Source organism: Ixodes scapularis, unplaced genomic scaffold (assembly GCF_016920785.2).
Source record: "Ixodes scapularis isolate PalLabHiFi unplaced genomic scaffold, ASM1692078v2 PGA_scaffold0__279_contigs__length_252992795, whole genome shotgun sequence".
NCBI lineage: Eukaryota > Metazoa > Arthropoda > Arachnida > Ixodida > Ixodidae > Ixodes > Ixodes scapularis.
In genome coordinates this window covers 201,115,783-201,187,871 of record NW_024609835.1, presented here as the reverse complement: position 1 = coordinate 201,187,871, position 72,089 = coordinate 201,115,783, and positions in this window count along the sequence as shown.

Genomic DNA, 72,089 nt, shown 5'->3' with positions numbered 1-72,089 from the left:
AAAGCGAGACCGTTAATTCTTTCGTTGTCTCTCTCTCTATCTTTCTCTTAATTTTCCTTTTTCTTGATGGGTTTTGTTGAGCGCACGGCGGTCCTTGTTTCGAGAGTTCGAGGTCATGGGGATCGAGTGATTAATTGCTATCCCCTAAACCCCTGCACGTTTTCAGCTGCTCCAGTTTGTTTCATTCAGAGGCACTATCAAATGCACCGATCCCTGATCATTCCTCGTCCGAACAAAAACGTCCAAATGAATGGAATAAGCTGGCATAGGGGCCCACAGTTTTTATTTATTTTTACCTTTTTAACGAATTATGTTGTTTGACTTTTGTACCTCTCGTTCTCCGACTGCTCTCCACGTTCTTTTGCTTTTCGCCCGACCGTGTTGGGACTAAAACTGTGAATTTTCTTTTTTTTTTTTTGCTTCGCGGTCTTTGACGCATTTGTAATATGTGAGCACCTCGTTCAGGCCCGATACGGAACTCATTCGACGGAATGGAAACGAACTATACCGCTGTGCCGTGGAGTACTCTGGCGAATTGAATGACATTAACATTGCAGCCTTTCTCACTGTATTTCACTCTCTCCATCTTTCGCTCCCCACAGTTTTTTTGTTGTTTTTTTTCGTGAGAAAGAACTGGTTTCGACGGCCGGTGAGAGTTACTCTTTTGCTTTCTGATTTTTCTACTGTTCCTTTAGTGCGTTCTCCTATAGTTTTTACGAGGATTCTTTTTCACGAGCGTCTCTCGGATGGTGCTTAACGTTATTAGGTGGCGAAAACGAGAGCGTTTTTTTCCCGTGAGCGCGGCTTATCTGACCCAATTTTTCTTGCGTCGCTAGCGGGCGCCGACGCCTCGCGAGCTGATAAGTTTGGTTGAACATTATTTCTTTCTAACACGCTTTCTCCCCTCGGGGGGTGGGCCTCGTTGTTGGCACTGTTGTTTTCTCCGTAATTTTCTCCTGCCTTTGTCACGCTCGGCACTCTGCGTTTTATATTGTGAATTTTGTTTTCGTGACGTGTCATCGTTTATAATTAGCGACAAGGTTAGGCGCCTCACGTTTTGCGTCTTTTTAAGTTCAGTGCAACCATGCTAAGGCTGCCGAAGTCTTTCAATGACATCACCTAAAGCAACATTTAAAAAAAAAAAGATAATCAAAGGAAGCTTTATGCTGCGGCGGCGTTTCTCTTATTATGTGTGTTCAGAGATGCATTCTCAGCGGAATTCCCGCACCAGGTAAAACAGAAGATGTGCGCCCGCTTGAAAATTTAAAGCGCTGTGGAGTGTACGTCATAATTTATGTACGCTTCTCCTGCTGTGCAGATTAATAATTCCTCTCTATTACTTTTCCTTCTTTCCATAGGTGAGTTGGTGCCTGCTTTCCAACGCACGCTTCCTCGTCTCGTTCGGGTAAGTGGAGTACATCTATGACTGCGGGGGTCATACCCCCCTCCCCCTCCCCGTTTTCTCCTTCGTTGAATTAAACAAGGGATTTTGAATTCCTGACAATCTGTGGCTTAAAGGGGTACATCGGACTTTTTCTACATAGTCTCAGATTTGGCTGAAAATTTCCAAAACACACCAACAAACATCACTTGAATAGTAACCAAAATATTGGGCAAAACTAATTTCTTTCGCGAAGCATGAATTTACATATTTGGTCTTCACCGTGTTTTTCAAAACAATTCTATAGTGGCAACAATGAAGAAGTGACATCAGCCGAAGGCAGGGGTTTGCTCTTTAGACTGCCGACTTTGTTGCCAACTGCTTACACGCAGCCTCTTGTGTCAAATGAATGCTTTGGAAGCTCGCTCCATTATCCTCGCAGCAGCAAGAAACAAATGCTCAGCATAGTGCGTTCTTAGACTGCCCCTCGACTTTCAAAAGCCTGCCTTCCACTGACGTTAGGGCGTTAAGAGCATGGGTATATTTGAATATTGTTTTGGGGATAATTTTCACGTGCTGATTTCACAATAACTATTCCGAATTTCTCGACGCTAAATATCATTTCCAAAAGCGTGAAGGCCGCTGATTTCGATTATATAGTTAGCTGGGGTAGCTATAAAAACTACCGAAGTGCCTCTCTAAAAAGCATGAACACGAGGAACAACAGATAAAGCAATGATATGAAAACAAGGCAATATAAAAAACATAATTACAAGACACGATTTTTCTATTGTCTCCGTAGCCTCGCAAATAATTCATTGCACAGCCTGAATATTAATCTTTTGACCTAATGTTGAATTCTTCCGGAACTCCGGAGCCTTTGATTCTCGCAACGGGATTTCCGCGTTTCAAGTAACTAGGTATCTCCGCTCAGTCGGGAATGTAGGGTGCCCATCTGATAAGTAAAAACCGAAGGCGTCACACGCGCTCTTTTTTTTTCTTTTTCGACCTTCCCTTCTCCTTTTTCCTCTTTTTTTTATGAGTTGTTCGATTTCAAAGAGCGTATTTGCGTTTAGAAAATTTTATTTACAACAGTGGTGTCATGCCCAGAACAAAGCCAAAACCCGAAAACGCGCTATGTACAGTATATACAGGCTTTCAAGCTAGCCAACCCCGTGCCTAAGGCGCGGGCACGCACCCGCCGCTCGGCAAAGCGCCCGTCCGCGCAATCACTCGCGCAAAGAGGCCCCCCAACCGGTACCGCACTCGCACGTCCCGCCCCTGCGACGCCTCAAAGAGAGGGCCGCATCGCGTCCCGTTCCTCCTTTCTCCGCCTAACGCGGTCTAGATTTGCTCCGTTACAATATATCTAACTTTAGTTTTTAAAACGTCCGGCTCGATTGGGATTCAACGTTTTAGCACTTACCAAGTACTAAAGTTTTAGTGGTGTATTGTTTGTAGTTCAGTGATCAACCGTTGTGGTGGTGGCGACGTTCGACGCTCGGGGGAGGTGTATATAAGGCCTAGAGGCAATCATGTTTTTAGCTGAGTTGGAGACATTGTATGTTCCTTTTTTTTCTAGTTCACGAGTTTCCGTTTTTCAAACCTCAGGTTTGAAAAGTCTCAAGTCTCAGGTTTTTAATCACCATGCATAACTTACACCAGCTCACCTGCACTTTAACCATTTTTTCATTACGCATTCTGACTAGTTTAACAAAAAGGGCTGCCGTGTACTAAATTACACTCGACTTCCGCAGCTTTTGGAGCAGCCTTCGTATGAAAAAGGTTGAGTGGTCTTTGCTTTAAAGAAGATCCACCCGCTCTTCATTGAGTGGGCAAATTTCGCTGCAAAACCTGAGTTTCAGGAACGCACGAGAGCATTGATTCTTTGGATTTGGCCACTGCAATTTATTTTTTTCAAAAATAAATCTCAAAGGTCGTTGTTCTTAAACCGTAGACCAAGTAAAGCGCGAATTGCAGAAGGTGTTTGGCACAATTTAAAGGACATGCGAAAAAAAAAAAAAAAAAATTGCACAGCTTGAATAAAAAAAAAAAAAAGGATGTCATAAAATGAATTAACAACGAAGACATTTGTTTTCATTTGGCGCTATATTTACGGCGTGAAACGAATTTGTAGTTGCGCCCGCGGGCGCCAACTACAAATTATCATTAAGTCACGCGATGCTTGCGCTCTTTCATTAGCTTCCTATGGGCTCTAAAAGTTATTATTAATCTTTTTTTTTGTTTTTGTTTTTTTTGTGCACGTTTTTGTTTAACAAAATGTTTTTAACTTTGAGAAAGAACAAGCATAAGTAAATCGTCACTTCCGTTTTGACTTGTACGACTCGAGCTGGAGCTGCGATGCCGGCACCGCTGTCCGCAGGCACATCGCTGGCCTTAGCGCTTTCCGCTGGGTGGTTCGCTGGCCTTCGAGGCGTGCGCTTGTAGGAGCGAAGCCCCAGCTGCTTGGTGCGGTAGAAAAATCTGCACTTCAACTCCGGATCCGTTGCAAAAGACGTAGACTACCACTGTTATCCCCACCAGTACAGAAACCCATGAACACAGCGCGCGCCGAAGTTTAGCGGAAGCCGCACGAGGCTTGCGTACGTCTTTCAGCCGAATAGCCAGGAAAATTCAAGCGGCTTACTTCTCCTCCACGCAAAGCGCACAGGGGCGAGATAAAAAAAAAAAAAAAGGGGGGGGGGGAAAGGAGGACTGCTACACCTCGCTTGACAAAAAAGTGTCTGGCGCCGTAAATATTGCCCTGTTTTTTTTTTGTCCGTTGTAAATTTGTGCTGTGACATTCCTATACCATCCAAGCTGTTTATCTTTTTTTGTTTTTGCTGCACGTATGTATTTAAAGAGGAAACACTTGAAAGAAGCTTAAAAAAATCTGGCGAATGCTCCGAGAGCACTGTATCACTCAACAAGGGGATTACTTTCAAGGTGGTAGAAGTCTAACATAAGCAAAATGACTACTTTGTTTATACAAGGATATTCTTGGACTCTTTTGATCGTACCCTTTATACAGTGTTTTCTTCTCATAATATGTTTTGTGACAAAAATTGTTTTACAATTTTTTGTTTGTCCACTGGGTGTTTCAAGGAGCGGCGAGGCTCTTAAATGGACGGCGAAATTTGGGTTCTTAACTTATCGCGCTACGAATTTGTGCAGCGTTACCAACAGATGGTGCTTTTTTTTTTTGTAATATTTACAAAGAGCGAACTTACCCGAGGAGAAAGTAAAGAAAGAAAAAGGCTTAGCTCCTATGGAAACGCAGCGAAGCCACCGGTCTTCAAACAATACGGCGCCGTTTCGCACGAGAGACAAGAGATGGCGCAAGCAGTCGCGATGCCTACTGCAGCCAACGAACGAGCATACAGCGCCGAGAGCCCCCGTCTTTAGCAGACAAGAAACTGCAGTTCCTTGTTGTTACCGCGCCGGTTTTTGTTTCTGCGACTGTCGCCACCTGCGGAACGCGCGCCGCTTTTGATTTGAAAAGATCGTCTGCTAAAGACGCCGGCTCTTGGCGCTGTATGCTTGTTGATTGGCGGCAGTTGGCGCCGCGACCACATGCACCCCCTCTTGTCTCCCGTGCGAAACGGCGCCGTATTGTTTGAAACCGGTGGCTTCGCTGCGTTTCCATAGGAGCTAAGCCTTTGTCTTTCTTTACTTTTTTCTCAGGTAAATTCGCTCTTTGCAAATTAAAATAAAAAAAAAAATATGCCCCATTTGTGGGCAACGCTGCACAAAGTCGTAGCGCGTTAGGTTAAGAACCCGAATTTTGCTGTCAATTTAAAGAGCCTGGCTGCTCCTTGAAACACCCAGAAGTTTCCTTTAAAATTGAAAAGATATAGTTTTACTTTAATTGTTCTGGGTTTATTCTTTGCCAGCGTGGAGTTTTCGCACGTACTATCGCGGACAATATGAGCTGAAACAGCGCTCCGGCCTCTGCACGGTACTACCTGCGCTGCCTGTCGCATCGCTCTGTAAACACGACGCACCCTGAGGCCGAAATAAATTCTTACATGCGCTCACTGCGCCCCTCCGCTTTTCCGGCCGTCTGCTTGCGAAAATATTGGGCGACGGAACCACCACCACGACGCGTGTGCCGTGCCCAGCCCAATGTTCACGTTTCCAGCTAGCACGCATTTCAGCGCATTTCAAGAAAGCGCCGAAGTGGAAAATGCGTTTGTCACGCTCGTATCTCCTCGAGGGGCGCTGCCCGACGAAGCCGCCTTGGAACCCGAAAGGAGCCTATCTCAATATCATCGAACACGTTTGGAGGCGCATCAAGGTAGCCATGTCACGGCGTCCCCTCAGCCGCGCCACTTCCTACAAATTGTGGAAAGCAATGGGAGTGGATTAGAGGCTGAGCCAGACTTCGTGGCCGCGCTCTATGATTCCTTACGAGACAGGATCAAAGCCGTGGTCGCGGATCAGGGGCGAATGACGCGGAATTAAATTATTTTGTAAGTTTTGCTGAGTCTCAAAAACCCCTGACCCGGACTTCTGCCGATTGGAACAAAGCTTGATGCTACGGTTGCGACACACTCTTTGACGCCGTTGACCAGCGCATACTTTTGTGTGGTGCCTCCTTGATACCGACCTTCTGGTATGTTGCAGTTGGACTTCCACGCCGACTATTAATCTTTTGTGTATGACATCGTCCTCTGCGAATATTTTTTAGATTAAGTTTCAAGCCCTTCTCCTTGCAAATATATGACTGTTTGTCCCACTTTATTAAGACTAGGAATTTGTAAACAAAAAAACTGGTGTCTTCTCAGCACCTCGTTTTGTTTGAAACAAATACGCAAGAAATACTATTTTTAAGCCTTCCCATACCCAATCAAGGTTACAAAACCTTCTCAGTGACATGTATGCTTACCGTTTTTTTAAACAGCTAGGATCAATGAAAAAGAAAAAAAAGTAATTACCCAATTGGAGCCTGACTAAATCCGGTATACAGATGTTGGCCTATATTTTGCGATGTCCTACTTTCTGCATGCGCTTAGTCAAATAAAAACTACCTGTAACGTCTTTTGATGTAACTTCCAAAACGATATCGCAGCTGCAATATAGGATACTTCAACAATTTTTCTTCACCAGCCATCGTTTTCTACGTGATTTTCCGCGACACAGTAAAGTGAATCGGTTCCAAAAGAGGGACCACAAGTGTAATTTTTTAGCCCCCCTGCCGCCCTGCCTCGCACATGTCCGCTGTCGCAGCCGCCGTCTCGCTAGCAGACGGCCGAAGAGCGCAGCGACGCAGTGAGCGCAAGTGAGAATTTGTCTCGCCCTCAGGATGCGCCGCGTGTGCGGAGCAAGACGACAGGCGGCGCAGGTAGTACCGTGAGCCGGCCGGAGTGCTGTTTCAGCTCGTATTGTCCGCGATAGTACGTGTGTGTTTATTTGGGAACGTGCAGGTGAAAGGTCATAGTTGGAAGACATTAAATATTACTGCGTTAGCATTACTAGCCACATTACATAAAAAAGGCTTACGACGTCCGTTCTTGAACAAAGCAGTGGAAAGGGAAACGCGCCACGTAGTGAGGAGGAGAGTAGTGAAGGACAAAGGCGAGAGGGAGGCGACGTCACGGGGCGGAAGCCAATGCGCACGCGAATGCTGGGCCGTGGTCTGAACAAAGACCGTAGAGACTAATGCAGGAAACTAAAATGGGAGGCGGAAGTAGAAAGCGATCCTGGCGGTATGGAGCGAACTCGCAACTTTCCCCGGGAATGAATCAAGTGGGTGTGACTCACTAGAGAAATTGATAGTCTGTGAAATATTCCCTTTTTTTGATGGAGTATAGGGAGCATAAGCTCGTGATATTGGAACTCTTGGTATTTTGATGTCCAAATGTAGCGTGCTGTATAGACCAGTCAGGATTTGTAGAGCCGATTTTGTACAACCTAAATTATTATTAACCTTTTCTGAGCTTTTTGATTCATTTGTTTTATTCCTACCGAAACGCCTCCTATTAGTGGTCCTTGGCTCCGAGTGACCATTATTGGCAACATATATTATTTTTTTTTTATGAGAGCGACTCTAAATGACTCTAAGTGACTAGAAGTGATTATTATTGATAATTATGTGATTTTTGGTTTGCTTACACTTATGAACGGCTTCAAGTAGCTTTTGTTGGCTATTAGCATCTTCTTTGACCAGATTGACAATGAATTACACTGTACTTGAATGGGTGCCAATGTCTCTCGATGAGATAATTGAGAATTATCTATTTCGGCATTGGCGAATACATATGGCTTCGACTGGCTATTATTGGCTAACAGCCTCCACTTCTATATATATTTACTAGATATGGCTACAAACATTAATAATGAGTAATGAAAACTGAGCTACTTCTGCTTATAAACTGGAAGGACTTAAGGTGGCTATTGTTGTCTATTAGAATATATTTCTGACCAGATTGGCTCAAAGGCTACTAATGGCTGTTTGTCAGTATACTGGAATTTATCTGCTGTTTGAGTGTTTATGAATGAGAATGGCTTCAAGTGGCTATTATTGGCTATAAGCACGTATTTTTTAATACATTGGCTGCAAATGGTTACAAACCGCTATTAGTAGCTAACTGTGGCTTGAACTATTTTTATATTTACGAAATGGAATGGCTTCAAGTGGATAATTTTGGCTATTTGTATTTGTTTTTGACCAGATTGAGTTGTAATGGCTGCCGATGGATATTGATGACATCATTAAACAATTATGTGCTATTTCGGTGCTTAAAATGAATATGGCTTTAGGCGGATATTATTGGCTTATGCATCAAATTTTTGATAAATTTGAATGATATGGATGCAAATGGCTATTAGTGACTAGTGCTGTTAGCTATGGGCGTTTTTGTGTTTACTGACTGGAATGACTTTAAGTGGCTATTGTTAGCTATTAGCATCTATTTCTCACCAGATTGGCTTCAAATGGCTAGCAATGGCTACTCGCGAGTATAATTGAAAAGTATGTGCTATTTCAGTGTTTATGGATGAAACTGCCTACCAGACGCTATTACTGGATATAAGCTCTTTTTCTTTGTTGCAATGGCTTGATTTGGCTACAAATGGCTATTAGTGACTAGTGTTGATAGTCATGAGCGATTTTTTTATTTACCAACTGGAATGGCTTTAGGCGGCTATTGTTGGCTGTATCATCTCTTTCTGAGCAGATTGGCTTCATATGGTTACTAATGGCTATTAGCGATTATAATTGACAATTTTGTGCTATTTCTGTGTTTTTGGGTGAAACTGGCTACAAGTGGCTATTACTGGCTATAAGCATTTAGATTGGCTTAAAATTGCTAGAGACGGCTAGTAGTGACTAGTGTTGATATTGTTACGATGGAAATCAAGAGTAAGGGCAAAAGTGGTCCGTTTCAGCCTCGGTCTTTTAATCGAACTGCCAGCTCCACCACCAGCGGCCCGATAAAGGCGGTCATCCTCATCTTCTTCGTAAGAATATTTATGAGCAGGGTTTATGTATACTAACTGGAATAGCTTTTAGTGGCTAGTGATGGCTATTAGCATCTGTTTCTTGCCAGATTCGGCTCAGATGGCCTGCAATGGCTATTAGCGAGTGTAATTGACAATTCTGTGCTATTTTACTTTTTATGGACGAAACTGGCTACAAGTGGCTATTATTTACTACAAGCATTTCTTCTTTAGTAGATTGGTTTGAAATAGCTACAAACGTCTATTAGTGGCTAGTCTTGATAGTCGCGAGCAATTTTATTGTTTACTAACCGAATTGGCTTTTAGTAGCTCTTGTATGCTATTATCATTTATGTCTGACCAGATTGGCTTCAATGGGCTATCAATGGTTATAGCAAGTATAATTGTGGATATTCAAAAATAGCCATTCAAAGCCATTGAATGGATATTCACGAATAGCCATTCACAGCCATTCGAAGCCAATCTGGTAAAAAAATAGATGATTATAACCAAAAATAGTAACTTGATGCGATTCCAGTTTGTAGACAAAGAGATAGCTGTTAATTATAAATAATTGTCAATAATAGACGCTTGTAGCATATTCATGCCACCCTGGTCAGGAACAGATTATGGCCAATAATAGCCAATCCAAGCCAACCAAGTCAAGAATAGATGCCTATAACCAATAATATCCAGTTGAAGTCATTTAAATCTATGCACACTCCAATTGCATAAATTGTAAATAATAGTTGCTAATATCCATGTATAGCCATTTCAAACCCATCTAATAAATGAGATACTTATAGCCAATAATGCCCATTTGAAATCATTTTCATCCATAAACACCGAAATGGCACAAAAGTGTCAACTATCTCACGAATAGCCATTCGTAGTCATTTGAAGCCAGTCTGGTGAAAAAAAGGTGCCAATAGCCAAAAAGAGCGACATGAAGCCATTCATGTTTGCAAACACAAAGATAACTAATATTTATCAATGCTAATCAATTACAGCCATTTGTAGCCAAATAAAGCCAAATAAGGTCAGGAATAGATGCCTATAGTGAATAATAAAAAAAATCAATCCAACCAAGTCAGGAATAGGTGCCAATAGCCAATAGTAGTCAGTTGAAGTATCAAATCCATACACACTCCGATTGCATAAATTGCCAATAATAGTCGCCGATAGACATGTATAGCCCTTTCAAGCCGATTTCTCCAAGAACTGCTCATAGCCAATAATAAACATTCGAATACATTTATATTCAAAACGCTATGAATACTATGTTACTAATTGTCACTAATTTAATTCTGAAGCGATTTAAGGTGATACTGTTAAGATGATATGCTATTACCAACTATAGCCACTTGAAACCACTTTCATTCATAAGTATAAAAATAGCAGAATATTGCTACCAATGAGCACTAACAGCCATTTTTTTGGCAATTCGAACCAATCAGGTCAATAACAGATCCTCATAGCTAATAATAGCCAAATGAAGTCAATCAAATCTATGAACACGCCAATTGCATAAAATGTCAATAATAGTGACTGAGATTCATCTATAGCCATTTCAAGTAAATTTTACTAAGAACATATTCCAATAGACAATAATATCCACTCGAAGTTAATCCCACCCCTGAAACACCAATGCTTCAGAAGTGTAAATAATACGCGCTAATACTTATGCATAACCAAATGAAACTGACCTGGTCAAGAACATTTCCCCAAAAAACAATATAAGCCACTTGAAGCCAATCTCACTTTTAAGAACATGAATACCCCAATATAGTTCAGTTTTAGATAATAATAACGACTTGAAGTGGCCGTAACATATAAATAGTCAAATAACTAGAAATAATGACCAATAGCCTTAAATAGGCATTTAACTACACAGAGTCAATATGAAAACAAAGGTTATTGATTTGCATATGAGCTCTCTGGAACACAAAAATTAAAACAAAAGTGCCATAACCGAGTGTTTCTCAATTTCAATCGGTAGCTATGTAATTTTTTACCGATAGTGTAAGGGGGAAAGACTGTGGAGCACGTGACTGATATCAAATTAATTTTCGGCACCGAGTTGACCACTGCTCGCAAAGAGATGCCACAACTTCTTTGTCTCCCGCCAATCTTATGCATATTTGGATGAGTTTCCTGTATTGGGTCTCAACGGTATTTGGTCTGAACTTCCAGGTGTGCAGAGGGCGTATGCCGTGGTTTGTGCTACGAAATAGAGCGTAAACCAAGTACTAGTTTTGGTCAATCCAAGTAGGCGGCAAAAAGAAGACCAATTCTGAACGAAGAAGACTGACTGTCGAAACCGGCGAACAGCAAAAGCAGCGTCACGCAGCGGATGCCGCTGCCAAGCGTGCCAGGCGGGCGAACGAGACAGAAGAGAGAAAGGAGCGCCTAGCTCCGATGGCCGGGGTCAATATTATCGTTTGCCAAAAGGGGACGTGTGTGGCGTTTCCCAAGAATCATGCTAACGGATTCCCCAAGTATCCACCAATAAATTTTCCTTCAACATTTTTTTCTTTTTAGAGTGCAGCTCCTAGGCGCCCGTTAGCGGCTTGAGCGGCGTCGCCACCGCCGTCGGCGTAGCCACACGTTGTATAATGGGACGATCCCATAATTTTTTCGCTAAATTTAGCGGAGAACATGTTCCGCTAAATTTAGTGAAAAAAGGTGTCTGCAAAATTTAGCGAGAAAGTGTTATCCTCTTGACGTCACACGTAACGTCACTTCTGACGTCATGAGGGTAAGACGTTTACGCTAAGTTTTGCTAGAATTGTTTTCGCCAAATTTGGCGGGGAAATGTTTTAGCTGAATTTAACGAAACATTGTCCCCTCTAAATGTAGCGAAAAAGTTTCCCTGCTTTTTATGGAACGAAAAAGTTCCCAGATAAATTGAGCGTAAAAATTTCCCGCTAAATTTAGCAGAAAAGGTTCTGCCAAATTTAGCAGGCGAGTTTTACCATCGTGACGTCACACGTGACGTCACGTCTGACGTTGCACGTGACTCTGCCCTCCGTACCCTTCCCTCCTAGTCCTCAAGAGCTGTGCTTTAATTCGGCATCGCAGAGAATTGTAAACAACTTTATTTTTTTACAAAATTTTAATTTTGTCAATATTTTCCGAACTTGACTAAGCCATCGACTGTTCTTTCTTTTTTCTTATCAGCTTACATTTTATGAGCAATATGCAAAACGAAGGCACTCCTAACTGCTGAAATTCATTATAAGAGACATTTTTCAACCAAATTTTTTTATTCGGTTTCCTCCGTCGGACAACGGTTAGCCATAAGCGGACACCATGCAACTGCACCATGCCCCTCAACGCAGCGTACCTCGCTGAGTCTTCGTATGTTGACTTACGTGTGCACGTGATGCTGTAAGTATGCTTCTCTTCTTGCGACCATGTTTACAAGAATGTTCGGGAAAGAGGAACCCAAGGTTGTAGTCAGTGGCGAATTGAATCGGGGAAATGGAAGTGAAAGGAGAAAATGGCTTAAGAAAGATGAATAAGTCACGAAATAAAGACAGTGTGAAAACTCGATGCTAACCTTTGTGCTGGCCCTCTTCGAACTCTGTCACAGTCGAAACAAACCCACCAGGGGTCAGTGCGTAGAAGAACGTACGCCGATCGACAATATAGCTATAGTTTCGCTGAAGCAACGCGAATTGCCTTCGCCTTGGATCACTTACCGTCTGATAAAGTCACGAAAAGAGAAATATACCTAATGCATTACATGGCGCACCTGCACCTGAGCCAAATTGACAAATGTTTCCCACAATACACCTTACCCGCTAGGTGCGCCTCGGTTCTGCGCACTGTCCGTTGTTAATCGTTCACACTCACTCGGAATTTCACATAGTACAAACACTTTTGACTCGCAGTCGCGATGACATGTGCCCATTCTTTCACTCATTTTATGAGCTTTTAAATCACGTATTTAAGTATAAAAAAGAATGCATTATTATTTATATATTTCGCTGCCTAAAACACGATATTGTGTCGTCTTATTTTACTTCATAGAATTTTCGCTGTCGAGCTGCTTTAAAAAAAAAAGGAAAAAAATATACAGATATATATTGCAGATAGAAAAAAAAAAGATAGGTTAAAGAGTAAGCCACTTTCAAGCTTTTCTTTTAATTATCTTACGGAAGCACGTATTGAGAAATTATCGAAGGTAAAAATTGAAGACGACAAGTTGCCGCCTTTCTTCAGTTTGCTTTCATCTTTGCGTGTCCGCTTTGAATCATGCTGGCGGTCTTAAAGACTCTTATCCAGAGGTACTTTACAGAAATTATGAGTTCGACTGCGAGCTCTCGTTTTCTAATTTCAATTCTGAGAAGATTTGTAAGCCTGAATTGAAGGAGCCAGCACTAGGACTGCCACTAGTGCAGGAGTAAGCGACAGGCGAAGGGGCCTCCTCCAGCCTATGACTTGAGCTGAGCGTCGAACTTGGATGCTACAACTAGACCCAGCAAAACGAAACACGGTGCTAATAAAGCAAATATAGTTCTCCAAAGACATAACACACAGCAACACCTTCTTGGGTGCGCGCAGTTTCGGGTCTGTGCGGGAACTTTCCCATGTATAATCGCTGCCGTACATGTACGGCGGCGGCTGTCAAGTAGGTAGGTGCAACCTTAGACTGGGTAGGAAAACGGAAAACGCGAAACAAGACAAACAAAAACGGGCAATGTCTCAAACTAAGCTACAGGGTTTATCTTGTACGCGCTTCATACACCACTACATTTACCAAAAGCAAATATCACCTCCGACAAAAAAAACAACAACAACAAAAAAAAAACACATAGTCGAAGTACCAAAAAAAAAAGAGACAGCTTCTAAGAAAAACGTACGTAAACATTTTTTTTGTCTCCCCTGAATTCGGCTACCGAAAATTTGCATAAAAAGGTCACAGCTCAGGATAACAACGAACTTGCCCTTCACGAACACGAAGGGTTCACAACTGAACACTAAAGAACGACCTTCACCCACTGTAACGAAGCAAACTTAGTAAAACTGCGCTCTCTCTAACAATCAACAAAGTCCAAAGAGACGCATACAGACTCTGCTAACACATTGAAATTGTCTACTCGGATGCGAGACCTTGTAATAACATGCAACAATGCTTTAAAACACACACATACGCACACATACACACTCACATTCCCAGATATTGTTTACAGTCGTCCCCAAACTGCAATGACGTTTGTCTAATGCAGTTAAAAGAAGTCTTTATGCGAACCGTTTCTTTTTTTTTAACTATACGTTTTATGTCATTACGTACTTCGTGAAGTACTTCCGTTTCCGACCATATGCAAGCTATTCAGACTGCGAGATTAACTGGCATTTTCCGTTTTTCTATCCCACTTTCACGGTGACCATCATGTTTCCCTTACACCGGCTTCCCTGCGCTTTGACAATCGTTTTTAGTTAATTTTACTTCACCTCAAATATCTGGAATTAAATATAACCCTTTCAATTATTACATGCCATCGCACCTACGTCGGCCACACGTGCAAAAAACATCGCTCTTTATTCTTACAGAGGTTCGGAATTCAAGGGCGCTAGAAAAGCCACAATCTTCGAGTCTCAACACCATTTCTGTGTGCACGGATGTTTCATGCCCCTAACCTTCTAATTTACTGGCATCAAATATTCTTCGTACCCATAAGGACTAAAATGCAGTCTCTTCATCTTGGGCGTATCTAAAAGGCCACCTGCCGGCACCTTCCCAGAGCGCTCAACGGTTCACCGACTATGCCTAAGCTTATCGATGTTGCCCAGTCGCCCTTTTACGTCCCTTTAGAAGCCTGCCTTTTACTCGAGTCCAAGGCGATAAGCGCGAAAGTCAGCCTTTTTATCGGCAGGCGCTACCATCCCGTTTTTCACCTCAGGTCCTTCTACTTTTCATCTCTCAGTTTACTTCGCCGCTACTATACTTTAAGCCATATTTGCGTCTGAATGGACGACCTCATTTATTCGGCTTTGAGGAATTTCACATGAACCTTTGGTTTAAATCAAGCCAAAGAATGGGGGGCGGAAGGGTTATTCGGGACGAGCCTCTCGACTGTACTTCTTTGTTGACGACGACCACACGGTCGAATATTGAATCTGGAAAATCATCTCATCTATAATGTAGTAAATAGTAAATCACTAGTTCTTTTGGTGTTCTCGTCTTTCTGAGTGTTCCTTCTCTTACTGCTCCCTTTTCTGTCTTTCTTTTTTCTTGTTTTCAAATCTTGTGAAGACTCAAAGTCCGTTTTGACAGTTTCTTTAGTTATATTATTTACTGTACCATCTAAAGCTGCCAGTGAAAACTCTTCAGTTGGCACATTTCAAAACGCCAATAGCAACCCTTGCCCGTGCTGCTTTCCCGCAAAACATTTACCAAATTGATTCCTTTGATCATATAAAAAGATCCGCGAACGGCAATACACTAAAAAAAGACACGTTTTGTCCCAGAAATGCAATGTGCAGTTAGTACCAGAGCGTGTCTTTTTCTTTCCCTTTGTCCAAGTAGTGCACACAACTATGAGGAAGAATATTGCTCATGTGACATCGCCATTCAATTAATTTATATGGAGATTACATTGAATGGTTTTGCATGTTCTGAGGCAAGATATATGAACTGGTACACTATATAGCTAGCTGTGCAACGTTCGTAAAACCTTCGCGCCGGCATGTAGCGAGCTTACAATTATTTCGAAGATTAATTTTAACAGAGCATGTTACCCGTGCAATATAAAGCGCAAGATTTCTTCCTGCGGGAACTTAGCTATATTCCTGAAAATTGAAGTGACGGACGCCGACGCACAAACCGATTTTACGCCGACAGTCATGTTTGGAGTTCCAATCTAGAGTTGACGCGACACATGCCATTGAAGGCAGACGCCACAGGTGATTAGCACGTCCATAGCACATTCGCACAATCGTAAATACATTTTTTTTAATTCGGTGTCAATTTCATAGTGCGAAATTAAGTTTAGAGGAAAACCTCTCTCAAAGATTTGCGAGAGGTATTCTCATAAATATTTGTGAGAAAATTCAAACTGAGGCCCTAAACTCGTCAAACACAAAGTTCGAGGCGAAAGTTTGCAGTTGCGCGGCGATTGGACGCTGTCGAGAAAAGCGCGAATTCATCGTCGTGAGAGTCCAATCGCTGCACACTGTGACCTTCGGCCCCAACGTAGTATTCGACGAGTTTAGAGACCCTGCTCTCCTCTGACTCTCTGGCTCTCTCTCGGGCGCGCTCTGCAAACTTTCGGCTTCAAGTTTGTGTTTGACGAGTTTAGGACCCGTGGTCGATCGCATCAGTTGTGTCGGTTGCGATCTGCAACATAGATGTTGCGCCACCTATCGATAGGTTCACCTAGCACGACTCTCAACGTAGCTCGGTCATTTTAATGTCTTTCCAGTAGTTCAATTGTTCAAGGGTGTTATTTTCACTTTCAGGACTAAATAGGTTTCTATACGGGAATTAACAAAATTTCTAAAGGAACGATACGCCGCGCGGCGTTTGGCCTAACATTAGACATTTGATCTTGTCCACTATATTGGGCTGCAGTGTTAAAAGAAATTTCAGAAACCTAAATGTCAGTATTAAAAAAAAAACGGTACAAACTCAGGAAGGCGTGTCGTGGAGAGTGTGGAAGGGGATGTCATGAACAGCGGAACCAAGCATAAACCTATTCTGCTATGCATTGCCTTTATTCGGCGCGGACCAAGAGGATAAGGCTCTTCTTCATAGTTCTTTAATAACACCTCGGTGAAGGACAAAGTATAGAACATATCAATTGGCGTGCTCAACGTTTGATTGCTTAAAGAAACACCCATCAGTTATAAATTATGCAGGACTGTGGCTCGAGACCTATAGCTTGAAAAAGTTTGTAGCGTCCCCTAGTGTTGTTGTACTAAAATATCAATTTATTTATCTGATTGTTACGTGGCCGACTTTGAAATAACGACGAAGACGCGATGTTGGCGTGTGTCCCGGCCTCTGGTCCCTAGTCGTCTCCGTGCAGTCTCCCTGTGCAGCCTCTTCGTGTCGTTTTGCGCCGCATTCTTTATACCCTCGTGAGTTTGTTTCCTTGCCGTGGCGTTAAGTGGTGCAATCACGAGGCAAAACGACAGCCTAATGAGCCGTATCCGCGGTGCGATGATGAGCCATGTGGCTATTTTTGAACGCCGTGCAGCCTAAATATTCCGCGGAACTGATGCAAGCATGCGGCAAGATCCACCGACGACGCGGAACCTGAGTCAGATATCGTAATCTGAAGCTCTCAGGAGTCGTTCGAGTCGAACGGAGAAATGGCCCCATGGAATAAACTATATCGCTTTTTAACTTCGTCTTCGGAATTATGGGAATGTACCCGATGCTTAATTGTGGTGCAGTCTTGTACAATTGTCTGAAGTTGCCGTTGAACATAATATGTTGCTGCGTTTTTGTTGCATAGTTATTTTACTGGATTTTTATAGACTTCAGTTTTATTTTTATATTATATTTTGTTGTTGGTGCCCGCTGAGCAGTGTAAAGAGGTAGCAGGGCCTCGCCAGGCAGAGCAAATCTGGCGGAAAAAGTAAGCAAGCAAATAATATCTGGAAGAATGCACCTACGTCTTGAAGTTCTACAAGGTAACAGTCAAGACTAAATTACAAATTAGAAGCATTTTATCATGCTGCAGACAGGCACAACATTTTGCGGTTGTTTATACAGCCAACCGCAATATTAATGTTGCCCCAACCTAACGCGTGTTCCTAATGTGCCTTATAAGACTGGCCTGGTGGATGGCATATATTATCTGGTAAGTTCGCATAATACCGCGTCTAAAGTGTTGACGCCGCTTTGTATTCTGGTCAATCATTATTTTTTTTAATTTTTTATGCATCATAGTCCGGCAGCGTCTCCAGGCATATTCGTAAGAAGCTAATAAACTTAAAAAAAAATATATATTCGGAATTTGCGACACACAATCTCGTTGGTCAGGGCATTCCACTCGTTGATAGATTTAACAAAAAAATATTGTCTAATTCAGTTTTAGTGTTGTGCTCCCTTATCTTGTGTGTGTTTTCTTTTCTTTCTGATATACAATTTGGTAATAATAAGCAAGATGAACTATTGATGCCAGTTATATGGTGATATCTATTGTATAAAAACTTCACGCACAGCTTTGTTCATCTTAATGCAAATAAACCCTTGTTACTTAGTTAAAATTGTGTTAAATAGATAAACGTAATGTTCATACGTAACGGGGAACTAAATGGCAATAAAGAGTTCTAACAAGGACGAGGGTATAGAGCTCGAAATACAGAAACTCACTGTTCTAAAATAAATAAATTAGAAGTACCTACGTGTATGTTTACATTAAAGTATAACACAGCTAAGAGAGCACGAGATGCATTTAGTTAAGCCAAGTTTTGGGCCACTTTAATGAAATATTAGACATAGTGTTAACGGAGATTTAGACAGGGATTATATAGTGTGTAATTTTACTTTTGGAAATGCAGTCCAATGCATTAAACGAGAACTCTCAGCAAGAAAGAAAGAACGGAGCGTGGCGGAAATATGAACTAGCTGAGAGCACTTAACAAACCACCGAGCCAGCTTGTACAAAGCGACATCTTATGCATTTAATTTAAAGACAGAGATTAAATTATAAAGGTATGTTTTGAAGAGCGCCTCAGGAAAATAGTATGGGAATATGAGCACTAAAATATAGCTATTTAAACACGTCATGCAAAAGTGGGTGTAAAAAAATGACACCAAGCGTGTAGGCAGTTGCAGAAGGGCGAATCAGAAGCTATTAGTTCAGGAAGGAGTTACGGTTACAAAGAGGCACACTGAGGAGCGAGGAATGCATATTAAATTAACTTTGAGGAGAACCAATATGTCAAATCTGAAGTTACCTGTGAAAGTATCTACGACCTTTCTCACGGAACCCCTTTTTTGGACTGCGCCGTGCCACTTGTGTTGCCAACAAAGATATACAGAACTATATAATCGGTCATAAACACAGTTTATGGAATGCGTTGAGAGATACCATATATGAATTTAGACTGCAGTGGCCGACGACGCGACTGAATTATGACTCTAGGGTTTAGGGACAGCAAGTGTACAGCAACTTTGCCAGGGTAGTGTAAAGAAACTGACGTTACTTCAAGTGTAACGCAAGACAGAAGAATGAAAAATAACTATTATTCAGTTTCTAAATCACTCGTAAGACGGATATATTTATTTTTTGAAGTTGATATTGGAATACGAAAGGTGATCAATGAGTTTTGCCTCCTAGGTTGTAATTTTCGTATTCAGCGATGGAATTGAAAGATGTTACATTCGAATGAAATTTTGAAATCTCCACGTCCCCAGGAGCACATAACTTTTCAATGAAGTCTCCACCGGCGGCGATGCACTTCTGCAATCCATGCACTACACTTTGCATGCCGTCGTAGATGATTAGGGTGCCGGTTGACGAGACTAACGCCATGTTGGAGAAGCTGCAGTTCCAAGATGTTTTGCCTCACTCACCTTACACCTTGGACCTCGCGACATCAGGCATTTCGCGCCATCAGGCTTTTGGCTGTAATTCCATATAGACCCATCAGAGAAAAAAGCGCCACCTGTCGTACGCAACAGCAACTAGTGGCAGCCGCCATGCTGCAGGATGGCGCGCGCCGCTGCATACGCTGCGTTGGCCGTAGACGCTAGTCACTTCCTGCCCACGATGCCAACGTACTGCTGCGTACCCCTCTGTAAGCAGAGTGGGTATCTGGACAAGTCTGGCATTAAGGTACGGATTTCGAAATGTACTCGTTATCGGTTGAGGGCGGCGTAGCCGCGCAAACGTTTCCCTGCTGAAGTGCAAAAACGGAACACGAACCGTTCTCACGCTACGCTTCCTTGGGTGTTTGAGTCAGGTGTTTTTAATCTCACTTTGTTGCGTTTGGAGGTAGAGTTTTCAAGTTTCAGCTAGCTTGGAGACATTAAGGCGTCAAATACAAATATAATGTTGCTCGTGGTATCGGTTGTGGACGTGACAGCTTCGCGAGCGCCTAGCTTCAGGTATGCACGAGCTCGCGGTGCTTCAAACTTGCGCGTGTAAATTATATGTTAGGTACGCATGAAGCCATACGACCTGACGCTTTAACCTGCCTGTAGCGCAGACATCTGTGCAGCGCGTGCTTTATGCAAAGAACATGCACGCGCTTGCAACTTCTGCTTCTCTGCAAAATTTGCTGCTCTACATTTCCCAACTCTAAAATCCCCCTCAAGAAAAAGGGACTCGACGTATCAAGTAGGAACTTGTGTTGAATACGTCCTTTACTGGGTAACTTGCGCATTGAAATTTTAGCTCTTAATTCCAAGTAAAAAAACGCGATTTGACGAGCGACGAGTCAAGCGACGGCACAAGCGACGAAAGTCGGCTACGAGCAACGAAAATGTTTTGACTGTCACTTGTCGCGTCGCTTGGTTTGGGATTTCTAGAAAACGACGCTCATCGCCTTGGTCGCTCGCTCGTCGCTTTTATGCGGTGTGCTTCATCGCGCGACTGTCCGAGCGACAGCAAAGCGGGACCCCTGCGCCTGTTTTGTCGCACATCCGAAGAGTACTGGCGACTTCTAACTACAGCCCGTAAATTATAACCGGTTCCTATCATTTTTTGATGACATGTTTGATGTCGTAACTACAAAGATCTTAGTAATTACCTTTTTCTTGCGTAGTTGGCCTTTATAGATGGGGCGACCACGAACCCCTCAACGAGAAAGTTGTAACTTCGGTCGAATTGTCGTTCCGAGTCCGATCGGCTCTTGAAGAAGCGACATACCTCATCATCTTTAACGGCTGGGAGCTGGGAAAGGTCGTTTACCCAACCAGTGATCGGGAAAACGCTACCTACAGCCATACAGAGGCGAAGGGATCGACGAAACAAGAACGCTACAGTCAAAACAACCATGCCGGCCGCAACAGGGTCCTTCCCAATGGCGCCGGCCGCCCAATGTTGTTGGACTCGTTCAGCGGATTTTCGCTGTTGCCAGATTTTTTGAAAGGGGTCTATACAGGAGCATCTTAAGGGTACACGGTTTGCGTCCAACGAAGAGGTGAAAAGGACACTGACAGTGTATTTATGCTCGCCGAGGATTTCAGTTGTACCTGACATATGAGTGCAAATCCAAAAGACAGGGGTAGTCATAATGAAATAAGTTTACTCTGGCTTAACACAACAACAAACAAAACAAAAATATAACGACACAGACGTTTCGACACCTATCCGTGTGGCATCATCAGTACGAACTAGCCCGGTTGTGGGGAGAGCCAAAACCAGTCGACTCTATTCTAACAAGTCCCCGTAAACGTTCGGTAGGGGGTGCAACAGAAACCACCCCTCCCCCTCCCTGACCTTTACGGGGACTTGTTAGATTAGAGTCGACTGGTTTCGGCTCTCCCCACAACCGGGCCAGTTCATACCGGTGTTCGAGGTAACGCGTTATAGTAACGACGTTACTGGTAACGCGCTACATTTTTCGCTAACGCAGTTAGTATTCTGAATGACTAACGAGTAAAGATTTTCCTTTACTTTTTTACGGTATCGGCTGTCAAATTTCGTTACTCGTTACTTTTGACCAAAACTGGTGAAATCCTGCACGAGCTTATCTCAAAATCCTGCACCAGCTTTTCGCTGCACGGAACCAGCATCCGTCACAGTAAACTAAAAAAAAAAAAATTACCAGCTCACTTCTTGAAGGCGAGAAAAACCTTCGGCTACCAGCTAATTCCGTTCATCCTCCTTTTACTTTTTTTTTTTCATAGTGTCACCACCCACAAGGCTTGAACGAACGACTGCGTTACAGCCCCCACCGTTCCCTCCTCTTCCCCCCCTGCTTTGTGCAGCAGAGGTGAACAGCGGGGGGCGAAGGGGGGGGGGGGGGGGTGCCGTGGAGAGACATCCGTTTACAATAGTGGACAACTAGTGGAGAAGCGATTTGATCATTTCTCTAGTTTAAAAAAAAAGAAACACCCTTTGTGGAATATTTTTACCCTCGCTGCCTGAAAGTTCCTGACCCACTTTTGTACATAGAAGAATCTTTCGCTTGATTTAGTCTTTAATTCCATAAGGTCATGATGAAAAAAAATTAAAAAAAAAGTTTTAAACCTGGAAAGAAAACTTAGAAACACGAAACCTTCTTTTTATTTTCACAAAAAAACTAAGAGCTACTGCTGGTAGAGGCAGCAAGTGATTATAGCCAGTGTCCTGGTAACCGGTGTCCTGTTCCAGACAGTGAAGTAAATCAGTCTCTGGTAACAGTATGAACCGGACTGTTACTAAAACCGGCGTACAGATGAGGGGTGTTGGCTGGTTGGTTGTGTTCCAGCAGTCCTCGTTCGCATGCTGTAGTTTATAAAAGCCGATTGACTAACATCTCCGACTCATTCTGCGCGTGAGATGGGCATGAATAACGAAAGTCCGACGCCATGGCCAGCAGGTCTGAATGAAATGTATCAACTAAAGGAGACCGAATAAGGTAATTTACAGTTTCAATGCCTAATCGGCATGCCGAAAATTAAGCTGCTTCGCGCATCAAAACACTGTAAAACCACTCTGTAAATTTTTATTTTTATCCAAGCTTGTTAAGGAGGCTTATCATACATCTCTGCCAAACATATGTACTCGAACACAAAAGTAACGTAAAAGTAATGTAAAACTAACGTTCGTTATTTTTGAAAAGTAACGGTAACGGTATATCGTTACGTTTGTAAAAGAGTAACGCAGCTCGATAACGGGTTACTTTTTACCAAACTAACGAGTAACGCTATTTCGTTACTTTTTTTTGGTAACGGGCACAAAACTGGTTTATACTGATGGTGCCACCCGGATAGGTGGCGAAACGTCTGTGTTGTTCTTATATTTTTTTATTTGTTGTTGTTTTAAGCCAGAGTAAGCTTATTTCATTGTGACATATGAGAGCCCAACAACCCATAACAAAATTTGCGGCTCGAAATTCGGTTTCTTTCTGCCCGAAAACCGCCGATTGAGAACTGGCCGGTTTGAGTCGTGCTCACTCTCTTTTTCTCGGTCACGGGCCGTTTTCTAAGGTTTCGACGCAACCACCAAATTCGGTCAAAGTTGCGGGTCATTGAAGACACACAGTCAATATTAGAAAAAAAAAAATATATCAAACCCATTTTTTGTGGCTTCCAAAAAACTGCAAATACGTTGATTGAAAAAAAAAGTAGCACAGACAACCGGAAGCATTCTGTTCGTTCACTGCATAATTCTCAACATGGCGTCGTCTCGCGAATCGTGGGACTAGCGGATGGCAGTAGACGGCGGGCGTTGGTCCTCTACTTCAGAACTGTCGTTCACGGTACCGGCGAATTCTGTCTTCCTTCGAAAGAGAAATTTTCGACCGATCAAAAGAACTGATATTTATCCCGTACGACACGACCGACCAGCAAGCCGATTTGCACGAAGGCGTCGCCGAGCCGTCGCCCCCTTCTCGTGGCCGAAGACATCGCTCGCTCAAACGTCAAGCACGAAGTGCGTACTTCGAGTTGAATACGCACGCACACGGATTCTTTACGAGGTGCGAATGTCGCCTAAGCATGGTGCTACCAGACATCAAGCCGGGAGTGCATGTATTGAAGGGAAATCGGCTTCAAACTTCCGACATGCAGTCTACCGGCTGCATTACTACGCATGAAAGAGTTCTTTCAGTAGCTCAGTGGAAAGACGTCCGCTTCACACGCAGCCGGCAAGGTTCGATCACTGGTGTGGGTGTACCATTTTGTTTTTTGTCATGAATTTTGCGATGTTCACATTTCTTTTTTTTTTACCATTATCACTAAAAAAATATTGTTGTGGACGATACGTCGCTGAACTAAATGGTATAGGATTCCAATTTCCACACGTGCGAAATCAATGTAGTCACTTTCCACAAAATGCAAAAAGCATATGAATCGGGTAGCGTCCGCTTTCCGAGCTTCGCGTAACTGTTCTACAGGAATTGCAGCCAGCCATTGATCCCGACCCATTGATCTTTTGGAAACTTGTGCACTCTAGAGCACAGTGCCACTTTCAGAAATAGGACACGTGAGGCAGCTCTTCACGCAACATCTTCACAGTGTTCTTTTCGGAGCCGATCACGGGAATTCACCACGGGCACTCACTATTAATTGCCAACACTTAAATGTACAAAACAACTGATCATAAAGTACAGAACAGCGAGCGGAACAAACATAACTGCAACAGAATCGCACGGCGAACGAATCGCGCAATGCATTCCGTCTGCCACGTGCGGAGAAAAAAAAGCAAAAAAAAAACGAAAAAAACCCGCACGGTCTGGTGTAGCCACATGACTTCCGCCACTCCACTCAATCCTCTCCACTTCTCCGTGCGGTGCGGAAGTTTCGGTTTCGGTTTCGAGTAGTTGCGTGTTTTGGCTTTATTAAACAGAATACGTGACTCTGTAGCAAAATATTAATTGGGTAGTATTCCGACACCATCAAAAATTGCCTGACAAAAAGGAAAAAAAATTGGGAGGTGTCAGTGTCCCTTTAATGATGCAGCACGCTGTGAACGTATGTAAAGTACCTTTAATGGTCCAAAGAACCACTGTTAAATCTCTTACGTACTACCTTAAAAGTATATGTAGAGTTTTGTGGTATCTGAGCCCTAAAAATTGCTTAAAGCCGGTTTTGGTTTTAGGCATATTTATTTACCTGCTTTTGTCTTCTGTTGGGGCACTGCCAAGTTCGTCCAGGGAGTATTAGTAAACAATTTTTGCGCTTTAAAAAAAAAAGAGCCCAATAACTCGACTGTGGAAGCTCGAATATACCGCATGGGTATGGCGTATCTATAACAAAAGGCAAGAAAGATAAACTAAAACGCCCTAGTACTTTAACGATTCACTATTTGTTTACATGTACTCGACACGGTGTGTCAGTCAGCATCTACTGTCGATGGAGCATGTTTAGGAATGTTATATCTTGCTTTACCTCGTATATTTTGCAGCGGACATTTGAAAATCCAAGTCTATTTTGAACCTCTTGTCCCACTTTAGGTGCGTCCTTCCCGGAAAACCTCGCCCGTTTCGTGTCAGGCTTGCCCGCGGCTTTAGGCCCCCAAAATCGGCTTAAGTTGTTTTGACTGCGACGTCTACGTCGCGGCATGCGTATCAGTGTTCGGGTGTGCCGAATTACGATCGTTCAATTGGATCACAGGAACCATGATCCCGTGGGTCCAGATACTTCAATCTAGTGTTTTTGCCGCCAGCTGGAAGAAAATCCTGTCTCAGGCAGAAATATATGAAAAGGATGATGTGTAAAGGTCATTATAAAAACGCTCGCATGAGCTTCATCCGTCTTCAACTGAAATGCACCATACCACAAGGTATAAGTTCAAAAGTTCAGCTTGTATTCAGCCATAGTTGTCAAATTCATGGTATTTCTTAGGACAGCTGTTAAATGTGGCATTCATTTTACCTTTTTGAATAAGCAAAAAGAAGAAAAAGAAAAAAGTATGTTTTACAGGTTTCGAAACTGTATATATGCTTTCGTCCAAAGAAATAAAAATTACAATGATCTTTTTGGTTTTGAATCAGTCGGGCTGTCCATCGCGCACAGAAAAAAACTTTACCCTATAGTAGAAATTAATTCGAACTCAACACCGTTTTTTTTATCCACCTGCTAGCTGGCTCTAAGGCACCTATGAGTTTAGGCCCCTGGTGGTAAATAAAGCAATTATTATTTTGCGAACGTAATTTTTACGATCTTAGTACCGACGTCTTCGGTGTGAGCGTCAGGAATGCGGAAGTGCTTTCCAAGATTACAAGGGAAATAATTGAGTTAAAAAAAATCAAGCGGCCAACTAATCAGGAGATTACATTTTGAGACGGCCCAGATGCTAAAGCTGCGTCGTCATATAGTGTTGTTTAGTGTGTATCTAATTAACTTAATTTTGAATTATGTGGTATTACGGGCTATGACGTCAAGCCTTCTCGAATGATACACTTAGTGAATTCGTTTATATTTATCTTAACACACTAGTCTTGCATGTAATATATCTGTTTATTACTTTTTGCAGAAACAGAAAAATGATGTTAAAAGATTGTTTTAAATGCAAGCATAATAAAGCAAGGTAGCTACACGCATTTTGAACTTGTTAAGGCTTCATCGATCTTTGGCTGATGAGTATGGTGTCCCTGAAAATATGAGAACTACTAAACAACCACTTAGGCTGCGGAGTTCGTCCAGGGCATTATTAACACATTTTCATCTAAATTTTTGGAATATCTCGAAACACCATAATTATAGTTTTCCTAGTATAAATACGCTGCTGCAGACTTTAAAAAAAAAAAATTTCGCCACAGAAGCAGACTTCGCCGCAATATGCTGCCCCCCCTCCCCCCCTCCCCCCCCCCCCCCCCGTCCCCCACCCATAAAATCTCGGCAGTATTCCCCTTATCAAGCGTGTATGTGCTCGTACCCCGGAGTCCCAAGGGCCGACCTCACGCGATGTTATGCTTGGGCAGGCCAGTACCGCGAATAACATTTAGCTGGTACAACGACGCAGAGCTTCTAGCACCTTCCGCTTCCTAGAGCCGCATTAGCCTCCCGGTGACTGGAGGCGGTTGCTGTCTTTCGAAATCTCATAACGCCAGCCACTTTAGCACCGCAATTATGTAGATTGCAAGTGTTTGCTCCACCACTAAGTGGAGGGCGCCAATTAAGGGAGCTGTCAGGGGTTGCCTAGGAAGTAAGCCTAGTCTGCACCGATAGTTTAGTATATTACTCTCATCACGCAACTTTTTCTCCGTTTCTCTTGTCGTTCTTACTTTTTTTTGAGCTGCTCACATCAAGTCCCATTAAGGCCCTCCGCGTGACGCTACTAGCATCATATGTACGCAGGCCAACACTCAAAGGTTTCGCACTACACGATGCATTGTATTTGTTTCAAGTTTAAGTTTGTTGTGGTAATAAACCGAGCATGTTTGTATACTTTCCCACACACTACACGGGACGTTTAAATGCTGCAAATATGGCAAAGCCAAAAGGGAAGGTGCTCGACTAAGCTTAGAAAATTGTATTACAGATTTGTAATTTACTGAACTTCTGCTATTGAATTCAATAATTGGTTCTCCGCATATTATGAAAAAAGAGAAAGACATAAAAGACATAAAGACGTGCAGCGCTGCTAACTAAATAGAAAAGCCTTGTATAATAATATAAAAGTTACTCAGAAAAAACAGTAGAGCGGAAGGCAGGGCGTGTAATGATCGTCCGAGTTTTGCCAGTTTGACGCCCTAAAGACTGCAATAAACTCCTTTCCATGTGCGATGCACGTTGCTGTCAGTGTCAGTTTAAGAGTTCAGATAGATCTCCGCCCATATCTTTTTATTTTAGCAAAGTGAACGCCGGAGGTGAGGCGACCTCTTCTCCCATGTTGGCTCAGCTAAAGTGGAGGGAGCTGAAAAGAGCTTCCAGAAGTAGGGATCCTCCGGTCCTTTTTTCTTTCATTCTCTCCTGATCCCATACACACCAACGTTTGCTTTCACTGTCTTTTTTGTTCCTTCCCCTTCTTTTAGACGTGATGTGCCACGTGCATCGGCGGAAAATATTTAATTATGTTTTCATTTTTGCCCACTTCCGTTACAATGACTGCTCATAGTGCTGCTAATATTTCGGTTACTATCGCTACAAATACTTTCGGAACCAACTGCTGATTCTAGTACTAGTATTACTACCAATACTAATAATAATACAAATACTAGTATAGCGACACAAATAATAATTTATTATTTATTTATTTACATTGTACCTACATCGCCCTGTGGGCATTATTGTAGGGGGGTTTTAGAAAACATTATAACAAGTGGAAAAAGAAAACGTCATTATCATCAATGGACACAACATCTTCCGGGAGATCGTTCCACTCTCTCGCGGTTTTGACAAAAAATGAATTCGCAAAACTGTCAGTCCTGTAAGTGGGAACAGCAACCTTTTTAGAATTATCACAACGGGTAGAAACGTAGGATGGCTCCATAAGATAAGTGGCTTTATCAATTCCTGTTTTGTTGTGAAAGACACGGTGCAAAAATTTTAGTCTTAGTTTTTTTCGTCTACATTCGAGTGTTTCCCATCCCAGCATGGCTTTCATATCTGTAACACTAGCATAAGGGTATAGTTGTTCAGTACGAAACGCGCGGCCTGATTTTGAATTTTTTCTAGTTTACTAGAAAAAATTCAAAATCAGACTAGAAAAAACTGAGTGAAACTGCGCTGAAGATTTTGAAGTCCACTGCCAGCAAACACACAAAACACATATATTGGTCCATCAAAATTTCAGTGAGAATGTTTATACTAGAGTCATTGACACCACATAAAAAAGTAACAGTACGCGGAGCTTATTTTGTTTTTTGTCTCTCACATTCAAATTATACGTGACTTGATTTGATGGTATTTTTTCAAGATGAAACAATCTAAACTTTTACTAGTTCAGTCATTCTAAAAAAAAAACAGAAAAGCGCTAACCAGTGGTGCAATCGAAACAATACCTAGTGTGCCTTAAAGAGGGCGGATGCAGGCAGTGTCCAAAGGAGAAGATGGGTTCATCGTTTTTATTCCCCACGAAAAATTTTGTCTCAGTGATTCCTCGCCGAAGCGCTGCATTTACGCTGCGATCTTCTGTGACCGCCTGCAAGAATGAACCCCCTTCTCTATAAAAAAATTGTGGCACCGCAGAGACTCCTCACTGATCCGCAGAAGCTGTGCATTTTATTCACAAATTCTGCTGAGTTATTTAATCGAAACAATTTTATAAATACTGCCAACTCTTCTGAGGCAAGCTCAGCACAGGAACTGGGTGACCCTTGCTTGGGGGCATCTTATTTCCACTGCGAGAAGGAGAGCAAGGAGTCCAGAAAGCAACAGTAAGTTTATAGTTTGGGAAAGGTTAAGAGCAAAAATGGAAACTCCTCCTATCTCTTTCTACCTCATCAGAGCGAACGCTGGAGAAAAGGTCGCATCCTTTCTAGCCTTCGTTCTGCTAAAGTTTGAAGAAGTGGGAGGAGCTTTCACTTTACTCTGAACCTGTCGCCGACTACAGTACTAAGGACATAGAATTTATACTGTAATGTAAAAGAAAAGGTCCCACGCATTTGGGCCGCTTGGGAATTGAAAGTCCTAGAAACGGAAATCTCTGTTGTCAATGTACTCAATTTTCTGGCGACGCTTTAAAGGGATTCTTCAACGAAATTTGAAATATTTCCGTCGTGTTCAAAAATAGGTTGAGTATGATCCATAATATCCGTAAATGACAATCGGAAGTTTGTATTTTGAGCCTGGTGATTGTATTTTTCGTTATAAACGGCCCACTCTGGCAAGCGCTCGGAGAAGGCCCAGCGGAGACCACGTGACATCCAGCGCAATCGTGACGTAGGCCGTCTCGGGACGAGCAAAGCTACGGCGAGGCTGACGTCGAGAGGATGGCCTAGTCGTTCCAGCCACCGAAGCGGCGGCTTTTGTACGAATTTTGAGTGAGGGGTTAATCTTCTGTAATCTTGTAGGGGGACAATAGCGACTTCTGTGACACACAAAAGGCATTTTCGGAAAAAGGGGAGTTCCTCCTGCCGCTCTTCTCTCGTCGTGGCCGGAGGCGAGACAACCTCCGTCACTAGCTGTCAAGGTTCCTAGACGGGCATTAAAAGCGAGGCCTTAGCGACATCCACCAGGTGCTCTCTGCTAATCGTTTAATTCGTTTTAAAATTCCTTTTTGTGACTTTTTTTAACAAGATATTGGTATGTTCGATGTGATGCTGCTCGTTTGAAGATATGTAGACCATAAAATGAGCGCCACAATTTCGTTGCAGTATCCCTTTAATATACACAACCAAACTAGCGGCAAAATATAATGGGAAATACGTAAAAAAAAGGACAGAAAACAGGCCCTCGGGACAGGGAGTTACTCGCAACTGAATTTTAAAAGAACACACATATCAAAATATTAAAAACGTACTTGTGCACAGAAAATACATTTAGAGAAAAAACAAAAAAACAAAAAAAAAACGGAATTCAGACGTTACTGGTGGGTGTCTAAAACCTCTCTCCTCTGTTTTCCGTTTTCTTTTTGTTTTTTAACATTATTCCGATAATGTATCAGAACCAACTAGCCCAACTATCACTCTTAATTTAGCTGCCAAACATGACATCACAGGTGTCCAACTTTTTTTCTAGATTTATTCCTTGCAAAAACACCAGTTCTACAAATTGTGCGAAAAAAATTAAAAGTGACATGCACTTAATAAAGTTTAATTGTTCACGACAAAACGAATGCTCCTAGACTAATACCTACTTTCTTTCTCCGATTTGCCTGCGCTTCCTGTTTTCTGCCTCGAGACTACCGATGTCAACACTTGCGATGTATACCGCGTTCGGCTGCCTTGTTTACACTCTTCCCCTCCCTCCCCCTCTCCCTGACTAAGAATACTATTTGTATAAGTGTACTCTAGTCATTCCCCGATTAAGAATAAAATATCCGCCATGGTGAGTTGTCTTGCTTTGGTGATTCAAGGATAAAGAGCTCGGGAGCGATGGCAACTATAGCCACGCCGGTGACGTCACTTCTATGCAACGGTACGTGTTGCTGGCCTCTCAACTCGTCAAACACAAAGTTGTTGCCGAAGTTGACGAAGCGCACCGATTGGCCTATCATGGCAATAAATTCGTGCTTTTTTGGCCGACGTCCAATCGGCGCGCTCCGCGAACTTTCGGCTCCAACCTTGTGTTTGGCGAGTTTAGGACCCCTAATCTCAGCCGCTCAGTTTCCCTCAGCGTTCATATCAGCGAAGCTGCACCAACTGTCCGCTTAGAAGGCAGCATCCATCCACTATCCACAGCAAAATGGCTGTGTTTCCGTTTCTTTTTTTTAATACTATATTTTGTAGGGTTGGGCGGCCAGCGGTTCAAATCGAACAGTGCTGAGTCATTCATAACCCTCCCACTGGAAAGCCATGACAGGCGGTTTTCTTCGCCGTCTTGAAGCTAAGAATGGCACAGCGCCATTGGATTCCAGCCGAACCGGCATTCCCACTGCTCTATAAAGCGTATTTGCATTTTCTCCACTCTTGACCGGAGTTGGTTTTTAAATCCTGCTGTACTTAGTTCCACTGTAGTCCTCACCACAGCAGACGCTACGTTTCTATAGAGTCATTCAAGCAGTGACAAAAGTGCTATCATCACGTCGCTCGTTGTGTCTGTGGGTTTGCCGTTACTTATACTAGACCATTCACGTTCAGGAAAACGCGCAATTTTGCGGCGCATTAGCTGTGCGTGATTACCTTTGTCGGTGTTAGCAAAAAAATATTAAAAAAAACATAAAGACAATGAGCGCGTTACATGCACTTTTGGCTTTGCTCGATTGTAGCATTGGGTCATGGCGTCGGCTGCAGTCGTACTTCTTAAAATGAGACGGAGTATAGCTCGGTACCGCCTAAAGGCATTCAGAGCGAACTTCATGAATGAGTCGGCGAACCGGCGTTCGCCAATAAGCGCCAAATGATTCGCCGATTCTTTAAAGAAGTTCCCTCTAAAAGCCTATAACTTGCCCGTATGACCAAGATATAAGCAAGTTATTAACTTTCAGCATTTCTTTACAAGTGAACAATTAAATGTTGGTTTCAAATTCAGTATCCTAGCGTTCCAACGCCCCCGATGGGATTTTAAACAATACTTCTTTTACATTCTTATTAAGTTAGGCTTCTACGTAAAATAGGCCAACAGACACTAATGCAAAGAATAGGGAGTAAAAAAAATGAAAGACGTTTACGAATCTCTGTAACGCGAAATTAGAGCGCAGTTCTTGAGGATGAGGAGGGGAGGGTACGCCCCTCCTTCTCCTCCGCACCATCTCCTCCTGCTCCGCCCCTCCTCCTTTCCTGCGCACTCTCCTCCCCCCTGCAACGAGTGCGTTTGACGCTGTTAAGGAATACATATGAAAAACGTTTTCCAAAAAAGCGAGTCGCTTCTCTAATTTCTTTATAATATCGTGGGATCGAGATCCTTCATGAAACGCTAGCGGTCTCTTTCGTCCAAGGACCCAGATAGTAAACACCAAACTCTCTCAACGCCACCGTCAGCACCGGACTGGTTGATCGGTTTCCAAACGTTACACTTTCAATTATATGTCTAAGTTTACCGGCCCCAGCCCTCCTTTTTGTATACTGAAAAATATATGGTTTCTACGCATCCTTTTAAATCCAAAGTTCCATACAAACGTTGCACAAAACCGATGCACGTTTTGCACATCGAGTTATTTACATGGAACAGCGTGCACCGAATACCAGACAGTGGTAAAAATTCTGCATTGCCAAAAACCGTTCTGTTCAGTAGCGGCACGTATCTGCCCTGCCATTCTGAGAGTTTGTCCCTGAGTGAGCTCAGGTGAATGCCAACTACCCCGGTCCTCCCCAACGCCACGGCGGCTCCATGGTGCTGGATAACCAAAGGTGTGCCTAGTGTGTGCATCACATCACTATGGCCATAGTATACGCAAATACGAACACACCTAATCAGCAGAAAGAACCATAATGCATGTCGAAAACATCAACCGAAAACATTTCACCAAAGAGACTATAATGCTTTTGTATTCCTACACGTACGCGGTCTTAAGTGTCTCGGCCGAATTGTTTTTGCAGGTCAGTTATACGGCAAGGATGACATGATATAAGGGGTTAATCATCAGGATAAGCATGGTTAGTTAAATACATTTTGTTGACGTTTTCATCAGTGAGAATGCGCATATCGTGTCAAATATAAACTTGATGAGCGTTGGAAGAAAAAAACATAAATCAGCCAATATCAATAAGTCTTGAGCACTTGGGAAGCTACATGGAACACTAAAGTTACCAATCGTGATACAAGAGTAAGGCGACAGGTGCGATGACACGCCGGTCTTTTTTCCCCATCTTTCATTATCCGCGTTTGCTCACCGCTAGGCTTGTGTCTGATGCACGAGTGGTAAGTTTAGCGCACTACTGCTCTTCTCACGCGCTCAGTCTTTCTAGAAATGTCCGATATGGTGGTGTCCGACCATGCTCAGTAAGTCTACTTGGAACCATACGTTTATCTTCACCAACTGAAGAATTAACAGTTTGGTTAAATATTTGACTTATCGTGACGATTAGCCCCTGGCCGTATAACTCACTTGCACAGGCAGCATTCGTGTAGTTTTCGCGTAATTTTATAATCAAACTTGTAAAGCCTAAAAAAAAAACAGCATGTATGCATGCACGTACGCACGCACGCAGACACACAGTTACACAAACACTTTTATGCACGGACACACACATGCAGCCGCGCGCGCTCACACGCATGCAAAAAGCGCACCCTGAGAAATGCCTAAACGAAAAAGAGTAGAAGAAGGTTTTTGATGAGCACTGCAAAAAAAAGGAAAAAACTAAAAAAAAAGAACACTAAAAGAAACTTGACAATTTATATTTTTAACGTGTTTTTTTTTTTTCTTCTGACCTATGCGCGTAGAAGTGAATATCATGGACCCTTTCAAGATATTGCATTTCAGGCTAAAGCGATATGACATATAAGATTTTCTGTTTTCGCGGTACTCTTTTTTTTATGAAAGAGGAACGCTAAGGTTATCTTGGTCATTCAATATTGCTCTGCTTCTTTTTATGTTTTCATTAAATGAAGAGTTTTGAAAGTGTCACCTGAGCAACACTGGAAAACGACCCTTTGCTGTTGCATTTGCCGGTGGTTTTATGGTCCCAGCAAAAGACGGCGTTTGTAAAAAAAATCCGGCCTACACAAAACGATGCACTGGTACACTCAATGAAATGGGAAATATGATGCTGCACTGGAAACTTGAAATAAAGCAGGTGCGGTTGAGTTTCATGAAAACGAAGTGCCAGGACGGAGTGTTTTGGTTTGACCAATGGGGGGCAGAATTCAGTAAAATTATATATATACATGTCTTTAAATCAACAATATGTTATCGGAGAGAAGTTTTCTCTGAGCTCCGGCCACCTTGGTCAGAACATACTTGTGGCCATTTGATCTCGTTCCTTCATACCTACACTCCAAATTAGAATGGCACAGATAAGACGAAAATTGCTGGAAAATTGGCTGCAGATACCACTATTGTTGACTGTCTATGAACTGCGACAGCATTCGTCATGAGACTCACGACGCGGCTTGTTGTTAATACCACGACTTATATTTTGAGTAAACACTTTATTTTATGAATTGATTACGACACAGTCATTCACGTCAAAGCGACGTCAGCGCCCCAAATCAAAATGAGTGCTTGCTTCTTAGCTGTGCAGTTTTTTAATCTATTGTTTCTGCTTAATCGTTTAATGTTCAAGCTATTTCACCAACAGTATTGCAGCTTCGTGTGTGCTTCCTGTCCTGTCTCTGCGTAATCGTTTGATGTTCAAACTGCTTCAGCACCATGTTTGGCGATGTAACAACCAGCTGAACCCAAACCGATAATTGCTTCGTAGACTGTTTGCAAATGGGAATGCGTGTGTGCTGCTGATTCCTTGTGGGCTACGAGCGGGTTGATCTGCTTGCTAGGAAGACGTCGTGGCCGACGTACTAGAGGATGACGTCAAAGACAACGTTTAGAACGACCTCTAGGGCGACCTCTAGGGCGATCTCAAACACAGCCTCTAGGAGGACCTCAAGAACGACGTGTAAAACTATGTCCTAGAGGACGACGTTAAAGACGACCTCTAGGACGATTTCTCGGGCGACCTCAAGAACGAGCTCAAGGTCGAGTTCAAGGACGACGTCGAGGACGACTTCCGCATAAGCGCGGCACCCGCCTATGGCGACGTCGTGCATATGCAGAGGCGCCGCACATTCATGGCCAGATTCCGTATCGCGAAAACCGGGTGAAGTAGGTAAATAATGGAAACAAAAATTTACTATTATAAGAACGCTTTATTACAATCTCGTAATAAAGCTCTTTTTCTTTTTTTTGCCAGCCTTTTGCGATACAGCGACTGATTTCGCCTAAACGAAACGTAAGGTCAGGGTACTTGTCTTTATTAATGATTCACTCTGAAGAGAGAAACACAGGCGCGGCGAAAGAACCGACGATTTGTACGAAGTGTAGAAATGATGCATCGCGCCAAATTAGTTCAACGTGCACAACGCGTTGCGCGTTCAGTCGTACACATCTCTGGCGCTTTGCTGAGGCAAGTGCAACAGACAGGGACGTAATGTATATTTCGTCCTGTCTCAGTTCTGAAGGTACTGCAAGCATACTCGGGTAGGAACCAGAAATAAACCGACGGAAGAAAATATGATGTAACACCACGTTGCGACCCAAATGCAAGGTCACGCGGAGGCGGTTGTCGTGTCACAGGTCCGTTACATCGGCAAAGACAGTCTTAGGTAGTAACGCGTTACTAGTAACGCGTTACTGTAACTTCGTTACTTTTTCGGTAACTTGTAACTGTAACGAATTACTTTTTAAGAATGTAACTTGTAACTGTAGTTCTATTACTTTTTTCTGAAGTAACGATGAAAGGAACGACGTTACTTTTGTCGTTACTTTTCAGTTCTTTATGAATAATATATCATATTGAACGAGTAGGATCTAGCTATTTCTTGCACTTTCAATATTGTCTCTTCCGACATTTCGAATACCAGTTGGCCTTGCACAAACTTTGGAATACGTTCTTTCTCGCGAGTCACTACCCGAATATAGCCACGTGTAGATTTGATTGAAGAAAAGAAGAAAAGAAGAATCTAGTTATCTTTACGCACGTGCTTGTACTTTGTGACTGAACACTTACATCTTAGTATCTTGAAGCACTATCTCTGTTTCGTTTTTTTTTTTTTTTTTGCGCACGCTTTTTATTTGGGTGAATCAACCGTGAAACAACAATGCACGTGGAGGGCACTTCGTATGTTTCTTATTTTGATTTGCGCCCCTACTCCGACGTGGTGACAACATGGAGGCAAAATTTACTGTTGTTTGCGCGGGGTTTGTTTCTGGCTTGCCGTGTGCGTACTGAAATATGTCCAAGGACTCCATGAACCCAGCGCAACCGTCAACGAGCAAGCAATGTGCTAGTGCTACCAAGAATAGGACTATTGATGAGAACAAAGATCTAGCATGAACGGCGTACAGACAGTATTTTGCTGTGATGAAGGGGGTTGCTAACAATTTGGCCGCAGTATACAAACTTTGCAACAAGGAGTACTCCGAAAACAAGTCTTCGTGTTCAAATCCGAGAAAACACATTTAGTTGAATTTTGGACTTTATACTTTTTATAATATTGACTAATTTTCCAGCTAAACCAGAAAGTTCGAATTTACCGTTATGGTGGATGCCTGACTGATTCGTGTATATATATTTTTTTCTTTCAGACACTAGTGTTCCCTAACTTTTTGTGTTATCGAAAAGTAACTGAAAAGTAACGTCGCTACTTTTTTAAAGTAACTGGAACTGTAACGAGTTACTATTTTGTTGTAGGAACTGTAACGGTAACATCGCTACTTTTTTCTAAAAGTAACTGTAACTGTAACGAATTACTTTTTAAAAGTAACTGACCCAAGACTGATGCTCACTAGCAAACTGAAGGTTCGTTCGGTCTCTACACCGCTTCACCTTGTGTTGATCCGCAGCGGATGCGATCAGCCATCTCAGCCACTCCAGCGCAGTAAACGTGTCACATGACCACACACCTCTTGCGTCTCTTCGCCCTTCTTGAAGGTTACGTGAAATTCGCACTGCACAGTATTGGCTCCGGTGTATCTTAGAGTTCACTGCGGTACATTTAAAGGCGAGACGAAGTGCAGGGCCGCGGAGCAACGAGAACCAGAGACTCGCAGCGTCTCTAGAGCTTCAGTCTTTTTTTTTTTTTTTTCATTTTTGTTTTCTTTTGAAGCTGGTGAGTCCCAGGTTTATGGGAAGCCCCCGACGTGCAGCGGGCGCTCCGGGCCGTACCGACTTGTTCTCCCCTGATCCACTGCACACTGCAGTGGACCTGGGCAGTGACGGCCTGTAAAGTGGAGCCTTCGGTTCGCGCTGTCTCCTGCAGAGTCGGCCGGATTTTATTGACATACTCGCGTCGTAGATTACGATTGAGATTTTCCTTTTAAAACATTTGATAGCGCAAGCCGTGGAACTTTCGGGCACTTTAGTTTCGCCACTTTTTCTTTTCGAATTTTTGAAATCGCAAACACACGCTGGAGTGCGAACTTATGTAAGGCATTTTTTTATTATTTTAACACGAAAGCGTTTAGGAGCACGTGTCGCAGAAAACCCGGCGTTGGTGGCGTGCGCTAAAATTCAGGATTGGTCGAGAGGGTCGTGACGTTGCAGCCATATGTCTTAAAGGGTGAATTTCAAACAACCCACAACGTTCGCGTGAAACGTGACTTCACGCGTGAAATGAAGTGCTTAAAACGTGACATGTAATGCGAAGTAAAGGTATTTGCAAGTATGAAATGATATCACTTGATAAAGTAATTAATTTGCCTGAAAGAAAAAAATTAAAAACATTCTAGACGGAATTACAATTTACGAACCTTCGATTACTAGCCAGACACGCTGCCGATTGGGCCACGCAAGGCACGCTTGCTCAGCTTCGGAACGCGCGGGAAATTATATGTTTATATGTTTCGGTATCGCATTTCACTCTTAAAGCGTGTTTTTTTTTTTTTGTGATTGAAGTTTTGGCTGGAAATACTGCTCGATTTCAAACTATCCACCGATACCTGATCAGGTATGCTGTTATGCTTAGGTTTATAACGTTCCACACATATCGGAAGAGATGTGTATCTTTTCGAGGACATAAACCACGCACAGTGTACTTTCTCCTTTGTTGGGTTTTAATATTTTCTGGTATAATCTGGTGATCTTATGTTTAAGGCTGTCACTCTGACAAGCACGGGGATCACTAAAAGTATGAAATGCCAACAAATACCACGATACTCGTAAATTATACTTGCTTCAAATAGTTGTTGGGGGTTTTACAAAAACAAAATGGTGCGCTCAATGTCAGTTTTTTTTTTTCTCCTCAAAGCACGCGATAGAAACCTTTAGCATGAATTAGAGGAAATAATAATGTGAACTAATAAATTGGCTGCGCAACTTTAGGAATGTTTTCTCGCGTGCGTGAGCACGCCGGGTTTATGAGTGCATGAAATGAAATCTTTCGCTCCGGAATGCAAAGACCCTGAAGTCGGTGACAGGTTAAAATTAAAGTCTAGAAGCTCCGCCTTCTGCCCGAGCTTTTTACCTCGATAACAGTGTCGTGCCATGATCACGCGTATTCAACGCACCACGGGCAGGCGATGAGCGCGTGCTAGAGGGGAAATATCTTGTAGCGGCAGCTATCGGCAGCGATCCAGCGCTTGAACGGCGCCAAGCTCACGGGACCGGCACGAGCTAAGAACACGAGGTGCCTGGACTACGAGCTGCACGGAATCTGGAATTCGGCGAAGGGCCCCTCGATGAGCTAGTCGAAAAGGACAGTGTAAATATTGTAAATAAATATGTAGAGTGTGATTTACCGAGCCTCCACTCCTACAATCTATTTCCTCCTTAGGGTGTCACTGAACATAAATATAAGTCCTCTATGGCCAGTTTTTATATGACGGTTTTTATGGTTAGACGATATTGATTCCGCTATGTATTTATGAAATGTCCTGAATATTTTTTTTATATTCCTACATTCGAACCAACGACGGTGTGTGCTTGAGGAAATGACTGATTGTCAATGCCATCGCTTCGCATGTTCTTGAGGTTGTAGTGGGATTGGTCTGTTATCGACACATTTTAGAGATCACGTCCTCACGTTTCCATGTGCAAAATCAAGCTTACGGTCTTTTCTGGTTTTCAGTTTACATGACGGCGGTCGTGCATAATATTTCAACTCTGACTTCAATAAGAATTGCGAAATTTCCAAAGCATATGTCTAAATTTCTTCTTTGGGTTGCTTTTCTAGTTGACGAAAAACTATCCAATTTTGTCGCTTGCGCCAAGTGTGCAAGAGAAAACAAACGGGCGAGAGACACTTCAGTTTCCCGAAACCGCCTTTAGATAATTCGGCCAGAACGTGAATCTCGCATTCTTGCCATATCAAATTCTATGTGGAAGTTTCGGTTTCAGTTTTGATTGTTACCGCTAATCTTCGGTTACTTTTTTTTTTTTTTTTGCAGTTTTTTGGCGAAAACGTTTTAAGAGGTTGGAAGGTATTCTGCAGCAGATCGAACATACACGCCGTATATCGGTGTAATTAAGCTCTTGGGTTAACAAACCTACATTACTTGTTCGTTTCTGACGTTGCGTTCGACTGAGGCAGCCGAATGCTGCGGCGGTGTTTCCGTTCAATCGTAGTCGCACCAGTTCAGTTACGGTGCTTTCGAATGGTGTGTTTACCCAAACAAAAGTAATCTCTCGGTTCCCACCTGGTGACGTCAAACAATTGTCATGCTGTCGCCGGTCGCGATCCTGGCGGCGTTCCAACAGCGGCGGTGGATGTGGCCCACGCCTGCTCTGCTGCAGGTCGCTCTCCAGTGTGGCAGTCCACGGAAGCTTAGGCAGCCCAATGGGGGGACGTCGCGACGACAGCGACACTCGCGTTCGCTCGCGCTTTTCACCAGCATTTCTACCACCAACCACCAGGAACGCGGCATCCTCCGACAGCATGACAGTCCGGCTTTCGTGACGCCAGTTGTTGCCGCTTCGGTACCACTTTTTTATGTATAGGATGAGGATGGACACTCAAAACACCAGTCGGAGACGGGCTCCAGGCATCATTGTTGAGCACGAGCCCCTGGCCAACACTGACGTGACACTCAAGTCCGATCTGGGTCCCGCGCTCGATCAACCGGTAGCTTTCGACGGCACAAAAAGCGGAGCGCATGTCTCCACATGTTTAGGACCTTTGCTTTGCGATTCATTCTTTTTGGTTTGTAGCAGCGAATTCTTCAGTATGATCGGGTGAGCGGCGATATTAGGATATGGTGCCTGCAGCACGTCTCCGACTCGTGTGCTTGGCGTCCTATCCCTTCATACATAAAAAGTGGTCCCAAAGTGGCTACAAATAGCGTCACAGAAGCCGGAGTGTCAAGCTGTTGCATGTCGCGATCCTGGCGGTTGGTGGTAGAAATGCTGGCGAAAACCACAGGCGAACGCGAGTGTCGATGTCCTCACGGCGTTCCAGGCGTCCCAACTTCCAGCTGCTTTAGCTTCCGTGGACTGCCGCATTGGAGAGCGACCTGCAGCAGAACAGGCCTCTGCCATATACACCTCAGCTATTGGGACGCCACCAGGATCGCGACCGGCGACAGCATGACGCTTCTATGACGTCATCAGGCGGAAATCGAGGGACCATTTTTTAGACCCGCTAAACACACCATTCGGAGACGCGTTGACGACATAATAGCGCGGTTCAAAGGACTCGTGTTTGGTGTACATCAAACTCACGGGAAACGAAGCAAGACAAACATGCGCCTGTAGACCGATCTCCACGCCAATATTTCCTCCGTTATTATGCGAGCAGCACAATCCTTGGAAAATTCTGTACAAGCGCGGCTACTGTCTATATCTCACGCCCAAAACTAAAAGACAAAACAAAAAAAAAAAATGTTCGACGTTACATTGTAATAAATATCTACCTAGAAAAACAATAAATATGTACGTGAAAAGCTGAAAAAAAACATTGCGTCATTCCATATTACGCAGAAATAACCAACACGACACAATTCAGAGCCAAAGAAGGGCCCTATTTACTAGTTTTTGTGCATCGTTTAAGCAAGGAAACTAAGCGACCTGCTACAGCAGCGGCTATGGTTTGTGTCCCCTTTTATAATTCCTAGACGTCTAACGCAGTGGTTCTCAAATGAGGGTCCGCGGACCGTTTGGGGTCCGCGAAGGCAATCGAGGGGTCTGCGTAGCCCTGCCTCATCAGCCAAGCCCATCAACATAAGTTGTATTTTTTTTCCATGTTGACAATAAATGTTGCAGTTTTCGGGCGAGCTTTCTCGTGTACATGTCAATAAGAGACGTCTACTTCCCGCTAGCCCTTCGTCATATCAATTTATTGAATCATTATTACATTTAACCTTTACCTTCCCTCCCCCCCCCCCCCCTTCCCTCACCACAAACGGGGTCCTCCATTATATCCGCCGATTAAGAAGGGGTGCGCGAAATATCGATGGTTGAGAACTGGTCTAAAGAATGGTAGCACCCGACTGCTGTCCGTATTTCATTATGATATAAGTCGCTCGAAATCACAAGTTAAGATGGATTAGAAGTTATGACTCAAAGGAAAGAATCAACAATAACTACAAATGATTGTGTTTGCCTAAATAAGAACAGTAGTATTCGCGACTCGAAGAACAAAACTCCATTCTAACAGGTGTTTTTTCTGGTGGCCAACGTTTTGTAACGAGAAACTGAGAGGTAAGACTGAGAGGTAAAACTGACAGGTAAAACTGACTGCTAAATATCATAATTTTTTTAAAGCGCAATCTTAGGCGCCTGTTTCCGGCTTGAGCGGCGTCGCCGTAGCCGTCGCCGTTGGCGTCGGCGTAACCGCGCGTTGCTTTATGGCACGTTTTCCAGAGTGCAACTCGCGGTTACGCCGTCGCCTTCGGGACGTTTCGCATAACGTGATGTTTCCGATAATGCGACGGTGACGTTTCCCATGATGCAACGCTCGATGCATTATGGGAAACGTAACTGTCGCATTATGGAAAACGTCACATTATTCGAAACGTCCCATAATGCAACGCGCGGGCCGTGCAGGAGGAGGGGAGGAGGAGGAGGAGGGGGAGGAGGAGAGGGGAAGGAGAGAGACCAGCTACTCGTTTCTATAGTAATTGGAAACGGAGTATACACTCCGTGCGACGCGACTGGCGCGCCGCCGCGCGGCCGTTACCGAAGGTAGGCAGTGTGAACCCCAGACAAAACGAAACCGAAACCTCGCCACGTACGTTGGTATGCAATGAAGTCGGAGCGGTGCGGTTGCGCTGAGTTCACAGCATGCAGTGCTGCCGGTGCTGCGTCGTTAAGTACTTCAATAGTTATGCGTCGTATCTCGTGGGGACAAAGTTTCACAATTTTTCACCTCGCCGGTGTTTTGTGGGACAGCGACAACGATGCACCCGTGCCCTACTACGCGAGAAATTTAGTCTCCCGATCATATCCGCAACTGTGTCGGCACGGCTGACATATTCTACACAGCCGCTTTGCTCTCTGCGTTTGTTTTCGTACCAGTGTCGCCTACATGTGTTAGCGCCGATGGGACGAACTGAAATGCCATCCCACACTCGCGGGTATGCAGTGCCAATTTCGTTGGAGGAATGCCCTCCAAAGAAGTTTCGTCCCCATCATACGTGTCGATGATATTTCCGGAGAAGTGTGGCACGCAATCTGTATTTCATGTTGAAAGATTCGAACGGTAAAAAAAAAAAAAAAAAAGTGACAAATATGAATCTAAGGAAAACTACAATGAAGCTCGGAATCACTGGAAAATCGACGTTTGAGTATGAAAGTTTATGTGGTTGCTTTCTTTTTTGATCAGCGTCCTTTTGGATGTGGAAACGCTGACACCCCGAGTTCTGTAGACAAAATTTTTTTTCTCACCTTTAGGGCCACCTATCACGAAGTTGTTTGAACTTTAAGTACCGGCCACTGCTCCCTTCCTACCTCTAAAGTGTGCATCTTCCACGATGAGTGGTATTATCTTGACATCCTTTGAAGGTCAAAACTGGTTCCCATTTAGTTACGCCGCCCAAAACTAAATTTCTACTTGGTTTTGCTATGGCACCTCTTTTTGGTATAATAAATGTTGTGTCAAGTTACGGTCATGTCAAAATACCTGTGTGCTGAAAATCAGCACCTCGCACGACAGGTTATTACACAACAGCTGACCGGAAAAGCCTTTGATGGCCAAACCGTGTGTTGGCCGACAACTTTGTTTTATCGGCTTTAGAACCACCTTTCGTAAAGTTGTTTCAATTGGGAGCACAGTCCACTAGTCCCTTGCTACCTGTAAAGTCTCCACCTCCCACGACGAGTGGTATTCTCTTGACAGCGTGGTCAAAACCGGTTACCATTGAGTTACGCCGCCCAAACTAAATTTCCACCTGGTTTCATTATGCTACCTCTTTTCGGTATAATAAGTGCTGTATCATGTTACTGTCAAGTCCAAGTACCTGTGTGACCAAGTCTGCGCTTCGCACAGCCCGGTTATAACGCAACATTTTGGGTCCAATATTGGATATCTCGTACAGCTTTATTTCTTTATTCGTTAGAAACATAACTTTCACGCCTGTTGTCTTAATGAAACTTGGCACACTTCGTGCACAAACTTAGTGAACATCTCACTCGCCTCCAAAGATCATCGTTCCAGCAGTCCCGTTTACAGCGACGAGCGAAACAAAATTCCCACTCAGAGCAATTATGGTGGCGGCCGTCTTGCTTTTCGGAAAATTGCTGCAACCCCTTTTTCGACCGGAACTAGAGAAATTACCTTTAATAACGACTCAAACTCAATATATAAAAAGGGGAAAACAGCTAGATTCTCTTCTTAGGTCTGCCCCAGCACTCATGCAACGTCACCCTCAACGTATCGGCTCAAAGAGTGAAAGTTTCGTTCGTGCGCGCTTCCGCCGCCACAACTTCGCATGCGAAAACGCGCCGCAGGCTACTGAACGACCCTCACTGTCGAACGCCAGCTCCTCCGCTAGCGGCGCAGCGCGCGTTTTTCAGAGCGCCCCCTACAGTTCCCGCACGGAGCGTATAGTGATGTCTAGATAAATTAATCGAACCGTTCTGTCAGCGGTCAACTCACATTAAAGTACTACCCTGGGTAGGAAGCCCATTGCCGCGCAATTAACTAAATACAAGACCATGAGGGCAGAACGCGCCGCAGAATTTCAGTTTTTATACGCAATAACAACTACATTACTAATTCAAAAACACACAGGTCTTTTGTATAATGCACCATTGCGTCTAAGCCATAATGCGACCCAGTACGGCCACTGTGAATGCAGTGATCGAGTACCACTACTCGTCGAGACAGAAAACTTCCAATGGTAAGCCACTGCAGCATACACATGGCTGAAGGTTTATATTCTCTACTTTAAATCAAAACAAGACAACATACTGGTATTTCTACCCACTTTGAATGGCCGGTTTTCTAGTGTTTATTGATGGGAAGTGCGGATAAAACCGACCAAACATTTTATATTTTTCAATATGTTGATACTTCAAACTCTTCGGGGAGCAATGCAAAAAAAAAAATATTGTGAAAAACGTATTGAGCTATTTTTTATATAAAATGACATGAAATATTTTGTACAAATATTTTAGCTTCCCAACTTAATTCTAAAGTGCATTAAAAAGTCGACGCAAAATTACTGAGCTTGAAAGAGTTGCGAAAGAGGCCACTCTTGCCATTTTATTGTTTCATTTTTCTCCAAATATAAACTCAACTTGAATATATCTAACTAAATCAAAACAACCAGTTGACGCGACTTCAGCATAAAATTATTTAAGTTGCAGACAATTTAAATGCTTTATTCCCGTGACCCTGAAACTTGTGTCTACAAGCAATTGGGAAAATCATTGCTCAACCTCCTCTCAGGTGCGATTATTTTTTTTTAGAATGACTAGGTAGTTTCTTGCTAAACCGAGGTATCTTTTGTTGTACGAACATGTTTTGCTACTTTATAGAACATCTTACTTGGCAACAAAATAGGCATGAACGTCCTTGTTTGAGCAGCCGTTCATAGCAGATATCCATAGCGGACATAATCAAAACGGTGGCGCGTCGAACAGCGGTAGGCGGGCCGGTTGGTTCTTTTCGTGGAGGCCGCGTCTGACTGAACAACACCATTTCTGCTCAAGACAAAAGCTCCATGCCCCCACTGCGAGCTTTAAAGGGAATTTCTTGCCTTACAGTCAGATAAGGTCACCCCTGAATTCTTTCCCGGATTCGCATTTCCTTCGTCCAGGGATTAAGGCTGGCGAGGCTAGATCTATCTTTTATTTTTTTTTAATAAAAAGCGTAATAGAAGTATATTTCCAGAGTAGCTCGCAGGAAACGAAACGAGACACGAAGGAAATTGAAATTCGGATTACGCGAAATGGATTCTAAGAATGTCTGTTCGTCTCAATGCCGAGAAACGCCGGTCTACACGTTTTCTCATTGTAGCCCATTTAGATTTTCCCGAGTTCTGAGGATGTCTTCGACTATGCGTGCAGGAAGGTAGTGCCGGGCGCCTTCCTCTCGCTAAAACATCTTCGGATTAGTTACTATTCTGGGAACGACGCGGTTCTGCACCCGCCATTTTTCCGGACATTCCGAAAGCTGCATCGCTTAAACAACCAGCGCATGTTGCGTTCAGCTCCGAAAAAATTCTGTCCAAGAATACTTGCCTCTGGAAGCAACTCAAATTGTTTACATTAGGCTTACACACACAAAACAAATGTAACAATAAAGCGATAGTTATTTCCAGGAACCAGCATTTCAGAAGCAATATATAATGGGCGGCGGACGACCTTGAGAGGAATGCAGTCCTTGCTTACATTTCAGTATTCTATTTCCAAAACATTTTTGCATTGTTGCGTTCCACCCTATTCGTCATCCAGCGTAACTTGGAAAAACATTATGAATAGCTTTCGGGCTCTCGGCGCGGCTGACGAACTCCTAAGTAAAAGCGAACAAAATATATTTTCATTCGAGACCCAAGGCAAGAGATCTGTTGACGAGCGAACAATGAGCCCGCTTCAAAGGATGCGCCTCCCCCCCCCCCCTCCTCTTTCCTTTTTGCCAAGCGCCAGTGGAAATTGGTAGCTCCTTTGAGGGATATACTCAAAGCTAACAGAACCAATTTTCGGAAAAGAGGCAACTACAATAAAGAGGTTGATCTTCCGTCCAATAGCCTGCTGAAAAATGTTGTCTGGCGGTCTCTTCTCAGCCTGCACCCATGATTCTTTATACTTTATTTACAGGGCTCAGATCGCAGTCGCAAAACACGCACTGTGCTCATTACGCGGTTCATTAAGCGAGTTGTTTTCATTTAATTCGCAGAGAAGTCTAGTTGAATGTCTGTACAAAGCACCCAGGGGACGGTGATTGATATTTAAAAAAATATTTACCGTCACTGAACCACCAAGAAGAGGGTGGGAATTTAGAATCCGTGAGCTCTACAAATATAAGTACGTTTGAAGCGAGGTGCTGGAAAAAAAGCCGTAAGACATTAAAGATAAGTATTTTTATTTAAGGTATTCAACCATTGTAAGGAGGGGTGGAAGAAGATCTGGGTTTTGGTGAAGCTCAATTACCCAAGCAACGTTTTTCGTGTCGAATTTATACTTCTGTAAATGCAGTTATTTGTTGTTTATTGGTAGTTAAGTAGATTTCCCCGAAGGCAGATAACATATAATATCTTGATTGTAAAGATCACATCGGGGAGACGGAAGCGCAGCAGGTTTGGAGCTGCGCTACACTCTTAGAAAAAAGGGTCAGTATAGTCCTCCCTAAAGGGAGGAACGCTCTTGACACATATGTTCCTTCAGAAAGGGAGAAACTTTCGTCCCTTAAGCAGCGGAGGAAAAGTTCCTCCGTCGACTGCATCTCATTATGGCGGCCACGAATCGAGCAAATCGAGCTCGGTAAGGCTTAACGAGAACACTAAGTCTATTGCACGAAGCGAGAGGAGCAGGAAATAAAAACGTAACACGAGCGTTCCGCGAACTGTGTTTATTTCCGAAGTTTCTTTACCCCTGCAGGTAAAGAAACTTACGTTTCGAAAGCATGCAGTCACTCAGTCTTCTCATCGTCAGCACTGCGATGTTCAACGGAGACAACCGGCACTCAGTTCGCGCACTTTATGTCCTACCTTTGCTATTGCTCGAGCCACAATTCCTTCGTCAACCGTTGCGTCAACCGCACATCACGGAGGAGTGAAAATCATTCGCCCGCAAAACCAAAAGCCACTCTCAAAAAAAAAAAGCAAATCCGAAGCAACCTCTTGGCTTATCTCAGCACGGTAACACGAAATTATGGCGTAGCCGCGTAGCGTAAAAGGATGTTAAATCGCTTGCCACCAGATGGCAGGGTCAAGCAGAGTAATCGCACGTAGCTAGGCTAGGTGGCGCTAGGTACCGCCCAATTCATGTTTTACAAAAAAAAAATATTTTTATTTCCTTACGCCACAATTGCGTTTCCTTTTCTTCGGAATCCCTAACACATGTAGACACGTTGCGCACACTACAAACATCAGGTCAACATATATTGAACGCATAAACAGGCATCGCACATACAAACATCAATACAACAGCACACTACCCCGATTACTACTACCGAGCCCCGAGTTTCCGTCTTTTATAGTGGTTGTTTTGAACGTACGGAATTTGTCGGTGACTCCCTAAGCAAAAAAAAATATTCCGAACATGTTCGTTTTTTTCCAGCAATGTCATACATCTGAGGCTATTTTTAATGGCTCAGGGGATGAATCTCTTATTAAAAAGAAGACGCTCGATCATGCCATAATTATTTGAAAGCCAATAAATCGAGCCGCTCCAATGTGGTTCCAAGCCATGAGTTTGTTTTCCCGCATGGCCCTTCGTAGCCAGTATTTATATTGTAGTGTTTGTTTTTCTATTTGTGCTGTTCGCGCAAAGCTGCAATTGCCGTCTTGAATTAATCTCTGTAGAGCGGATATCCACTCAGCTGGAAGTGATGCTTCACGGGCACAGAAATCGCTTTTCGATCAACTTGAATGCAGTCAAAGCCGCGACTTGCGGAGCTGCGCCGTTGCGAGCTTGAAAACTTCTAGCGCTCATCCCAGCGCGCCACTTAGAGGGCAGTTTCTACAGGAACCGTAATATATTTAAACAGTAAAATAAAGGATAGCGTTTCTTGTTTTTTTTTTTTTTTTTGATTTTGCCTGTCTTTTTTTTATGCTAAACTTCCATTATAAATATACGTACTTTTCGTCATACTTTCGTAGTGTTGTCTTTTCCCCAGAGCGCAATCGCTCTCGGGGACCGACAGTCACATTGGCCACTGTACGATAGGAGCTTACCGTTCAGACCAGCGTTCCAACATGACTATCCACACGTCGATCGACTGCACCTAATCCCTCAAGTGGTTTTAAACTCTTTAATGTAAAGCGGAATGTCATCCTGCGACACCCCGGCCCCTCCGATAACGGCCCGACCAGCGGCATCAATGCCCGACAGTTTACGTCATCTCATCTTGTTGTTACACCACTGATACGCGAACACACGGTCACATCGGCGATAATTCCAGTCTTCTGTTCACAACCCACAACACTGCCATCACGATGTCGCTGACACGAAGAAATACAGAATCACGTTGACGATGTTGCTGACACGCTGAAGAATCACGTTGAACGCCGGTTGGCACTCGGCACGGGACAACGGAACCGAACTCAGCACGGAAGGCACCCAGGCAGCCGGCAGGAAAACCTGCCTTCCTTGGACGCAGTTCCCGCGATTTCCATAACGTCGAAAACGTCGACACAGTTCCTCGCGGTTTCGCTGCTGTAGTTCCGCGTGTGTCCCGCAAATTGGAGACGGCCCTCTTACCCAGTGTATGTAGCGCTGCTGGCACTGCTCCGGTACTTCGCTGTTTCTAGCGGCTTCGTTAGCTCGTTTGATAAAATTAGTGGTAAAAACGTCAATGCAACCGAAATGTTCTGCACGTTTGGACTAGAAGACGGAATTACAGGCGGCCTCGCTGCCGCTGAAGCTCAATCAACTCAACATTAATTTATTAAACAACGTGCGCGATGTGCTCGGAAAACGAAACCGAAAGAAGATGGGTCAGGAGGGCGAAAGCTTTCTCCGGTCTGCCTGGAGGAGGGAAACGTCTCGGAGAATAATAAGGACTTTAATTTTCCTTTCATCGGTCTGTGTTTGTTTATGTGTGTTTTCGTAAACAAAAATAAAAAAAAAACTTTACAAAAAAACAAAAACAAAAAAAAAACCCACTTTTCTGGGGATCGAATCGTTGACCACTTCGGCAGTAGGGCGATGTTCTACCCCTGCGCCAACTGAACAAGGAGGAACTCGCCCTCCTCCTTTCATCTGAACTGCGGTTCCTCCCTTCTCTGGGCAACTTGTCCGCAGCTAGGAGGAACTGTCGCTTTTGCTACCTTTCTCCTCCCTTTTTTCTTAGAGTGTAGGTGTTTATTTATAAGCTCTTTTGGGCTCGGGAGTCAAGCTGAATGTATCGGGAAATGTATTTTTTTGCCGCATCTAGTTTCACGTAACACTGCATCACTTGACGTAACGTCAGGTGGCTGCGTGACGTCGCCCGACACCACAACGTTCCGCATCACTATGAAGGCAAGTAACCTGATGTCAAGTCACGTGTCCATCGTCGCGCTGATGACGTCACGTGGACACCATATGCAAAACCGGCGTGGGTGTGGCGGTATTGCGTAGTAGTTTTTTTTTATTACATTACACTTTCCTCGAGGATTCCAACCTTTGGACATATTTTTTGCCAAAACCGTTTGAGCCGAAATTGATTTTAATTTGAAACCTTTACTCTCTTCAGCGGAGCAGGAAGCAAATAAAAAAAATTGAACGGGTTTTACAATCCCCTGTAAGGCTGAATTAGAGCGCAGCTCTTGGGAAGGAGGGGTGGAAGCTACGTTGAGGAGGGTATGCCCCTCCTCCTAATCCGAATCCTCCTCTGCTCGTCTCCTTATTTCCTCCCATTTAGTGGGAAGATTTCGCTAAAGATCCTGCTAAATTTAGCGAAAAAAGTTTTTCAATAAATTTAGCGTCGAATTTTTTTCGCTATATTTAGCGGAGAATTACTTTCCGTTAAAATTAGCTGGGAAAATTTTCCTCTAAATTTAGCGGGGAAATTTGTTTGCCTAATTTTAGCGGGGAAATTTTCCGCTAAATATAGCGGGGTATTTTTTCCTCTGAATCAAGCGGGGAATTTTTTCCGCTATTTTTTGCGGGGAACATTTTCTGCTATATTTAGCGGGAACATTTTTCCGCTAATTTTGCGCGGAATTGCTTTCGCTAATTTTAGCGGGGAATTCTTTTCGCTAAATTTGTCGGGGTTTTCCCGTACAATTCAGCAGGCAATTTTTTCCGCTCAATTAAGCGGGAAAATGTTTCCGCTAAGGTTAGCAAGAATTTTTTCTACTAAAATTAGCGGGGAATTGTTCTGCTGAATTTAGCGAGAAACTTTTTTCTGCTGCATTTAGCGGGGAAGTTTTCCCAGTAAATTTAGCAGGGAATTTTTTTTCGCTAAACTTAGCGAGCAATTTTACCCATAATGCAACGCGCGGTGACGTAACGAGTGACGCTCCTTGTGGCCCTCGTGATTTCACACCGGATGTCACGTGTGGTGTCTTTGTGGGAAGCATCCCAGAATGCAACGCGCTGTTACGCCGAAGGCGACGCCGACGCCGACAATGACGCCAACGCCGACGGTTACGCCACTCATGGTGGAAACGGGCGATTAAAAGCTGGGCTCTAAAAAAGTCACGGGAGCGACTTGAGAATAAAGAGCTTTAGTAGACCGTGATTCCCCCTCCGCTAACCCTCTGGAACGAAGTAACCGCCACTGCGCCTGCGTGCCGATGGTCTTGGCTGCAGAGTTCTGGGTAGCGGAGGGGCTCAGCGGAGGGGGAAACACGGTCTACTGAAACTCCCTAATGTCCCTGTCACTCGTACAGTTGGCAGGATGGGGCAGCGCGAGCACATGTCACATAATTATGGCACATACGCGTTTTAAGAATTTAACAAAGGAATTTATAATAATAAACATATTACACCGGAAAAATACATTCCACAAAGAACAATAAGTCATAATTCTGCGAGGTTGTATGTTGAAATAAAACTCTAAAATGCGAGCATGAGGTCTACCTTAAATATAAGGAAATATAAAGAACATAAAGTAAACCTTACAAATAAACAAATAAAACGATCTACAAGTGAAAGCATGGAAGACAAAGAACGGGAAACGGCACAGTCGTCACAATTTTACTCGTCACCTGTAAACATGTCACATGACAACTGGTCACGGCGGCCTTCTGGATCTATGTAATTTCGTCGTAGAAATATTTCCGGCAGAGAAATCTTCGTCAATGAAACACTGATCGCAAAGGCGTTTCGTGTTTTGTTTTCGTGGAAGCAGGGTGAATCTTGCTTTACACAAAGCAACCACCACGCCCAAAATTAGTTATTTCATGTTCTTACAAAGGGATTATTGTTCTTAGTTAAGAATACGCTTAGGGCGCACATATTTGGAAGATTATATGTTCAGCCCGAATTTGTAACAAAAGAAAACTCAACGCTCGGCACTACAATTCTGTTTTACAATGTATTTTTGTTTTATTGTACCAAGAAATTTCGCACAAACGTGGCAGAAAATGCAGCTGTCATTTTCTTAGTATCTTGAAATAAGAACTAATGCGAAGCTATCAGTAACGTATCACGAGAGGGTTACTATTCCGGTTCTTAAGGGCACCCATACATACCCTGAATATTCAATCGACGACTCTACTGAGGTACGTCATAGCCAGGGTTCTCCCCAGGAATTTCTGAGAGGTGGACATTACCCGGGGGGGGGGGGGGGGGGGGGGGGGGCGGGGGGTTACTCATTACGCAAATCATTTTGCACCGCTCAAGCAAGCCATAATGAATTAAACTGACATGTCAAACTTTTATTTCACTTCTCTACTGCACGGGCTTTAAGCAAAGCTTTCCCACTGGGCTTGTTACAAGCAAAGATGCGAACACACGAGTTCACTGGTTCGACACATTTACATGGAGGCCGTCTTACTGACTGCCCTTGTATACACCTTTCCAAAAAAAACACTCGATCCAGGGGCAACAAACCGTTTTCGAGCCCAGTCACTGAGTTTGACGCTAAGACTCTCACCGGCGTCCCTCTTAACCCTAACCGAGGGGACTGTGATTTCGATAGGCGCAGCCTGCGTAGGTGCAGTTTCAAACGCTGCTGGCGGCTAAATTCTCGTCTTTTCCCGTGATATTTGTTGTTTCATGGTACGTGTATTTTTCCGAGGACGTTGAGAAAGCATTGTGGCACGTTTAAAAAAACACAAAAAGCAAGAAAAAAAAAAAAAAACTTAACTATTTTTGTTGGTTACGCGCGACTGGAATTTATAGTTCTAGTTATTTTTTTTCTTACGATAACACCGCGGGATTCGCCGCATGTGAAACGACAAAGCGCTTTGCTGTCAAATATAAATTGCAACAGAAGAGGGCCGAAAGTCATGCATTCTTCACGCTCACAAATAACGTGTTTACGGATGGACAGGACACGAACATACAATTGAGGAAGTGTTAACATTCGAACAATATATCGTACGTACCACTCGATGCAGCGTTATCCGAAAAGAATTTATTTGAGAAAGATCTCAAATAACACAGTCACAGTCGACGGCAGTCTCCTCTTGACGATCGGACGAAATCCGAGATGGTAGAGCTTCCTTTTTTCACAACCGCACCAAGGCAAAGAAACAAACGCGACTGACCCGTTTCCCACCCCAACCCGGACAACTATTTTTGGATATGACTGAGGATTCTACGCGGATTAGCTCTGGGAGGGGGGAGAACAATGTTCGCAAAATCGCGTCGAGGGTCGTTCGACATCCTTCACTTCCTTCGTTTCCCTTGAATGTCGAGCAGAAAAGCTTGAATGATAGGCGCTTACCAGCCTTATTTTTCACAATGGAAGATAACACAAAAATGGTACGCAGCACGCATCAAAAAAATTAAGTGGAAACTTTCAAGAGGTGCGAGAAAACGTCGAATGCAAAATTGCGAAAAGTAGGTAGAGAACCGCGCTGAGCGGGGCTTCACAGTCTCAGAGAGTGGCAGAAAATTTCTAGCTGATAGAGGGCGCGAGAGTCGCACCAGCCGCATCAGCATCAGCAACATGGCGGCGGCCTAGGAGCGTTTTTTGGAAAGGTGTATACAAATGTTTGTCAAGGCTTTGTGGTCGCTGAACGTTAAAGGGCGGTGCAACAATTTTTCGACTTCGGTCAAATAGTTGTTGGGGTAGGTCACTACCAACCTCTAAAGTTATGGTATGAAAATTCATTTTTTCTGCGTGCTTTAGTTTTTGTATTATGAAAAATGGCAAAGAATAAAATTTTTGGCTCCTCTCAACTGTTCAAGTTACGTGTGCCGTGATGTTACTTGGGGAACGCAAAGGGCACTTAGTTTGCGGATTGGTTCTGGGTGTTTGTTGCCCAACGCTCGGGAGTAAGTAGGCAGGCCGCAGAAATGCTGATTTCTTGAAACACAAGCAATGCACGTTTATGCCTTGTAACTGCCATGTAATCTTGCTGGGTAGGCTTCGGTTGTTGCAGAATCAAACCTTTCGTCACGCCAGCGGATAAAACACGATGCTTTCTGCCATGATAACTTGCAAATATTAAATGGAGCCAATATGCAAACAGACCAATGCAAAACACAGTGAGGACATCACCGAATTTATGACAACACTCTGTCTAAACTATAGAAACTGAAGGCGTAAAGGTCTTCAGTAGAGATATTGGCAGATGCCTCGCACGTACCGGTGTTGCATTTTATCAGAGATTACAGCACAGATAACAACTACACTGTAATAGGGGGTTAAAATCTTGCAGATATATCTCAGTGTTAAGGGCGCCTTCATGATAGCCCAAGACATTGCCAAGTTAGAGCGATTTTAGAGCAAAATCTTGCCTTTGCTAAATGTCACGCATTCAGGCTGCGCGACGTTAGGCCAATATTTGTTTTGTTATTCTTTTCTTGTGTCCATGCCGTTAACCCTGATATATATGTGTAAACAGTTATGATAACAGCCATTGAGAGGGCATGCCATCACTTAACTAAAACATACCAAGCATGTGACGCCAGTAATAAATCCCCACCTTCGAGAGTCCGGCGGAAACCAATGCAGCAAAACGCCAGCCGTGCGGTTCTCCTTTTCGCACTGCTCTACGGAGAACAGTTTCCTGGCGTACCTGCGGTGCTCGTCGTCCCGAACGACGTCGGTACTACCGGACTAAGCAGCGCCGATGCACACGAAGGCAACTGCTGTGATCACCTTGTGACTCCTGTGGTAATATGCCGCGCACGTTACTGGTTGAAGCGTGGTGAAAGAGCAAAGTTTTCTAAACGAACAGAACGCGAGACCCCAGAACAAGCAAACGGATCAAGCAGCGGAACGTCACGAGCCCCACAAAACCCACACATGACTTTAACATATTGTTACTGCTAGCGGTGTATATAGAGGAGGCCATAAACAAGTCGGAATGTTATCAAAATTTGCAAAGTCAGTTCTGGTTTTGCTAAGGTGCAAAACCTGGTTAATGTTGACAAAGAATAATATTTAGTATTTTAAGCTTCGAGATAGTATCATTCTAGTTCGAAAATAATTTATCTCAATATTGTTTCTATACCGCTCTCCTAGTCGCACTTCAGTTGAACACCCCCTAGGCTGGTGCTTCTCACAGGTTATAGTGGGCAGCGTTTTAACCCAAGTTTCGCGAGCTATAGAAAGTGACCTTGCACATTGTGTACCCCAGCTCGCTTCGTTGCTCATTTAGATATCGGCGACATCACATCGGGACTTGCACCCCGCCGTGCGTCTCACAAGCATCCAATATTAGGTACGTTACTCCTTCCAGCCTTTTTAGGCGAGGGGCCTTGAAATACGGGCTGTAAATTCAAGCTAAAAAGGAAAAGTTGATCCATTGCTTGGTCCCAGGTCAGGAGATTCCACGAGAGTTTGTCTCATGAGCCGTTGAGCTGCAGACACTTCGAAGAGCACATGCGATTCTTTGGATATTGATTGACTTGTTCATGCCAGTCTTCAGCGGAGTCATCCAGCCAAGAGACTTGTTCAGGGGCAGGTCGAGAGAAGAGCCGCAAGTAGCTTGAGCTCGGCGTCCGAAGCAGCTCGGGTGGCTTACGGGGAAGCATCACAGGTGCAGTCATAATCAAAATAAAAAGAACAACGGAGCACGCCCCTTCCTGAGCATGCAGAACATTCTAGTGGAAATTTCGTCTACATCTCCGCCGAGATTATTGTCGGCGTTCCCGCACTGACTTTATCTTTCCTCTTGGCTACACTGTCGCAACACCCGCCGTGTTTATGGTGCGCGCATCCTGGAATTGATAGTCTTCATAATCGAAGGGGCGTCAGAGATCGCGTGGAAATGAAAGCACGCAAAATTGAGATTTGTCTTCTGCACTGCAGAGTAATCTCACGGCGTGTAATTTCAGTCAACGAAGGTCGGTCTTTTATTGTAACATAATTTATTTGTTCAGTCATTCATTCATTTGATAATTAATAATGATCACGTTGTGAGTGCGATACAAAACAGAGGAAATATAAGTATCTAGATAACATAAAAAGACAAGTTTCATGCTATACATTATGCTCAAAAGACACGCAAAAACGCAAACACACACATCAACACATGCACACACACAAACACACACGCACGCACACAGACACGCACGCACACACACACACACACGCACACACACACACCTCTTCATTGTCGAATGGGATTTGGCATGTTAGAAGGCGTATCAAACGTGCTGTTTTTGTGGGGCCTCATTCTGTAGAATATAGAAGCGCATTTTAATAAATACATTCAAAACCAAGTAGCCCATATGAAAAGCGGAGTTGAAGTGAACGAAGTTCGCGTCATTTACTGCATGAAATTAACGTTTGGCCTTAGATTTTTTTTTTTATGAATGAGGTAATGTTCAAAGAAGGAAGGAGGAGCAGTTGTTACGTTTGAAATTTTATAAGGTAGTTTTTTGTGTTAAAATCCCTTTAGATGTGTGATGCCAAAAACTAGTTCACGAATGAATACACGTTGAATATGCTATAATGGTGTTTGTAACTTCATCAATATTTTAATTGATTTAGTATAATCATACACCGGGAAAGATGATAGTATATATTTTTAAAAGAAAAACACGAGTTGTATTGCTTTCAAATATTACATTTGATGTTGCTGTTATAATTTTCCAAGTCGTAAGCATCAGTTACCTGAATATTTGTTTTTACTTTAGATGTGACACTAATGTCGAATGCCTAATTATTTTATAGCGTGGAAAAAGATAAAATGTGTTGTTTTAATTATCCGTACACAGATACAAGATAATGGGAACTGGCGACGTAGACACTGGGTAGACTTGATACAAAAATCTCCCTATATAAAGCGCTTCTGCAAAATATAATATACGCTGTAACTTCAATTGGACGCCGGAAACATTGTGAGTTCCAAATGAGATGTAGCAGAAAAGCATATAAATTTTGGCGCTGTAATTTTTATACCATTTCCAGTTGTGCTGCACACGAACATCCGTTCTCTGACTGCTTATAGAATATAAAACTGTAATTCCCTGAGAATGATGTTTGTTTCCAAAAGTTCGGCAGCAGAAGTGGTCATTTTTTATAGTTCTTTCTTTTCAATAGTGAATTAAGCATTATAAAGTTTAACTTCCCTCGTACTAGGTCTTCTATTTGAAAGCCTGCGTCGTGACATGTGCCAACGTTTCACCCTATTGGAATGGAGAAGCCCTATTTTGATTCCTTTCTGACTTTTCGCTTCTACCCTAGAGTGTCGTTAAAATAACTATTTTCTAAGGCACCGGCACCAGCTGCGTTCGCTCCCAAACCATAACCGTTCTAACGTCTCCCGGTAAACGCAAAATGGTTTAGTGCCTAAGCGTAAGCTTTCAAGATGACGCTTATCGAAAGGAAGGGAGAGCCCGACGAGGCGAGCGACGCCTCGCAGACAAAATTTTAAACGTTCAGGCTCGTCCAAGCTGCGACATCCCTGTCTTTGGTATCATCTTCTAGATGGCGCTGGGAGCTCGAACCCTCACAGCGCATATTGATGAGAGCCTCCGCTATAGCTGGCGCTGCTGCTTGCCTTGCTACGGGCGACAGCTGGATTCGGCTCCGCGAAACACGATTTTGAGAGTCGCTTCCGGAGCCAGCCACGGGGTGCGCTGCATCGAAAATCAATACAAAAGCGCCGCCCTGATTTCTCGGCCTGTTGGTAGGTGGCAGCATCAGCCTTTGATCTTTTCCGGAAACGCAAGGCTTCTGATGCACCTTCCTTTGATGGTATGCGACGCATTACACAGGCTGTGAGTGGCATAAAAGGACAACAAACGAAAAAGATGAACACTGAAAACAAGTAAAATGACGCGAATAACTTGTTTTTTGTTCTTCTTGAGCTTTTAGCTTTCTAAAGATTTATCGCTCTCTCAGTCGATGTTCATAGTATGACCCAAACGTCTCGATATGAAACGTCACGTTTCCTCTTTGTTTATGAATAATGTAACTTTCTCTTTATTCATATCTAGTGTCCCGAAGATTGCTGAAGTTATACTTTGACCACCGTATTTGACTTTCGCCTGGTTCTTATGCAAACCCCAGCACTCTGCACATTTTTTACTGAAAATGCAATACGGCAGGAGATCTTGGATTATTCATACCGCGTTGATAAGTGTGAAAGTATTGAAGCTGACATCAAAGCACCGACACTTGCCTTTGCGAAACCAGGTTGCGGTAATCCTCAGCGCTTAAAGACGAACCCTACACACTAAATGTAATACAGTGTACTCACTACTCAGTGGTAAGACAAATCACTTCACACATAAACGTTTGCTGAAAACAAGAAAAAAAAAGAAGTGGCACATGTTTGTCCTCAGGTCATGATTAAAAACCCTCGATTAATTCTGTCTTCTCATGCATATTTTTTTTTTTATAAGACAATCCTGATATGAAAAACTAGTCGTAACTTAACATATATCTGTCTCAAATTTCTTCACACAAATAAACAGCTTTGCGAGCGCTTACATCGTACCCATTTTTTTATGCTGCATTCTTTTGCTGCGAAGGTTTGTGAAGCGTCTGTACAGATGACAGCTATCCACATCTTAAATTCGGAGAGTGGCGAACGTTTCTCAACAGTAATGTACATAATTATACTCGGACTGGGTACTGCGCCGTTCTGCTAGTGCGCCCCTTAAAATATTTCGCCGGTTAGTTAAGCTAAGCTTTGCTATTTTTCGGCCCTACTTCATTGAAACTTTCCCATGTCTACGCTTAAATTTACTTAGGTCTGGTATAGTTATTTGGCTTTAGACTGCATCGTTTCCATTGCAAGTATAACTCAAACTTGCGGCAAAAATATGTATGTCAGCTCTATCACGTTCCGCAAGCAAGTAATCTAGTCTAAACAAATGTTGTGTATCTGTACCACCTTCTTAAAATGTATCAACTTTTAAGTACTTTCCTACCAACCTGTGCAACCAAAGAGTACTTTATTCCATCGGGATCTACTAAGACTACGTTTGAACACCGATTGGAGGTTGTATATGCAACTCGTCAACGTTTTTCAGTAAATATCTGATTCTTAAAGCGGCAATATTTACACCGGTTTAAATAATTGTTGGGTCACTGATGTAGATTGAATTCATGATTAGAACCTAAATTGTGGCATCAATTCAAGATTTTGTCCCAGTTCATAATTAGTAAAGTGTTTTTTTAGAGACGTAACAAAATTAAGACGGCTCGAAGCTGAACGAGTTGGTTCATTGCTGTATATAGTGCCAGCTGAACAAAAATAAAATATTAGAAAAAGAGAGGGAGAGGGAGAGAAATGTGAATATGCTTTTTCTATATCTCTCATTCTAATCTTTCCTTTAAGTTCAGCTGGCACTATATATAATGAAATTCAAGTATGTTAAAGCTTAACGAGCTTTATATTAGCTTTAGTCATCTGTTTTACTGGTAGCAAAATTTAACAAAAATTGTTTTATGATTTCATATTTGTATTAGTGACAGTACACAGAGGGCGATTGTAGGTGAGCCTTGTCATGGCATTCGAAGATAAGAATGAGCTCATAACGTACCTGGAATTAAGAATGCTTATTTTATAAAATAAAACACGTTGAGAATGCCGCGCCGTTAGAATGTAGGTAACGCCATTTACTTTGGCAGCATTTAACTTCGATTATTATATTCAAGCCATATTCTGCCCTTTGGGGCGGTTAGGAAAGGGTGTGGTAAATGAAAGGAAGACAATAATTGAACAATTAGAGCGAAGTTTAGTGACCATCTTGTCTGCCCTTTTTATTTTGTCTGTCCACTGTGTGTAATAATCATAGACTGTATGCAAAAGTGTTTCCGAACAAAAATGTAAAGTTTGTCCACCCTTTCTTTTTCTGTGGAAGGGCTTTCGAATTATTTTTAACGTTCTTACCAGCTTGTGGGAACTACGAGAAATATGGGCTTAAACCCAGACTAAAAAAGTTCCTTTGTTAAAAAAAAAACTCAAACAAACACTACTTTTCAATTGCTAAACCCCCTCCTCGCCTTGGACAAAGGAATTAGTTTTGCTATCCCGCTAAATATCCGGAGGGAAAATATAATCGTAAGTCGCGACGCCATTTTATTTGCATCTATGTCTGACTCGAGTTGCAAAGCCGACAGCTTAAGCTTATTAAATTTCTTGTTCCTGCTAGCAAGGAATTTGCGTGCTGTTCCAAGTTACAAAATGTCCGACTGAAAAGACTTAGCAACTACTTTGTTATTTAGCTTCTACATCTGTAAGCACCTTAGAATATTTTTTTTGGACGGGGCCTCGACTGAAGAAGTATCACTTCTTTATGCATGAGCTCTGTTGTTTTAGCTTCTGATTCACTATTTCTTTTTCACGCCTTGTATTCCCTTTCATTGTTGCTACAGGATGGCTACTCCAACCTGATTTACTGCTCAATGCACTGGAGGAAACTTCATGCACCGGCATATGTGAAAAATTAAGGTCTCAGTACGTATCGTATTCTTAAAATCTAGAACGCATGAACATTTCTTTAACCACGCCTCAATTTGTGCTATAAAATATGGAACCACAAAAACATTTGCCGCCGAGTAGAATATTAAAAATAAAGTTATTTAGTAATATAACTAAGTTATTAAACAAATTTAGGTATTAAATATTTTTACCGCGATTGTCCTTTCATCGACCAAACTATACGTTCAAAATAAAAAGATATCCTTTACAAAATATATACACTAACTATAATAACAATAGTTACGCCAATGGTTCGTAAAATATGTATTTCAATGAAAACGTAAAAAGAGATTCATACTCAAGCATATTAAACATTGTCGCAATGGTCGTCTGCCTCAAAATCTGTGACTTGCCATTGATTTTTTTTTTAAATAAAGATTAAATACGGAGCTCCCGTGTTGCCGTTACCAAGTATTCAAACCACAAAAAGTAACCCAAGCGAAAAACTGTTTAGTAGCGACTTTTTTTTTCTTAATATCCTGAACCGAAATTAAACCAACATTTTAAATATGTCATGAACCGTAACCGGAAGCCGCACCACTACAAATCAACAGGTAACCATTATATAAAATCAGTTCGCAAAACCTTTTGTTTTAAAAATTACAAATCGAAAACTCGATGCGGGGCTTTTCATCCGTCACTAGCATTTGTAAACGCGCATGGCATCTGATAGATTTGTGCATGCCGTTTAAATACTCGGTGGATATTTTTTTTTTCACAATAGCCCTCCAAGCAACATTGGCCCCATCGCATTATTTTCAGCACAAAGAGTGAAATTGGATTAGAGTGCTCGCCTAACGCTTACGTAGCGCTCAATTAAAAAGAAAAAAAAAAGCTGTATTAAATTGTGAATTTATACTGCCGCACTAACCGCCAATCCTACTTGGAAGGACACGCAGTTGACACAACAGGCCCTAATGCGTTAAATGTGCTTGATGCCAGTTCCGTCTGAAGCCTCATTTATTGTGTGAACTTGTCAGTTGTAGTACTGAGATGTTATGCCAGCTTCGTTCTCCAGACTGCCACAGTTGTGAACGCGGAGTAAGGAAAAGCAATATAAATTAACATTCTTGCAGGAATGGTAGACGGAAAATTCTGGCGTTCAATTTCATTCTACTAGCATTTACGACATTAAAATCAGATTTAAGAAAAACTCTGTAAATATTTAGAACAAAGATTTAACATATTTTTTTCGTATTCTATAAATACATTGACATGTTGAAGAACGTCGACCGCTTACTACTGGGTGGCACTCGTTGGTAATGTAACCGGAAAAACGTATATTAATTAAGCAATCGGTGAGGATGTGACTGAGATAATTAGAAAGGAGACGAGCAGTAAAGCCCCACGACGGAACAAACAAGATAAAAAAAAAACGAACCGCGTGTTGTTTGTTTTTGAATGCGAATGTATTATCAAGCTAAAACTCATGCATTTTACCTACAAGGGTATCCTGTTTCCTGGCCACGGAAACAATTTTCTCGCTATATTTATGAGGAAAAAAAAACTGACTTTCCCAACAAAGTTTTCTTGCTATATTTAGCGGAAAATTTACGTCACGAACTCTGCACCAATTCAGTTTCCCCGATAAATATAGTGCAAAATGGAGGTCACGACCTATGCACCAATTCAAGTTCATCGTTGAATTTAGCAAAAAAAAGAAAAAAAAAAAAACAAAAAAAACCGTCACGACCTATACACCAATTTAGTTTCCCCACTAAAGTTGGTGGAAAACTTGACGTCACGACCTCTGCACCCATTGAAGTCACCCGCTAAATTTTGCGTATAAATTAGCGTCACGACCTACGCAGGAATTTAGGTTCCCCGCTACATTTAGCGAGAAAATTGATGCATTGTACTATGTCACGGGACCTAAAGTCAAATTCAGGTTGCCCCTATTCAAATAAATTCAGGTTCCGACGTGTGCAGCGATAAATAATGTCGCATTAATGGACAATCACTCATTTCGTGTCTACCATTTTTTTATTATTGTGCCTGTGTCTTGTCTTCTTGGCGCTGGTAGCATTTCCATTTCATCTGGTGCGTTGAGAATATGCCACACCGTTGACCGGCTATGATGTACAGCGAATGTGGATGTGGGCGCTAGCGCCATGCTGCGAGACTCAGTTTTTGAATAACGCAAGCATTGGCAGCAGAGGGTCAAGCGAGCCAGCGCGCGCATTGATCCGAGGCCCGTGACAACAAGGCGCAGGAGGGAATTCCATTGCGGAGTTGCCACCTGCCTCGCTTCGATGCTCGTACTCGTTCAAAGGGGCCATGCTTCATGCGGGCTTCGTATACACCCTAAGGTCGCTGCAATCTTTATGTTGACGTCTTCGAGGCTTCAATCATAACCAATTCAAGCTGCAGCCTCACACTACGGAAATTTACGTACAAACAAGGGCCGTCGACAACATTTCTTTTGTAAGACTCATAAAGAGCTGACAAAACAACAACAAGAAAATATCTAGCTGGAGCGGGAGAAGCTCCCGGAAGTTAGGTGGTTCGTTTCAGCGTATTTATAGGTGCGATATTGGAGAGTAGACGTGATTTCGTGGTGAGGAATGTTGTGGGCACGCCCCTGGTGCTAACTAAATACAAAGATGGGAGATCGGCGTTGTTACTCATCTCTCACATTTTTTTATAAAACAGAATTTTTTGTCAGTGCTAAGTGATGCCATGTATTAGGAGAGATATTGCAAATATAAAAAAAACCTAAGAAGAAAAAAAAATTATTTGAAGTTAGAGTAATATCATTATCGACAACAAAGCAACTTTCCGGCGTCTAAATTAAAACTGCTATCCCCCCCTCCCCACACACACACACTCACAAAAAGCATATTGAGGAAGGTCTTTCCGGTAACCCAAGCATGAACCAAACCTTAAAAAAACGGAACGAGACCTATTTCACAAATATAACACTAACCGTAACTTAACTGTTATTACTTGCAGGCTGAGCCCCTGGCCGACAGAAAGTAAATGTATTGCTATTCTTACATATATCTACTATAAAGTTAGGTTGGTATTTTCAAAAACCCTATTAGAGAAACTGACTACTCGAAGTATTCGTCTACTTGAATCTCTAACGAAATTGCACCATTTTGTACAACACTCACTAACTTTACATTAAGAGCAACACTGACCGAGGTGCTTCACGTCATCGACCCCATAGTTGCTGAGAAGCACGCTTTACAAATATTTTCTGACGGCTTCTCGTTTTTGGCTTGATAATTACCAAGAAGTGGGGCGTTCAAGTTCTCAGTCTTTTAATTTATGTATAAAGTACATATAAATACAAAAACCAACAGAAAAAAAAATACATTACGAATTCTTATGAAGTCACTGCTTTATACTTTTCTCCAATGTCGATGCCACACCGTATGGTCGCTGCAATGACTTCCTTAGGGATCTGTCGAAGTCAGTAGGGTACTGCCGACGCAAAAGAGGAGCGCAATGAAAGCATTCGACCAGGGAATATATTGACCCCACTCGAAAGTAGAGCCAGATATTTTTGGCCGCGAATTGAGGGGAGTGATTAGGAAGCGAGACGAACTACATCAAAGATATTTCAGTGAAGAAAGTTGAAGAGTTGCCAGATGAGCAGAGGTGTCCTCGTAGAATGTAACGACTGCAGCCTTTTCCTCTAATTTTCTTCTCCAATGCGAAAATCGTTTCCTTAATGATTCCTCTGTTTATTGCAGCCATCATCGTTTGTTTTCTTCAGTGCGGAGTGGATCAGGACGACACAATGGCTTCTCCAAAACATAATTCCACTATCATGTCTTCATAAGTGACGGCAACGAGAAACTTCCTCGGTGGCGGCGAGTCGCAGTGATGGCATTGCGGCCCGCTGGAGTTTCTTCTTATATTATAAATTGGCATTCGTATCTTGACATTTGTAATAATTGATAAATAAAACCACGACTCACGCCGGTATTATGCAACAAAATTGTATCATCGCGCGTAGAGGCAGAAAGCACATACCATACTGCGCTCTGACAGTGAAGGTCACTATTTTTGTGTTTAATACATTGGTGACGCCATTTCGCGCCACCACCGTCTCATGACTTTGACAATGTTGCTGCAATTCACACTAATTTTCAAACAGAATAAGAATATCTTAAACTTTTTTCCTGCCTCTACCCGCTCACACTATATACAAAATATTAGGAGGCTTTAGATCGAGAATCCACGTCGTGTTCTACAAACCGATAAAAACACGTATTGAACAACAAAGACAGCCAACTTATATCGTGGTTTTTGGACCGCACCGCTTATATTGTTTTGTATTCATATGTTTAAACGTACCAAATTATTAATTCGTATTATATAAATTTATAGATAGGACAAAACGTGAATCAGTATCACCTTTGAATATAAATATAATCCAAAATATCATCTGTTAGTAGTTCACTTGCTAATTTAATTAACAAAACTAATGTGACGATGAACCATTTATTTCATCTGTTCAAACTAAACAAACTGTTTTAACAGCGGTGTGTGTGTACGTCTTTAACTTGTGTTCACTTTTCTGCTATGCTTTTTTACTTAAAGAATGCTCTACCAAGCAGAAATGATCATTGGTATGTTTTAAGGACCAAATAAATTAGGTTCTTAACTTATCGCACTAGGATGTACCACGTAGGTGTATAAATGCGGTGGACTGGTCTATCAAAATTGCACTCTGCAAACTCTACCGAGTCAAATGTAAAAGTCAGAAAACTTGTACGCCCTAGCCTTGGCGTTCCCTTAAACAAAACACTTCCGTTTTTCTTTGTTTTTTGCGTATTTCTTTCTTCAATTCTTTGTTACGAGCAGAGGTCTAAGGTAGCGCCCGTTGGGACCGCCTGCAATCTTTCATGCCGCCATATGTTTTCTGGTGCGCCAATAAGACTATTTCCTTAGGAGACGGCGCGCCTGCGCAGCAGGCAGGGATTTAAATGCCTAGATTTAATTTTTCCAGTGAATTTTGTCACACATAATTCACCACCCCCAGGCCCCACCCTGGTAAACTTAGCTCGATCCGTTAACTGGTGTATGAGGGTCTTTCAAACAACCGATTACACCTTTGTGTTACAGGATGCATTGCAAAGAAAACAAATAACTTTTCTTTTTGTCTGTACAGATATAAAAACCTCGCCTCTATGGGAATAGTAAGTTAAACAATTATCACCTATGTTTGGATTGCATTTAATGGGAGAAACCGGTGTTATGTTCTAACTATTGATTTACTGTATATGATTTCCTGAATCAAAACTGATCATAAACCTGCCAACTATGTTTTCCTGTTCAATTAATCACGAATATTAACCCGTACCCTCAGGACAGATCTTAGGTCTATTTAATATCGAAATATTTAGGACAAGAAAAAGTTGTGTAGACCGTTTTGTCTTATAAAATACAACCCCATGGCGAACAAGTTTTCTGAATGACGTCTTTGGCGCACCAGAACGCAAGATCTGATGCGCCAAAGACGCATCAGATCTTGCGCAACGGGAAACGCGCGATCAAGAAGGAGGTGGCCAATCGCGCACCATCTTTCGATGAGGTAACTGTGAGAAACAAGCGTATGTGTGCGCATATGCCGGACAAATAGCGCGAGCTGCGAGGGGATCCGAAGAACACGCACGTCGTATTCTGAATGTTTTAGATTAAGTAAGGAGTTTATGCTGAAGCAGTCCTCTCAGGTTCATACAGAGCTACGTAATTCTTACTGAGATGTGGCCTTCTAGTAACGTGTCTGATAGCGAGCTATTTTCACGTATAAAACGTTTTAACACATTCCGGTGCGATAAAAGTGACAGGAGCGGCGACGATGGTGCTTTAATGTCGGTCACTGATTGGAAAGTTTTTTGCCCTGTCATTCTTGCGTGTAAACTTGATATTACTTGGGTTTGCATTTGTTTTAAGCATAAACAGTGAATAATTCTTTTATATCGTGAGTTTTTTATTTGTGAATTTGTTTCATAATTGAAATAACCGAATTACATCCAGTATTTAAGAGGGCCAATTGTATTAATGAATAATTTCAATTACGCCATCATTATAGGGTCTAAAAATTGTCGTTTTAACTCCCTTCTCATTTGATGCTGAAGAGTTCATGGCACTTTGTTTTTACTTCAAGTTTTCTCAGCTAGTCTCGAAGCCTACTATACTTCATTTCAGCTTACATCCAGACGCCGCCGACTCTACGAGATGATTAGAACAATAAGACAACGTAAGAGTGCACCATCGCGGTGTTCGTTTGTTATGCACGAATCCTAATATCGCTGAGCTAGTCATAATCAAGAAAGGCTAAAAAAAGGTTCAATATCATTATGAACATACCTGCGCTGTCTGTCAGACCATTTAGTTTTTTCACTTTGTTTTAAATATTCCGGTCGTAGCCTTTAAGGTTCACCTAAAATATTTCATTGACTACAAAAGAGCCCTCATTTACATCAAGTAACTTTAAGTCGTCTAGGATCATTGATGATCACTTACCTAACAGTTTAGAGCGTTGTGTTCAATGAAATTGTATGCTGTAAAATATTGTCTTAATATTTATCGAAAACTCTATGCCATAGTTAGATCTTGTGCAACACGCTGTCCTTGGTTGAATACTAACCTCAGGCGTCTGCCAAATAGAAAACAAACTATGTTTCATGCTGAGAAGCGATCAGAACATGATGCACAGTGGGCACCGTAGGAAAATGCAGATCCTGATTATAGCACATATCTTACAAAAAGTAAGGCCTTTTTATTAATTAGTCCACTAAATATAGTGTTGGCAACAGGTCCCCAACAATTTTTTAACGCCGTAACTCCCAAGTTTCAGTCTAGCATTGTTCTTTAGTCATTTGACGACATGGATATTCTTGTTACTCTAAGTGCAAATGTGTTAATGATGTTTTTTATTAAGTTCTTTAAAACGTCTGATGTTATTGAAGTACCGGCATTTTCCTATCGTGCTGTTTTTCCTTAGACCCAGTGGCAGTTGGTGCGATTGGTGTGGCTGGCATGGTTAATATTATGGAGCTTTCATCCTGTGCCGGTATCGATGGGATTGCTGCATGTTTTAAAAAAAGATTGCAATTTTATTAAAATGTAAATGAAGTTTCTTATAGATGGCTTAGTACCAAGCGATTGGGTGGTTGGGAAGGTGGGTTCTTGACCCAACTTTGGTGATAAAAGAACCCATTTAAATATCGACATATTTCTTTAAAAAGTGTATCTTGTAAAATATTTATATACGTCATCCATTTGCAGTTCGGTAATTACCTTGAAACATATTACCTCTGCAAAATCTCAAAACACAGATTGACAAAACGTTTCTCCTGTGAGAAAGAGCTGAAATCCTTCACGAATTATCACGATCTATCTCTCGGTGATTATGATACAACTTATTGTTCATATTTAGATTCTTAAAATCCTTTGACAATGTTTTCCTCAAACTCTTCTTATAAATTACAATCACTAAACATTCACTTCTGTATACTAAATTGAATACATGCATTTTAATATAACCGCCTACAATATGGTACCGCAAATATTAAGAATTCTTGTACCCTTCCAGTCAACTCGGGTGACTCGCAGAGCTCGATGCTTGACCCGCTACTCTTTCTAATTTTCATGATTTACTTAGTAGTGAGCACAACCTCTTCTATTTGCCTGTTTGGTGGGGAATATGTATAACACGGGAAAATAACCCAGATATCTACAAAATTTCATGCAATCTGACCTTAATCGTATAGAGCGACACGCTCTTTACAAACAAGACCGGTTTGCCCACACAAGGTGTGGGCACTGCGCGTGCGCAGAAACCGAATTCGCGGGAACTGAAGCGTCTGTGCATGCGCAGTGCCGTCGACAGCGCCACCAAAGCTGCGTGACGTCAGGGCCGCGTGTTGGTCTGCAGTATCACTATGGTGTAACGAATAGCTAATGAACAAAACGCTGACTAATGTTAATCGCTTAGAGTATCACGTGCTCACTCGGTGTTTCATATTGATCAAATTAGCATCAGTTATCTCGATTCAATGGTTGCTAACAAATATCTTGGTATTAGTATAACGTCTTCGAAGATTCATATAGAATACGTAGGATATGTAGAATATCTAAAACGAATTCTCCTTCCGCCTTCATTGAAACAAACCATGTGCAAAACTGATCCGTTCAAAATTAGAATATGCAACTATTGGGTGGACCCCGCTAACTCCTTGCTATTTACTCTTACTGAATCTATTCGGAACCACTGAGCACTTTTCATATTGACAAACTATAATCGCACTACCTGCGTTTCTATCATGAGAAACACTCTAGGTCTGCCGTTAATAATTCACTACCGTAAAATCCGTTATTGGACAGTTTTCGTAAAATATTTAATCAAAATTTTGTCCATCTTAGTAAACTCAATATTCTACCATTTTACATCTCTGCTTGCATTAATCGTAGTCCATAGGTTGCTATACAAAATGTTATAAGTTCGTTATTTCAATTATATTTTATGCCTGAAATAGGGATAGACTGGAACATCGACGCTAAGATTACCGATACTGTTATGTTTGAAAATTATATTTCTAATCTGTTTTTGTAGTTATATTTTAAAGTTCTTTCTCCCTCTAAATTGTATTTACTTTGAGGGCTTTTAAAATTAAGAATATTTAAATAAAATTACACGGATATCTATTTCTTTTACTTTTTTGTCTCTGTTTTTTTATTAGTATTTTCTTTGAACACTGGGTTCCCTCCTTGAATAAATAATTTATAAACTAACAAATTGTTAAATAAAACATTTAAACTTGATTTGAATAACAAAACCAGAGTTGTTGTAATTACTTTGATACCCGTATTGAAATACATTCTTAGTATTCATAGTTCTTAAGGCCCCCGTAACATAGATATGTGTGCCTCACTAAGTAGGATTTCGAATTTTCACACATAATCCAGATTGAAACGAAATCGTTTTACTTGCAGGCAAAACTAAAGCGCAGGTGTCTGAGAAAGCGCAATTATCTTTTTTATAAACACAACAGTTCTGTATTTATAAAAATGTTCTAAAATATATATGCCCCTCTTCCGTAGAAAATAAAGTAAAATATTTGGTTGTTCAAATGTGGTATTTTTTAATTAGCACCCAACTTCTCCAACTTTTCCCCCTAGAGATTCTTCCTTGCGAGGGAGAACATGGGACGACTGCTTAATCTACATATTTAATTAGGGCCTCAGTAAATTTGAAATTTGGGACATGTGTAATGCAGTTATTTCTCACTGGTGTACGATACCCTATTTATAACAAATATTTTGTGAGTGATTTAAAAAAAATGGAGCTCATTGCTTGCGCTAAATTTAGGAAAAGACAATTTTAGTGTTTGGCTGCAAATCCTAATCTCGTAGGGATAAATATATTTACACGTTGATGTGGTCTACAGTTAAATAACAAACTAAAATGTTCGTGAGTTTTACGTACGCAACCCTCCGCAAAACCCCCGTGAACGCTCATTTCACTTCAAATACAGTCAAGCACATATCAAGGTCTAGTCGCTTTAGCTTTTGTAAATATTTGCATCAATCCAAAGTAGACTCAATGTGCACTTCAAATGTTTACTTCTTAAAGAGTTGTCAAGGTACGGCTGTTTTGTGAATGTCCATTCATGTGTCAGGAACGAATATGTTTGTTATAAAAAGTAAAACTGTACAAAAATTTCGGAAAGTGCACAAAAAACGAGGACTAAAAAAGAAATATGCAACACAAAGAAGCGCCTACTTTCTACTTACAATTTCAATCGATATAAAAGGCTTAAATGATAATTAAAACCCGAGACTGTGGTTTAAAAAACGGAAAACTCTTGAAAGGGGAAGAAAAAGAAAACACTTGAAAAAGGAAGAAAAGGGACAGACGGTGGTCTGTCCCTTTTTATTCCTCCCTAAGAGTATTCCGGTCTCAGGTTTCAATCATTATATACAACCTATACCAGATCGCCTGCATGCACATTAGGCTTTTTTTTATATAAAAGGCTTTATTCGCACTCTTGAGTCTCTGAGCCAAAGCTTTTATGTGTGCTTTAGGTTCATTAGAAATCCCACTCGTAAGTCAGCGAATGTTTTCCTTTCACGCTTCCGCTTTTGTCCTAGTTTTTTCTCGCATGTTTAATAGATTCAGAAGCATCAATTTCTTAATATTGCTTTTAATGTTAGGCGTTTGCCAGCCTACATATAACTTGTAACACAGTCCTTCTTGATAGTTTCGTGTCCTTTTAAACGCGTTTTTTAAAGATAATAAAATGATAGCGATACAGTTTTACTTACTGTGAAGTATTTACCGTTGCGTTATGTCAATATTGGCAGGTATGGAAAAGAGTTGCTCCACAAATGTAAACTGAAAATAAAGTTTTAATTGGCAAACTTGGGCCAAACAAAATCAAGAACGAGCGTCGAGACAGTAGAAAAGCGGGTGGCGATTTCGTGGCGTAACTGCAAGAGAGAGCGTGACTGATTTGACAAGGTCACGGGGCAGGTTTTTATGTAGTGTGTGTCGGCATCGCGAAAATTCGACCGAGAAGGTTCAAGCATCGAGCGTTCGGGGTGAGAATGAGCAGGCACTTTTGAGAACAATAAACTAGGACGAAATTATATAAGTCACGTCCCGAGCGAGAAAAAAACTCAAATCTCCTAGAATTCCGTGACCGAGCGTTGTTTATTCGGCCAGCGCGCGACAGTACTCACATCCTTCTTGAACCAAACGGCTGGGTTTCGCAAGTTTATTTAAGTTTAGCACACACTGGTTTTGTTCCCTTGCAATAATCCGAAGATATTTTAAACATATTGTTCACTTTTAAAAAATGATCTCACTGCGTCTTGGGTGATACTACTTGTTCTCTCGAGAGTGCTGTGCAAGCATGTTTCTTTGCTCCTGCTGGCCCAAAAATCTTTTCATCGACGTTTGCTCTCTTCTCGCATCAATGTCGATGACATCAGTTTTCTCCAAATTGTAAAGGTTCCGTCATACTTACTGCAAGAAGGGACAGAAGTAAAGCTAATTTCTACTGAAAAAAATATTTTTACAATCCATAATGACATAAATAGCGCTAATTTATATTGAAAAAAAATACCGCCATACAATCCTTACGCCTAATACAAGGATTCATATAAAGTGAACTTTAAAAATTGGGTAGTTTTGTTTGCAAGATTCAATATTTTAACTGGTTCAAGACAATTTTCTTTACCGTGAACAGGTATTACAAACAAAAATAGAACAAAATATGCTCGGTGCTATGCACCTGATCTATTTAATAAAAAAACGATAATTGCCAAATTTTTATAAAAGGTTCAAGAAAACGGTACCATTTATGTGCCGTCTGACAGGAAGAGTAGGATAAACAAACAATTATGGCCAAGCATCAACTTGACCTCTGCGCTCTCTGTTGAGAAAAATGCATAAAATATGTGATTGGGTTGCTTCATATCGTGTCGTGGGATATGGGCTCTATAGATGTATTTTGTTTATAAATACTAAAACGAATTTTCTTACCATAATTCTACAAGCCACTCGTCAATCAATCGCAGACACAATGATTTATTTAACTCCCATTACAAGACAGGCTTCAGTACGGTTGCACGAACACGAAAAGAAATCAAGTGGCCAAAGAGTAATATGCAATAATTTTTATGACTTTTCAGAATTTGTAAATAAAGCCATATTAAAGATCTAACGGTTTAAAGAAACTTAGTTTTGAATGCCACGAAATTAAAAAAAAATATTTTAAGGTGCAGATATTTAAATTCTAGTTAGTAGCAGGAGAACACCAATTCCAGCGTTGAGCACGTTATCCAGGAACATCGTACATGAAGAAAGTCTAATCATGAGCGAAAGTAAATCTTGTACTCCTCTGCACTGTAAAACTTTTAAGTACTTAGTTTTGGCAACTGCAGATTGTGTGAATGGGTTGTCTTAGTAAGTGGTACCTGATTTACTAAAATAACAAAACATTTATGGCAAATATAAAACAAATACGAGCCCTGAGCAGCCCGATAAAGTAGTTTGCCTCAAATTAACTTTGCCAAAGTGTGTTTTCACGGATTTTCATTTTCTACCACTTTTTGTGTTTTAACCTAAAAACGAAAATTCTTACATGAACGTTCATAAAAGCCGTAAATCAGTAAATTCCAGTGCCACTATCATGTCAACGTATAAATCGTTGCACTTTGTAATGCACAGGAATAAGCAAACTTACACCACTGCCAGACGGACACTTCAAAGGAGTTCCGAATAAACCCTTTTAAAGAGTCGGCGAGTCAGCGCACGCCGATAACTTTGAGATCGCTAGCTCAATCGCCGCTTGTTTAAAGGAGTTTCTTTTTGGGATTCCTTAAAGTTCTTTCAGGGGTCT